Raw genomic sequence first — 72,089 nt, 5'->3', positions numbered from 1 at the left:
ATCTTATTAGTAATAAAACACATAAAAAAGTTATTTTTTATTCTCTCATTCTCTATTTATTATTTATAATATTTCTAAGTTTTAAATAACAAAATAGTTTTTATTCCTTTATTTTAAACTTATCCTTTTTTTGTTAACTTATAAAACTTATACTTATGTCACTACTTTCTCCGCAACCCTTAACTAGAGGAAGCATATTAGAGTTTACAAAGAAAACTAAAGAAAAAAAGAAGCTATTTACAATAAACAAATAACTAAAGAAAAATAAGCTACTTACAATAAACAATAACTAATCAACTAGAATACAATTGTTGTTATGAAAGAAAAAAGTCTTTTATACTAATTTATAAAATTTACATGCTTCTTTTATTTCTCCCCTAAGGATTTCTACAAAGCAATTATTGTTTATACCATTTTCTTCATTAAACTTTACAAAAGATAAAGTATTAAATAGTTGCATAGAACATCTTCTAATAATATAAAAAGAAACTTATGTTCATTTTAAAATATATGTATATAAATAGTTGCAAACATTTAGAGCAAAAAAGGCTCATCACAATCTCCCTGAACTTTGTAGAAAGCCAGAAAACCATTTTTCATAGCAACTAGCTAAAGCCTCCATCAAATGTTATATGTAACTTCATCTCATCAATAACTTCATCTAAAAAATACTTAAATAATGAAATTTTGAGGTATTAAAACTTGCAATTTTGTGGTACCCTCCAAGAATGATGCGACTCTGTTTTATTATGTTCAGGCAAAGCCATATACTTCTTCCAGTCTTCTAGCACCAGTTTAAGATCATTGGATTTTTTTTCTAAACCAACACAACAATTTGCATGCATTGTTGTGACCTTGTTGAAGTCCTCGCTAATCTGACAAAACCCTCCGAAATAGCTGGTGCTGAGGAACTTAATCTTCAGCTTCATGTCAGAAACCGAAGGGTGCTCTTTGATCCTGTTCAGCACATCTTGCTCATTTAATTTTGGGTATGAACTCCTCGAGTTTATCCAGAACTTGTAGAACCAATTAGTTCGATAATTAGATCTCGCATATTTAAACCCTGCATTAGAAGGGTTGCGTATGTCAGAGGGATTGCCGTTGAAAGCATCACAAGCTACTTGGAAATCTGCATCCTTGTCAAATTGTTTGAAGGGATCTCTAAGCCACATTATATCACAATCCTGCAAAGGAAAAAAAAGAAACAAACCATGAGCACAAAGATGGCCATGTGTGTAAAGATGAGTTTAGATTCTCTAATGGATTTCTTTTGTTATACTTTGTTGAACATTAAAAAAGCACTATATTGGTATTTTAAAAATGTTGTTAATATAATTTAAATTTTCAAAATTAATATTAACGTATGTTGAAGACACAGAAACACAGTACAGGAAAACTCAACAGATAATCCGGTGCAAAGATGTAAAGTTTTTTTTTTTTTTTCTGCAAAACAAGTATATATATATATATATATATATATATATATATATATATATATATATATATACATACCGTGAAGACAAAGCTATATCCCATATCAAGAATAGAACCAAGGAATTCAAGCCTTTTCCACATCATGTGTAAGTAGTTTGGGGTCATGAAACGTTGTTCACCAGTGAAATTGTCACCTTTAGATATGAGTTGGTGACAATACTTGTGCGCAGTAAGGCAACGTTCTTGTGTCTTTTGTTCATAAGTTATTACCACCAAGTGGTTTAAAAGCCATTCTGTCTCATTCCCCACACGAAAACTCTCAAGAAAAAGGTCAAATATGGAACCTGGTGCTGTCCATGCATCATTCAAAGTGGTGAGTATCACTGTCTTATCCTTCATACTTGCCCTTCTAAGAACACTCTCCAGCTTTTGATCATTATCATCCTCCTGATGCACAAACCCAAGACAAAACATCAAATACTTGGTAATCCAAATTCAAAATTCACTCAAGAAATTTATCAAACACGTGAGAGGACAAATGACAAAACATTGCAATGACTTCATACACCGCAGAAGATGATATGTTATATTTTTTCATATATGATATGGGTTATGGTTATAGTCATGGTTATGACATTGAGAGATTGTGGTTCTATATGGTTATATGACATTAGTCTTACACATATAAGACCTTACACACCACTTTAACCCCAAAACCTTAAGACAATATTGTTATGGACCTTTATTCTTATATAGTGTTTAACTTTGTCTTTTTTATCCAATGTGAGACTTATACTTGGACTATTCCCAACAAAAGAGAAGGGAGATAATATGAGATGTGTGAGTGTGACAAATAACAATGCATAATTATTATAAATTAAATCAAGATAATTTCAAAATTCTGCACTGCCTATATTGCTTGCAACAATGTCGCTTGTTTTCTGTATAGGTGGCGAATGAAATTTGAGGAAAATTGCCTTTTATTTTTATTTTTCTTTTTGATATTTTAGAGACTAAAATAAGATATAATAATTGATGTCATACTTTTTTATATGACAGTGATTAAATAAATTTAAACCTTTTTAGTTATATATTACAAATTTATTTGTATTTCAATAATTTAAATAAAAAAATGATATCATAACAATTAATTATGTTTACTCTTTATTTCACAAAAAAAAATACACCAGTATAATTACAAAGATAACTTTTCTTAATTTCATACTAAATATATAAATTTTTTAATATCAAATTAAAAATATGATTACAAATGATTACGTCGTAAGACAGTAGCATCACAAAAAAATATTTTCACTTCTTCAATTTTCTTCATATGATACACAAATACGATATACTTTTATTTTGAAAATACTAAAATATAATATATATATATATATATATATATATATATATATATATATATATATATATATATATATATATATATATATATATATATATATATATATATATATATATTCCACTACCAATCATTCTGGTTACAAACAAAACTTGATTCAAAGACGGAGAGAAAGAGACAGTAACCTTTGATGATTCATCCATGGAGTAGTGTGAGAAGGTGAAGCATTCCAAGGGAGAACCAAAGTGATAAAAAGACATCCACAACACTCCAACTCCACCGAGGAGCATGGCCACATACATCACCCTTCTCACCAAAATGTTGGTACCACCAGAATCCCATGCCGTCGTGCCGTCGCCGGCAGCTTTTTCCACGCCGGCACCGACGGTTGTCTCCATGGTTGTTTGCTGAACAGGGTTGGCAAAGATGCTATCTTTCACTTCATGTCAACACCCTTACTTGCTTTTCTTTTCTCCCCTCCATGCTATGAGACAGTGATCGCGTTGCCAAAGTAATATATATATACATGTATAAATAGATAAATATATGTATATTATTCATCGCCATTTTTGTTTCTACATGATTTAATGTATAAACAAAGTGCAAATTTAAATAAATAACCAATTATTTTAATTTAAAATAACAGTTATTTGAAAAATAAAATTTAAAGAAAAAGTTGTATACGTACCGTAAAGGAAGAAACTCTTCTTAGATAATAAACTTTCTCTCGTCCAAAACTCAGAGATTCACAGATTCCTAAAAGATATAAAAAGTTCATGATTATCATTATCATTAAAATATTTATTTAATATTTTTATTTAAATTATAGTTTTTAAAAAAACAGTTTTAGAAATAAATTTTAGAATAATATTTATTATTCTATCATGTATGTATAGAATAAAATAATAAACTTTTTCACATAACATATCTCAACATATATCATGTATGTATCATATTTTTTAAAATTAAAAATTTGGTAGTATATCAAAGTCAATATTTTTCCTGGACCTGTAAAATTAAAGAAAGTTTATCAATGAAGGAAATTTCTCACAAACGAGAAACCCGTCATTCTAGGATTGGTTTAAGGTTCCCACAATTGTTGGGTTTCTAGGATTTATAGTAGTGTTATATCTCTCACTATGGTATATTTGGTTTGGCTATATTTATTTTTGAGATGGAAAAACACAAAATATATTTGAAATTTCGTATTTAGCACCATTAATCAATCTAATATTATTAGCAATAGAACCAAATTGATTCCATTTAAAAAAGTATTACACTTTAATTGAGTTAAAGAAAGACATAAAAAAAACGAATAATAAATCTATACATAGAGATAAATTATTAAATTAATTTTATTTTTTATACAATAAAATAAAAGCCTGTGATATAGTAAAAGGGCTTAAAATAAGAGTATTTTGTAAGAAATATGTTTGTATTTAGCGTGCAAAACAGCTTAATGATAATTAAATAAAATGGAAAGTCAAATGATGCAAGTTCTTACATGTGAAGATAATAGCGTTGGGATGAGTCTAGTGGAGAAAAAGGAGAAGGGTTGGCAGAATTTAAGTCAACTCCTTAGTTATGATATAAACGTATATACCCAACAATTCTCAAAAGTTACGATAAATCATGATGAAATTATTTATCTAATGTAGAAGATAAATGAAAATTTAAATATACTTTCATTAAGTTAATTTGTACATCTTAAATATATAATAAAACCTACATTATTTAAAAAGATAATAAAACATTAATTATCTTATCTTAAATTATAACACAACACTATTTTAATAAGTATGATAAAATTACTTAAAGTAAAAAAAATGTTATATATTACTTACATATTTACGAAATATCATTTATAAGATTATAAAACTAAAAAAGAAAAGAATATTTAGATCACTACGTGCTCTTTTGTATTGGGTGTGGAAAATGTTTCATCTTAGTAAAAATAATAAATGTAAGAGATTAGTTACTATTTTGTCTTGCACTTATGCTAATAACTTCAATTTTGAAGGTAATTAAATTGAATTAATGGTCATCCATATATCTCATACAGATATTATATAAAAAGAAACTTACGTTCATTTTAAAATATATGTATATAAATAGTTGCAGACATTTAGAGCAAGAAAGGCTCATCACAATTAGGGATGTCAACGGGGCGGGTAGGGTACGGGTAGTAGCTCCCCCGTACCCTACTCGCTAGATAAATATTCGCCCCGTACCCGTACCTATATCCGTCGGATATCCGTTATGCAGGTACCCGTCTATTTTTTTCATATCCGCGGGTATCCATGGGTACCCACGGGTATTTACAAAAATATTTAAAAAAATAAATATTTAATCATAATTAGTGTTTGGATCAACAAGTCTCCTTTCTCCGATTGATTCTTGAAAAACAAACAAATAAAAAATCACTACCAATTTATATAGTAGTTTATTTTTGAATAAAATATTAAAGAAATTACTAACTTCATCAATGTCCACCTCTTGCAACATTGTATAAAGTTTCATGTTGTCCATAACTAGTCTTAGAGACACATCAATGTCTTCACAGTATATGGAAGTAATTTACTCATTTGTGGGGTAAGAATCTGACCACCATGATTGAATGAAGACTCATAATATTTTTTACTAATATATATATATATATATATATATATATATATATATATATATATATATATATATATATATATATATATATATATATATATATATATATAAGGGTATTCTTCTGAATTAATTAGCGGGTACGGGTATCCACGGGTACGGATACTATGATACCCGTACCCGCCCCGTTAACATGCGGGTATCAAAAATACCCATACCCACGGGTAGCAGGTATCCATTTTTAATATCCATTTCTTACCCGTTGCGGGTTTTATCCGCGGATACCCGCGAGTACGGATTTTTTTGACATCACTAATCACAATCTACCTGAACTTTGTAGAAAGCCAGAAAACCACTTTTGATAGCAACGTAACTAAAGCCTCCATCAAATGTTATATGTAACTTTTGTATTTGTAAAAGCAATTAAGGATCTTTAAGAGTTATGATTGTCACTCGATAAAACATAATAGAGCACTAACCTTGATCCATGGGAGATCCTATGAATATGCGTTCTTCAAATTTGTAATCTTGTGTGCTCTTCAATCACCGTTTCCCAATCTATCTCTTTGCCTTTTTTTCTCTTCTCACACGTTGTTCTTGATGGGTTACTGTGAAAAGAACCTTATGGCCAGAGACAGAACCCATATTCCTTTTATAAACCAACGTCCATCAAGTTGGTTTTTATTTTATCTTTATCTTTATTTTATTTTATTATTACTTCCCATAATAATAACCAATAAGTCTTTATATTTTATTAAATCACAATTGGGCCCATCATAATATTTCAAATGAGTCACTAATAGAATTAATTCGTCAATTAATTCTAACATTCTCCCACTTGACTCATATGATATCATAACATTATGTGATTTAATACATAAACATAATGCGCAATAAAAGACCTTGCATAAATTGGTTCCATCATTATTCATAATTAAAGATACAAACATAATAAGAGTCATGACAGTCACACATCATTTGATCGACATGATCCCTTCCATGTACTACTACATCATCCCTTTCTCCTTAATATGACCTTAAAAATAAGAAGTCCATAATGGGTTCAAACATAATGTCATTTTACAAAGCAATAACATAACATAATTTGTTTTCTTCATCATAATTTGCATGCATAAACATAAAGAAAAAAACACAGATTTCAGAAATTTATACATTAGGGAGCTCAGAGTGTCACATAAACATTCAAAACATTAACATTCAACATTCACAAGTAGACATAATACCCATATTCTTTACATGACCAACATACAATTTGGGCGGTAACCCTTTTGTTAAAGGGTCAGCAATCATAAGATCTATGCTAATATGTTCTATTGACACTTTACGTTTCTGAACTTCTTCTTTAACGGCAAAGTATTTCAACTCCATATGTTTAGCACCTTTAGAATACCTATCGTTTTTAGAAAAGAAGACTGCTGCGAAATTATCACAATAAATTTTCAGCGGCTTGGAAATACTGTCGACTACTCCAAGTCCTGAAATAAAGTTCCGCAACCAATTAGCTTGAATTGTGGCCTCAAAGCATGCCACAAATTCAGCTTCCATGATGGATGCAGCAATGACAGACTGCTTCGCACTTTTCCATGAAATCGCTCCTCCGGCTAAAGGATACACATAACCAAATGTAGACTTTCTTGTATCCATACAGCCGGCAAAGTCTGAATCTGTATAACCTATCACCTCAAGGTGATCAGATTTTCTATAAGTAAGCATGTGATTCTTTGTTCCTTGTAAGTATCTTAAAACTTTCTTTGCAGCTTTCCAATGCTCCAGACCTGGATTACTTTGGTATCTACCAAGCATACCAACTGCAAAGCTAATATCTGGCCTCGTACAGGTTTGAGCATACATCAAACTCCCAACAACAGATGCATAAGGGATATTTTCCATCTATTTCCGTTCCAAATCATTCTTTGGACATTGCATGAGACTAAACTTGTCTCCTTTCTGTATTGGAACAGGAGATGCTGAACATTTATTCATTCTGAATCTCTCTAAAACTTTATTAATATATGCATTTTGAGACAAACCTAACAGTCCTTGTGATCTGTCACGGAATATTTCTATTCCTATCACATAGTATGCCTCACCCATATCTTTCATTTCAAAGTTATTAGAGAGAAACCTCTTAGTCTCACTTAATAGACCAAGATCATTAGTCGCAAGCAAGATATCATCAACGGTGTTTTCCTTAAATCCAAAGGACACAATAGTATCATTGAACTTAGGATACAATTGTCGAGAAGCTTGTTTAAGTCCATATATCGATCTCTTAAGTTTACACACCATGTGCTCCTTTCCTTCTTCAGCGAACCCCACCGGTTGGTCCATATAGACATCCTCTTCTAAATCCCCATTCAGAAAAGCAGTTTTAACATCCATTTGATGCAACTCAAGATCATAATGAGCTACTAATGTCATGATAATTCTAAAAGAATCTTTCTTAGAGACATGCGAAAATGTTTTCTTATAGTCAATGCCATCCTTCTGAGTAAAACCTTTGGCAACAAGACGGGCCTTGTAACGTTCAATATTGCCTTGAGAGTCACGCTTAATCTTAAAGACCCATTTACACTCAAATCTCTTGCATCCTTCTGGCAATTCCACAAGGTCCCATACGTCATTATGTGCCATTGATTTAAGCTCATCTTTCATGGCATCTAACCACTGATCAGAATTATCCCCATTAATGGCTTCTGAAAAAGAAATTGGATCATTATCAATACTTAAGTCATTTTCTGATTCTTGTAGATAAACCACATAGTCATTCGAAATAGCAGACTTTCTATCTCTGTGAGATCTTCTTAATACTATTTCTTGTGGTTGTTCTACTATCGGTTCATTATTAACCTCGAGATCATTAATTTGTTGTTCTTCTTGATTGTTGTGAGTTTCTACAACATGTGGAACAACAACTCTTGATAAAGAAGTACCAGTTATAGGAATTTGTACTCTAACTTCCTTAATCTCCACATTTCGTGAAGCTTCACTCCCACTGGTTTCACCATTTTCAATGAACCGAACATTTCCAGTTTCAACGATTCTTGTACTATGGGTAGGACAGTAAAACATATACCCTTTTGATTTTTCTGGATAACCAATGAAAAATCCACTTATTGTTCTTTCATCCAGTTTCTTTTCTTGTGGATTGTATATTCTTACTTCTGCCTGACAACCCCAAACATGCAGGTGTCTCAAACTGGGTTTCCTATTCGTCCATAACTCAAAAGGAGTCTTTTGAACAACTTTACTAGGAACCCTGTTCAACAAATACATGACAGTCTTTAAAGCATACATCCACAATGATACAGGTAAACATGAATTACTTAACATACTCCTAACCATATCCATTAAGGTTCGATTACGCCTTTCTGATACACCATTTTGTTGTGGTGTGCATGGCATTGTGTATTGAGCACAAATACCACGTTTCTCAAGGAACTTAGCGAACGGACCAGGGTGTTGTCCACTTTCATCATATCTTCCATAATACTCACCACCTCTATCAGACCTTACGATTTTCACCTTTCTGTCTAATTGCCTTTCCACTTCATTTATATAAACTTCCAAGGCATTTACTGACTGAGATTTCTCATGCAGTAGATAGACATGTCCATAAGACGAAAAGTCATCAATAAAGGTGATGAAGTACTTCTTTTTATTGAAAGAATTTACATCAAACGGACCACATATATCGGTGTGTATGATTTCAAGAAGCTGAGTGCTTCTTGTGGCTCCTTTCTTTGTGTGTTTAGTTTGTTTGCCTTTAATACAATCCACACACACATTCAGATCAGTAAAATCTAAATCCGGAAGGATTTCATTCTTTACTAATCTTTGCATTCTTTCTTTGGAAATATGTCCCAAACGTTTATGCCACAAGTAAGCAGATCGTTCATCCACTAAATTACGTTTAGTGCCAACATTGTGATGCAAAGTCATAAGAGTTTCAGCATATAAATTATCCAAATTCAATTTATATAAACCATCATAAAGTGTACCAGATCCAATCATAAAAGTACGCTTAAACAAACTGAAACAACCATTCCCAAACTTAAAAGAATATCCAGCAATATCAAGCTTAGACAAAGAAATTAAATTTCTAGTGATACTAGGTACATAAAAAGTATCCATAAGGTCTAAGTGATATCCAGTGTCGAAGATTAGACGATAAGTCCCGACCGCTTCCACTAGAACTTTCTCTTTATTGCCCATGAAGACAAACTTCTCATTTGGGTTTATGGTTCGAGTTGTAAGAAATCCCTGCATCACATTAGAAACATGAGTCATACATCCAGAATCAATCCACCACGTATTATGGGGAACTTCAGTTAAGTTTGATTCAAAACATACGTAAGCATTATGCTCACCTTTCTTTTCGAACCAAGCCTTACGCTTTATGCAATCCTTCTGGAAATGTCCAGACTTCCCGCAGAAATGACATTTGTCATTTTTCTTCTGGATTTTGGTTGAGGACTCGTCAATCTTCGGTGGTCCTTTACCCTTTCCATGTTTCTTAGCAACTTTCTTTCCAACAGCTCCTTGATTCTTCACATATTGAATAGAGTGGCTTCCTAAGTTCTTCAGTCGGGTCTCCTCCTGAACTAGCATACTGTGCAATTCATGCACATTCCACTTGTCTTTCATGGTGTTGTAGTTCATCTGGAACAAACCATACTCAAACAATAATGAGTTCAAAATGAACTGCACGAGAAAACCTTCATCCACTGCCATTCCTAAAGACTTAAGTCTTGCTACGATATTTGTCATCTCGATCACATGCTCATGTATAGTACGCGAACCGTCAAACTTTATAGTGGTCAACGTACTCATCAGTGTCCCAGCGAGAGACTTATCAGCAGTTTGGGAGCGCTCTTCCACAAATTTCATAAATTCTTTTGCGTCATCAGTTTTGGGAAGAGCTAACTTTATATTGCTTGCTATGCTCATTCTCATAAATATTAAGCTAAGTCTGTTTGATCTTGCCTAAGCTTTGTAATGGGCTTTCTCTTCATTGCTACTAGCATCCATGATAGCAGCCGGCTTTTCAACTAGAAGAGCTAGATCAAGATCCAACACACCTAAGTGAAATTGGACTTGCTCACTCCAGTCAGGGAAATTCAACCCATTAAAGACTGGAACAGACAAAGCATGCGAGTGTAAAGATACTGGAACAGAGACTGCAATTAACACATGCCTAACATTAATGCTTTGAGTCATAAAACTAAACGTAAAAACAGATTCAGATATAAACAATCATTCTATGCATACTAATGTTCTCTTTTGGGAGATCCAATAATATACAAACATAAACATAATGATGCTAATCACATTATAACATTATTGATAATTAAAATATGCATCAACTAGAATCACCTACTACCTTTGGGTATATAAATAAAACTAGTGACGCATACAAAATTATCTACAATCATGTTCATTAATTATGAGAACAATTAATCAACCTTTGGGCGATCCTTAAATGCCTTATAATTAATGAATTTTAATTAACCCATAAATTTAATTATTCATAATTTAGCATCCATACTATGGGTAATTAAAATAAAAACATTAATAATTTGAAATCATATAAACTTTAAAATTTTGGTCACTTTTGTGACTAACAAAATTTATCATACTTAATTTCAAATGAATAAATACACATTTAATTGCTATAAACTTTATATAGCATCCTTATTAATTTTAATTTAACAATAATAAACATAAATATTATTACAAATTAAAATAAAATTATTAATTATTTATATAAATAAAATAATTAATATTAATTTTATTGATAACCTACACCAATAAAATATTGCTCTCGAATCCAATTAACTTAATAGAATTCCAAAACTCAGTACGTAAAAGTGAAAATAACTTTTAAATTAAAAGTTATTCACAACCGCACACCTCTTGCAACAGTAAACAAGCGGTTTGCAATCCACATAAAAAACCGACTTCTACATGTGAGGGAAAAAAAATGCACGCAGTACGATGCAACACATTCTATTAATTCCAAATAAAAGGTTCATGCCTTTGACATAGCAAAGCTTTACGTGAATTTCTTTCAGGTATGTACAAAAACTTTTCTAATTCAATTAGGCACCCATTCTACTTGCAGTTTAATCACAGACGCAATTCCAGCAACAAGAATCAATTCTCGTTTCCAACATGGCACTCATATTCTATTTTAAAGCAGCGGAAAACTTAAATAACCCTTAAAACTTTAATTAGGGTTCATAAAAAATCGGAAACAAACATCATAAAAGGAGAATCATAAATCCTACAACATAGGCTCTGATACCACATGTAAAAGCAATTAAGGATCTTTAAGAGTTATGATTCTCACTCGATCAAACATAATAGAACACTAACCTTGATCCATGGAAGATCCTATGAATATGCGTTCTTCAAATTTGTAATCTTTTGTGCTCTTCAATCACCGTTTCTCAATCTATCTCTTTGCCTTTTTTTTTTCTCTTCTCACACGTTGTTCTTGATGGGTTACTGTGAAAAGAACCTTATAGCCAGAGACAGAACCCCTATTCCTTTTATAAACCAACGTCCAGTCTTTATATTTTATTAAATCACAATTGGGCCCATCATAATATTTCAAATGAGTAACTAATAGAATTAATTCGTCAATTAATTCTAACAACTTCATCTCATCAATAACTTCATCTAAAAAATAATTAAATAATGAAATTTTTGAGGTATTAAAACTTGCAATTTTTTGGTACCCTCCAAGAATGATGTGACTCTGTTTTATTTTGTTCAGGCATAGCCATATACTTCTTCCAGTCTTCTAGCACCAGTTTAAGATCATTGGATTTTTTTTCTAAACCAACACAACAATTTGCATGCATTGTTGTGACCTTGTTGAAGTCCTCGCTAATCTGACAAAACCCTCCGAAATAGCTGGTGCTGAGGAACTTAATCTTCAGCTTCATGTCAGAAACCGAAGGGTGCTCTTTGATCCTGTTCAACACATCTTGCTCATTTAAATTTGGGTATGAACTCCTCGAGTTTATCCAGAACTTGTAGAACCAATTAGTTCGATAATTAGATCTCGCATATTTAAACCCTGCATTCGGAGAGTTGTGTATGTCAGAGGGAATGCCGTTGAAAGCATCACAAGCTATTTGGAAATCTGCATCCTTGTCAAATTGTTTGAAGGGATCTCTAAGCCACATTATATCACAATCCTGTCAAGGAAAAAAACAGCAAACAAACCATGAACACAAAGATGGCCATGTGTGCATAGATGAGTTCATATTCTCTACTAGATTTTTTATATTTTACTACACTATATTGATATTTTAAAGATCTTATAAATATATTTTCAATTTTCAATTTTCAAATTCAATATCAATATATTTTGAAGGCATGGAAGAATAGCATAGGAAAATCCAACAAAGAATCTGGTGCAAAGATGTAAAGTTTTTTTTGCAAAACAATATGTACATACCGTGAAGACAAAGCTATATCCCATATCAAGGATAGAACCAAGGAATTCGAGCCTTTTCCACATCATGTGTAGGTAGCTTGGGGTCATGTAACGTTGTTCACCAGTGAAATTGTCACCTTTAGATATGAGTTGGTGGCAATATTTGTGCACAGTAAGGCAACGTTCTTGTGTCTTTTGTTCATAAGTTATTACCACCAAGTGGTTTAAAAGCCATTCTGTCTCATTCCCTATACGAAAACTCTCAAGAAAAAGGTCAAATATGGAACCTGGTGCTGTCCATGCATCATTCAAAGTGGTGAGTATCACTGTCTTATCCTTCATACTTGCCCTTCTAAGAACACTCTCTAGCTTTTGATCATTATCATCCTCCTGATGCAAAGACAAAACACGTGAGAGGACAAATGTCAGAACATTGCAATGCCTTCATACAATGCAGAAGAGAAGTGAGATAATCTGAGATGTGTGAGTGTGACAAATAACAATGCACAATTTCTATAAATTAAATCAAGATAATTTCAAAATTCTGCACTGCCTATATTGCGTGCAACAATTTCGCTTGTTTTCTGCACATGTAGTGAATGAAATTTGAGGAAAATTGCCTTTCTTTTATTTTATTTTTCTTTTTGATATTTTAGAGACTAAAATAAGATATAATAATTGATGTCATACTGATTTATATGACAGTGATTAATTAAATTTAAACCTTTTTAGTTATATATTAAAAGTTTATTTTTATTTCAATAATTCAAATAAAAAAATGATATCGTAATAATTAATTATGTTTATTAGTTATTTCACAAAAAAAAAATACATCAGTAATAATTATTTATTTCAGTACAAAGATAACATTTCTTAATTTCGTATTAAATATATAATTTTTTTTAATATCAAATTAAAATATGATTACAAATGATTGATTATTAAATAATATATAGATACATATACGTAGTAAGAAAATAGCATCACAAAAATTTATTTTCACTTCTTCAATTTTCACTATCTATGATACACAAATATAATATATATGTATCTAATACATTGATATTTTTATTTTGAAAATACTAAAATATAATGTGATATATATCATTGAGGGAAATGTTTATGTTTATGACTAAAGTGAGTCATGATTCCCCCAAAAATCTTCAATTTTATTTTTTATATGTATTTAATTATATTATATATATATATATATATATATATATATATATATTATGTTTTGAAATATTTTTATCATTTTGTTTATATATATATATATATATATATTATTTATTTATGTATTTTTATTGTTTAAAATATAAAATAAAAATCAATTTGATGGATGCTCGTTAATGAAAAGGAATAAGATTTTGTCTCTATACATGAGTTCTTTTTCAAGTTATCAATAAAGTATGAGAGTAAAAGAAAGATAAAAAGATAATCGGGAAAGAGATTGATGAACAAATAGATTGAGAAATGTATTATCACAATATATCTCATAAATCAAGATTAAGATTAATATTCTATTATTATTATTTATGTATCTTAAATTTATGATTCTATTATTCCTATTACGATGTTTTTCCCAACTTAAGTTTTCTCTAAATTAGTATGAACTTATGATGCACGGTAATTTGTGTTATTTTAAAAAATATAAGATACGATACGTATTAGATACGTCAATTTTATAATAAAATTATACATGTTACTTTTAAGATGTCTTATATCCCATTCGACAATTTTATAATAAAATTATACATGTTACTTTTAAAGTTTTAATATGTTTGGAATTGTTTTTATGTGTTTCGATACTTAATTTTATAATTTTTTGTAATATATAATATTTTTATTTGTTATTATCAATATTTTAAAATTCAATTTATATCTTATTTGGAATTATTATTTATTGTTATTATTATTTAAAAATTCAGTTTAAAAATCATTTAAAATATACATTTTTCAATTATATTCTCATATATTAATACACTCGATAAATAGCAAAACGAGATTATTTGATGGTCTGATATAAGAATTTGTGAGTGTAGTACTGAAAAAAAGAAAAAATTAAATTAAATCAGTCATATCAATATGTGCAATGGTTTAGATGGATGAGTTTTGAACGTATTTTGATACGTACGTGACATTGATACATAGTCTTATTCAACGTGTCCATACATTAGACCCTGATTTTAGAAATTCTTTTATTGAAATTGATATGATCCTTAATTGTAATTTTTTTCATAATTATAAATTATGAAATTTAGAGATTTTATATTTTTAATTTAAATTTATAAAATTTTATGAATATATTTGAGTTGTATTACAAATTTTATTATTCACAATAAATTAGTTGAATAGTCTTAAATTAAAATAAAAAAATATATTAAAAATTAAAAAGTACTTCCGATCAATGTTAAAAAAGTAATTTAAATAAAGAAAATGAAAAATTTATTTATTTAATTAAAAAAATAATTTATATTTATTTATATCATTCTGGTTACAAACAAAACTAGACTCAAAGATGGAGAGAAAGAGACAGTAACCTTTGATGATTCATCCATGGAGTAGTGTGAGAAGGTGGGGCATTCCAAGGGAGAACCAAAGTGATGAAAAGACATCCACAGTACTCCAACTCCACCGAGGAGCATGGCCACATACATCACCCTTCTCACCAAAATGTTGGTACCACCGGAATCCCATGCCTTCGTGCCGTCGCCGACAGCTTTTTCCACGCCGGCACCGACGGTTGTCTCCATGGTTGTTTGCTGAACAGGGGTTGGCAAAGATGCTATCTTTCACTTCATGTCAACACCTTTACTTGCTTCTTTCTTTTCTCCCCTCCATGCTATGAGACAGTCATCGCGTTGCCAAACTAATATATACATACATGTATAAATAGATAAATATATGTATATTATTCATCGCCATTTTTGTTTCTACATGATTTAATGTATAAACAAAGTGCAAAGTTTAATGTCATTTTTATTGTAACTAATTAGTGTAGTTTAACAAATGATTAAATTTAAATGAATAACCAATTATTTTAATTTAAAATAACAGTTGTTTAAAAAATAAATTTAAAGAAAAAGTTGTGTACGTACCGTAAAAGAAGAAAATCTTCTTAGATAATAAACTTTCTCTCGTCCAAAACTCAGAGATTCACAGATTCCTTAAAGATATAAAAAGTTCATGATTATCATTATCATTAAAAATTTTATTTAAATTATATTTTTTAAAAAATCAGTTTTAGAAATAAATTTTAGAATAATATTTATTATTCTATCATGTTTGTATAGAATAAAAAAATAAACTTTTACATAATATATGTATCATATTTTTTAAAATTAAAAATTTGGTAGTACATCAGTCATTATTTTTCCTGGACCTGTAAAATTAAAGAAAGTTTATCAATGAAGGAAATTTCTGACAAACGAGAAACCCGTCATTCTAGGATTGGTTTGAGGTTCCCACAATTGTTGGGTTTCTAGGATTTATAGTAGTGTTATGTCTCTGACTATGGTATATTTATTTATTTCTGAGATGGAAAAACACAAAATATATTTGAAAATTTTCGTATTTAGTACCGTTAATCAATCTAATATTATTAGCAATAGAACCAAATTGATTCCATTTAAAAAATATTAAACTTTAATCGAGTTAAAGAAAGACATAAAAAAACGAATAATAAATCTATACATAAAGATAAATTATTAAATTAATTTTATTTTTTATACAATAAAATAAAAGGCGGTGTGATATAATAAAAGGGCTTAAAACAGCTTAGTGATAATTAAATAAAATGGAAAGTCAAATGATGCAAGCTCTTACATGTGATGATAATAGCGTTGGGATGACTCTAGTGGAGTTTAAGTCAACTCCTTAGTTATGATATAAACGTATGGACCCAATTCTCAAAAGTTACGATAAATCACGATGAAATTATTTATTTAATGTAGAAGATAAATGAAAATTTAGATATACTTTCATTAAGTTAATTTGTACATCTTAAATATATAATAAATCCTACATTATTTAAAAAGATAATAAAACATTAATTATCTTATCTTAAATTATAACACAACACTATTTTAATAAGTATGATAAAAATACTTAAAGTAAAAAAAAAAACGTTTTATATTACTTACACATTTACGAAATATCATTTATAAGATTATAAAAAACTAAAAAAAGAAAAGAATATTCAAGTGACTACGTGCTCTTTAGTACACCGCTTCATTGGGTGTGGAAAATGCTTCATCTCACTTGTTAATAAATGTAAGAGATTAGTTACTATTTTGTCTTGCATTTATGCTAATAACTTAAATTTTGAAGGTAATTAAATTGAATTAATGGTCATCCATATATCTCACACAGATATTTATATAGTATGATTGATATTTATACAATTGACTTTTTAGTAAATATTTATATTAACTAGTTGATTTGTATATCTTTTATAAATATATCTTATATTTATAATAAGACTTATCTTATTAGTAATAAAACACATAAAAAAGTTATTTTTTATTCTCTCATTCTCTATTTATTATTTATAATATTTCTAAGTTTTAAATAATAAAATAGTTTTTATTCCTTTATTTTAAACTTATCCTTTTTTGTTAACTTATAAAACTTATACTTATGTCACTACTTTCTCCGCAACCCTTAACTAGAGGAAGCATATTAGAGTTTACAAAGAAAACTAAAGAAAAAAAGAAGCTATTTACAATAAACAAATAACTAAAGAAAAATAAGCTACTTACAATAAACAATAACTAATCAACTAGAATACAATTGTTGTTATGAAAGAAAAAAGTTTTTTATACTAATTTATAAAATCTACGTGCTTCTTTTATCACTACTAAAAAAATTCATATTTCCTATCAATTTTGTTTTAAAAAAATTTTCGCAGGAAATACTTACAAATTTTGCTGTGAAAAAGAATTTGCAAGAAATTGCTACCAATTTTCTTGCAAAATATTTTGTATAAAACACTTTTCGCAACAAAATTTGTAGGAAATATTTGCAAATTTTATATTTTGTAGGAACTGATTACCCACGAAGGAATTACCTGTCAATTAAAATTCTTAGAAAAAATGGCTGAAAAAAGTATTTTCTTACAAATATTTTTAATAAATTTGCAAGAAAAATCTCATGTAATATGAGAATTTCTAGTAGTGTATTTCTCTCCTAAGGATTTCTATAAAGCAATTATTGTTTATACCATTTTCTTCATTAAACTTTACAAAAGATAAAATATTAATTTAATAAGTATTAGTAAAATTAAAACAAAAAACTGCATAGAACATTTTCTAATAACATAAAAAGAAACTTATGTTCATTTTAAAATATATGTATATAAATAGTTGCAGACATTTAGAGCAAAAAAGGCTCATCACAATATCCCTGAACTTTGTAGAAAGCCAGAAAACCATTTTTGATAGCAACGTATCTAAAGCCTCCATCAAATGTTATATGTAACTTCATCTCATCAATAACTTCATCTAAAAAATACTTAAATAATGAAATTTTAAGGTATTAAAACTTGCAATTTTTTGGTACCCTCCAAGAATGATGTGACTCTGTTTTATTTTGTTCAGGCAAAGCCATATACTTCTTCCAGTCTTCTAGCACCAGTTTAAGATCATTGGATTTGTTTTCTAAACCAACACAACAATTTGCATGCATTGTTGTGACCTTGTTGAAGTCCTTGCTAATCTGGCAAAACCCTCCGAAATAGCTGGTGCTAAGGAACTTAATCTTAACCTTCATGTCAGAAATCGAGGGGTGCCCTTTGATCCTGTTCAGCACAACTTGTTCATTCAATTTTGGGTATGAACTCCTCGAGTTTATCCAGAACTTGTAGAACCAATTAGTTCGATAATTAGATCTCGCATATTTAAACCCTGCATTTGGAGAGTTGTGTATGTCAGAGGGATTACCGTTGAAATCATCACAAGCTATTTGGAAATCTGCATCCTTGTCAAATTGTTTGAAGGGATCTCTAAGCCACATTATATCACAATCCTGTAAAGGAAAAAAACAGCAAACAAACCATGAACACAAAGATGGCCATGTGTGCATAGATGAATTCATATTCTCTGTTAGATTTTTTGTGTTTACTTTATTGAACATCAAAGATGCACTATATTGATATTTTAAAGATCTTGTTAATATATTTTAAATTTTTAAAATCAATATCAATGTATTTTGAAGGCATAGAAGAACATTATTGGAAAATCCAACAAAGAATCTGGTGCAAAGATGTAAAGTTTTTTTTCTTCTGCAAAACAATATGTACATACCGTGAAGACAAAGCTATATCCCATATCAAGAATAGAACCAAGGAATTCAAGCCTTTTCCACATCATGTGTAGGTAGTTTGGGGTCATGTAACGTTGTTCACCAGTGAAATTGTCGCCTTTAGATATGAATTGGTGGCAATACTTGTGCACAGTAAGGCAACGTTCTTGTGTCTTTTGTTCATAAGTTATTACCACCAAGTGGTTTAAAAGCCATTCTGTCTCATTCCCCACACGAAAACTCTCAAGAAAAAGGTCAAATATAGAGCCTGGCGTCGCCCATGCATCATTCAAAGTGGTGAGTATCACTGTCTTATCCTTCATACTTGCCCTTCTAAGAACACTCTCCAGATTTTGATCATTATCACCTTCCTGATGCATAAACCCAAGACAAAACATCAAACACTTGGTAATTCAAGTTCAAAATTCACTCAAGAAATTTATCAAACACGTGAGAGGACAAATGACAGAACACTGCAATGCCTTCATACAATGCAGAAGAAAAGTGAGATAACCTGAGATGCGTGTGAGTGTGACAAAAAACAATGCACAATTATTATAAATTAAATCAAGATGATTTGAAAATTCTGCTCTACCTATTTTGCATGCAACAATGTCGCTTGTTTTCTGTATAGGTGGTGAATGAAACTTTAGGAAAATTGCCTCTCTTTATTTTTATTTTTCTTTTTGATATTTTAGATACTAAAATAAGATAAATAATTGATGTCATACTTTTATATGACAGTGATTAATTAAATTTAAACCTTTTTAGTTACATATTAAAATTGTATTTTTATTTCAATAATTTAAATAAAAAAATATATCGTAATAATTAATTATATTTATTCTTTATTTTAAAAAATAAAATAAATACATCAATAATAATTATTTAGTTAGTACACAGATAACTTTTCTTATTTTCATATTAAATATATACACTTTTTAATATCAAATTAAAAATATGATTACTGATTATAAAATTATAGTTACATATATTTAGTAAGAAAATATCATCACAAAAAACTATTTTCACTCTCTTCGATTTTGACCACCTATAATACACGGATACAAGATGTGTATCTAAAAATATATTAATATGTTTATTTTAACAAGAACAATGATAGTTTTGACTACTAAATTTTGACAGCTTTCTCTTATAATATAAAGTGTCATCTTCTAAGTGATTTTGAAATATTAAGAATAAAAAAATGAAAAACTACTTAAAATATGACACTTAAAGTTATAAGAGAAAGTTATCAAAATTTAGTAGTTAAAAAATCATTTTTATACCGACACGACTTGACTCAAAGATGGAGAGAAAGAGACACTAACCTGTGATGATTCATCCGTGGAGTAGTGTGAGAAGGTGGAGCATTCCAAGGGAGAACCAAAGTGATAAAAAGACATCCACAACACTCCAACTCCACCGAGGAGCATGGCCACATACATCACCCTTCTCACCAAAATGTTGGTACCACCGGAATCCCATGCCTTCGTGCCGTCGCCGGCAGCTTTTTCCACGCCGGCACCGGCGGTTGCCTCCATGGTTGTTTGCTGAATTGGGGGTGGCAAAGATGATATCTTTGACTTCATGTGAACACCTTTACTTGCATCTTTCTTTTCTTCCCTCTATGCTATGAGAGAGTGATCACGTTTCCAAAGTAATATATATACATGTATAGATAGATCAATATATATGTATATTATTGATCTACATTTTTATTTCTACATGAATTTAATGTATAAACAGAGTGCAAAGTTTAATATTCTTGTGTTGTGTGGGTTTATTTAAATATGAAAAATTATTAATTTAAGTGTGAAAAACTATGATAGCTTTGCGTACAAAATAAAAGTAAGACCATCTCATTAATAAAAAAATTATAAAAAAAAAATAGTAACACTGGGCAGCTATACCGTTGGTAGCTCTTATTTTGATGATGCATTTCTTTTTGTAAGTTAGGACAATACTTTTTTCTTTGATTAGGAAATAATGATAAAAAATTAGTGGAGTTAAAAATTTTGTTTCAGTTTTACAAAGAGGTGTTGTGTTTTTATCTAATACAAGATATTGAGGACAAGATCTTAAGTTAACAGATAATTTTCTCTAAGAATTGTTTGGGATTATTTCTGGTTGTATGTTTCAGAATGTAATTTAGAAGATTTAGTTTAAAATAATTTTTTTTTTAAATTATAAATAAATTTAAAATAGTTCATTCTGTATTCCAATTATATTTCTAGACATTTAAATTTTCTTTACATTTGAAGTTGACTGTCTATTATATAACATGTTTTTAGAAGCTATAAACCGTTTACAAAGTATAAAATTAGTTTTAAATACTTAGAAATGTTTTTTTCTGTTATGAAAAATTTAGTTTTCTAAAAATACCATTTGAGAGCAGAATTGTCTCTCAAATATTATGTTTTTAGAACACTATCATTCAAACATTCAACTAGTTATTTATTAATAGAGCTTTAACATCATAAATCATAACTTTAAGTTTATACAATAGAAATTAATGTCAAAAAAGTTCTCTTTTTTTGTAAGATTCTAAAATAAAGTTGATTAAAACTTTCTTTTAAAAATAGTTCATATCCAAAAGTAAGCTATACTCTTTTGAAAACATAAAGTAATTCATATAAAATTATAGATAAATTAAATATTTTTTTAATCTCCTGTATACTTTTTTAAAAAAATTATGTTTTTAATTCCTTATTTGGAGACACATGTTTGTAAGACTTTTATAGATATTCTCTACAGAACAATTTTATAAAGTGGGCAATATTCTAGAAATGAATTTGAGTTTTTTTATTTTATTTATTATTATAAGATTAAGTTGTGATTACTGGTTATAGAACGGTGAGTTTTACTTTTATATACAAGTACTTAATAATAACAAATCGTGATTTATTTCTTAAATTCTTCATAAATATCAATGCAAGACGTAATACTAACTCTTTCTCCCGAAACCTTTTATTACTTTGCGGGTCAAACGAGTAAATTGTGTGCATCCCCTTATGTAGATTGATCCTTAACTACGTTTTCATCACAAGCCATGTGATAAATAATTAATAACTTCAACTTCACACTTTATAATTAATTATTAAATTTTCCAATAGTGTGATTTGCAAGGTCTTGTCTAGCTGTATAAAAATTATAATTTATTGATTTATATTAAATTAAATTTTCAATGAAAAACTATTATTATTTTGAATAAATGACAAAAGTACAGTGAATCTTTAACTAAAAAATGACATATATAATTTTAATAATGATTATCATAATAGACTGTGCTTTTATATTACTTATTATTACATTTTAACATATTAGAAATAAAATTTTAAATTTTAAATATATTTACAAAATTACAAATATTAAAATATAAACTTGAGTTAGATCGGATATCTATAAAATTTTAATCCGTTGTTATCTAAATCCGATTGAAAATAGGTGATCTATTAGCAGTCCAAGAGCGGATGAAACATAATGTCCAAAAAATTTTGTTACGATAGACGTTTTTTAAACAATAATTCTGATATACTATGTAAATATAGTTAGATGTGAACTTCAAACCTAACTCAATTTTACAAAATTGATGGCTTATAAGGTATGATTTGCATCCCATTTATATACTATAAAATTGTTTTATCTCTATTTGACGTGAAATTTCCAACACACTAAATGGTATAAAATATCTTTTAGTACATATTTTTTAACACGCGTTATATGGTTAGCATTTCTTTCAAATTTATGAGATTCATTAAAGAAGATGTGATAAATAATAAGTTATTAATTTTATTTAAAATACTTATTTAAATCATATTTTAAAAAAAATCATCTTTAGAAATAAATTTTAGAATAATATTTATTATTCTATCACTTTTTACTCTATGAATAGAATAAAATAAGAAACTTTTTCAAATAACATATCTCATAACATATATCATGTATGTATCATATTTTTTTAAAATTAAAAATTAAGTAGTATATCAAAGTCATTATTTTTCCTGGAACTGTAAAATTAAAGAAAGTTTATCGATGAAGGAAATTTCTGACAAACGAGAAACCCGTCTTTCTAGGATTGGTTTGAGGTTCCCCAAATTGTTGGGTTTCTAGGATTTATAGTAGTGTTATATCTCTCACTATGGTATATTTGGTTTGGCTATATTTATTTCTGAGATGGAAAAACACCAAATGTATTTCAAATTTCGTATTTAGCACCGTTAATCAATCTAATATTATTAGCAAATAGAACCAAATTTATTCTATTTAAAAAATATTAAACTTTAATTGAGTTAAAGAAAGAAGAAACAAAAACGAATAATAAATCTATACATAAAGATAAATTATTAAATTAATTTTATTTTTTATACAATAAAATAAAAGGCGGTGTGATATAGTAAAAGGGCTTAAAATAAGAGTATTTTGTAAGAAATATGTTCGTATTTAGCGTGCAAAACAGCTTAATCATAATTAACTAAAATGGAAAGTCAGATGTTGCAAGCTCTTACATGTGATGACAATGGCGTTGGGATGACTGTAGTGGAGAAAAAAGAGAAGAAGGGTTGCCAGAGTTTAAGTCAACTTAAAGTAAGAAAAAAAAAAAACGTTACATATTACTTAAATATTTACGATCGTTTATAAGATTATAGAAAACTAAAAAAAGAAACGAATATTTAAGTCACTACGTGCTCTTTAGTACACTGCTTCATTGGGTGGGAAAATGCTTCATCTCACTTATTGATAAATGTAAGAGATTGGTTACTATTTCGTCTTGCATTTAAGCTAATAACTTAAATTTTCAAGGTAATTAAATTGAATTAATGATCCTTCATTGGTTTGAGATAAATAGTCATAGGATTGATATTTCTAGGATTAACGATTAATAATTTTTTATCTATCAGTGACAAGACACACAGAGAAGTTGTTTTTTATCCTATCATTCTCTATTCTTCATTTTCTTCTTTTCTCTATTATTAACTTATTATTAGCTTTATTTGTTGGTGTGGTGTATATGATCTAATTTCTCCACAAAAAAGGACTATGATAGGTCGTCATAGACGATTGAGAATTTATGTTGGATATGATTATTCCTCAATAATAAAATATCTTGAACAACTAACATGAGTCTTATTTATAGTTCGATATTTCGATTGTCACTTCTGATGAATAAGTTTTCCCAACATTAGGGGGAGAAAGAAAACAATTGGAAAAGGATTTTTTTTGGAATGAATTATTATTATCTTGTCTTAATCCTCGTTAAAAAAACGTCAACTGGAAGTTCAAGAGATAATTCATTTACATAATTAGTCAATCAATAATCAAATATTTTTACTGACAGAAAGGATAACTATATTAGATACATCAACTGATAATGCTCCAAATAGATTTGATATTAATTCATAACACGCCTAAAGCATGATAAGTTTGTTGGTTTCGAAGATACGCTTGAAGTGTGGTAGTCCTATTGGTTCAAAAGATAAAAACTCTCAAATGAAGTCAACATTAACGAAACTTTTACATATAGTATAGTGATGAATGTTATAAATGACAATGAGGATCAATAACCAATGATCATTGAAGATTGTTGACAAAGAAATGATTAGCCAAAATAAAAATATGCAAAGAAGCATAATTAGATTTGATTGTTAAACGAAAGGCTCTTGGACCTATAGTTCGCACACCTGATGGTGTGAAACCCGTTAGGTACATATGGATTTTTACGCAAAAACAAAATAAGAATGATGAAATTGTTAGATACAAAACACAGTTGATTGCTTAAGGTTTTTCACAAAACATAATATTTATTTGTGAAAAGACATATTCACTAGTATTGGATGCAACAACATTCCAATATTTAATTATCATAGTTGCACAACAAGGTCTGCATTTACATCTAATGGATGATGTTACAGTTTGTTCGTACGATTCTCTTGAGATATTTATATGAAAATCCTTGAAGGATTTAACTTGCCCAACAAGACAAATTCTAAAGAGGGTTATTCAATAAAATTGAACAAGTCCTTTTATTGATTAAAGTAATTAGGATGTGTGTGGTAAAACCGAATTGATTGCTTAAAGAAAGAATTTGAGATGAAGGATCTTTAGAAGACAAAGTTTTGTTTGAGATTATAAATTGAGTATTTAAATATAAGTGTTTTTATACATTAAGAGGCTTATATAATTAAGGTGCTTAAAAGGTTCTAAATGAACAACTCACATCCATTATGCACTCTAATAATTATGAGGTAGTTAGATATTCATAAAAACTCTTCTTACCTCAAGAAAATTATGAAGATCTTTTTGGTCCAGAAGTACTATATTTTAGTGTCATAGGAATACTAATTAATGTATCTTTCTAATTGTATTCGACCTGATATTGCATTTGCTGTAAATTTGTTAAGCAGTGTATAGTTCTTCAACTAAAAGAAGAAAATGGATTGGAGTAAAATATATACTTCGTTACCTTAAGGGTACTATGAATGTGAGTTTATTTTATCCAAATGATTTAGAATCAGGCATAATAGGTTATGTATATGGATGTTATTTTACATATCCTCACAATGTCACAATGATTAATCACAAATAGGATATTTGTTCACATGTGGTAGCACAATGATTTCATAACGCTATATGAAACAAACCATAGCAGCAACATCGTCTAATCATAGAGAATTTTTATTATTACATGAGATAAGTTGTGAAAGTGTTTAGTTAAGGTCTATAATTCAACATGTGCAAGAAACTTGTGGTTATCCTCGACGAAGATGGAATCAACAACCATATATGAAGATAATAGTATATTGTTCAATTGAAAGGATGATATAGATATCCAAAAGATTCATTCATGGGAAAATCTGAAAGGTTTATTTATAAAATTTTTGTCAAGAAGAACTTTTGAACAAATGATTCACAAGTTTGGACTTCGTCATCTTAATTATGTAAGTTTACATAAGGGGGAGAAATAAAATATGTGATAAACAATATTAAAGAATATAGAATGATCTACTCTTTTTCTTTAACTAGGTTTTTATCCAAAATTATTTTTCCTAATAAGGTTTTAACGAGACATATTCTCTTATCAATGGACATACAAGGAGGAGTGTTATGAATTAATGGTTGTTCATTGATTTGATAGAGATATCCCTATGATTGATACTCATATGATTAATTACTCTTTATGTAAATACTTGTATTAACTAGTTGATTCTTATATTTTATGGATTACATCTTCTATCTATAAATATGACATTCCTATCAATAATAAGACACAGAAACAAGTTATTCCTCGTACTATCTTTCATTTTCTTCTTCTCTATTATTAGCTTTCTTTTAATATTTTTCATAACATTTTTAGAAAAAGAAATGATTCCTTTCGTAAGTTAAAACTAGATTATTTATAAATACATATACAATAGTTTTCTCGAATAAGTTATTTCAATATATAAACAAATAGTTCATATTCTTTAAATAATAATTTAAAATCATTTATGCAATATATTAACTCAAATAAAATATATATTAAACTATAATTCAAATAAAGTTATATTATAAAATATCAGTACAAATAGAATTAATTTTGGTGAAAATTAAATTCAAGTAACTTGTACACAAAATATAAATTAAAACTAAATTAATTCATTTTAAACCATATTTAATTTTATAAGTCTCAATACAAATATAAACATATCAAATTAATATATAAAGAATTTTCAACCCTTAATAATTTCTTACTGATAACTTTATTTTTACTCCTTTATTTTAAAAAGATATTTAAGCAAAAATTAATCAACGAATATCGAATATTCGTGAGTTGAATATTATATGTACATCATTTACAAAACTAGAACACTTGTATATCTCACCTAGGATATGTTTTTCAACCTTAATCGTAACTAAATATTATACAAACAAAGTTTAAATAGCATTATGCAGATTAAAAAAATGTTAATGAGAAATATTATTGAACATACTCAATGTAGTAGATTGTACGACCGTAGACTTCTATGATTTTTTTAATTATTTTAAGTTTTATATGACGTGAGAGAATGGTTTGAATAGTGTGGACACTAGTTTGTCAGGCTTCTGAATTGTCTTAAAAGAATAATTAATTATTTTAAGTTGGTATGTGATTTTTTTTAAATGTTAAATAAAATATTGAAATTGATTAATTAAATTGAAAGAAAATAAATTATAATATTAAAATATTGCAATTTTTATATTATGTTATTTAAAAATAAAATGAAATGAATTTGTAATTTAAATAAAAAAAATCTACAAATGACATTATTGTAATTAAGTTATTTTATATATATAAAAGTAAAAGTCACATAACTCTGAATTTGTGAGACTCTAACTTTATCCGTAAATATGATTAAAAAATATATAAAGTCATGTTGAGTGCGTATACCATTAACTATTTACTATCAAAGTCCAATGATGTACCCACACCTTTAAATCATACTAACCGTGTTGAATTTCTCATTGTGCAGAGTCATATTGCTTTTGGAATGAAACAATTAACCGATATTAATATTATGAGCAAGAAAGAAAATAGAGAAAACAAGAAAAGATGAGCAATGAAAATAAATTTCTATTAATGTGTGTCTATCTGTATAAACAGTGAGATATTTTATACAGAGCTTATAAAAGAAACAAAAACCAACTAACTATTACACACTTTAGAGAATTAGAAAAAAAAAAAAAACTAACTGATATTTACTTTGGGGATAATGAAAATGATAGGTTGCAAGAAAAAGAATGGAAGTGCAGAAGAAAGAGCCATAGCTTAAACTACAAGTGTTAGAAGTTTTGTCTTTTTTTTTTTATATTTTGCTCAACCAAATAATTTTTTTCCAATGAAAATCGTCCAGAAATAAATCAGTTGAATTTAATTATTAATCTTATTAAAAGAGTTGTGATATATAAAATTTTAATATATTTTAATATTTATATAAATATGTTTATGAATATGATATTCTATGATTTTAATGAATTTGTTTGATCAAAATTGACTATTTTATAAGATGAGTTGAAATTTATGAATGAATAGATACTGATTTATATTTTTCAAAAGAAAATACCTTTATACATATTGAGTGTAAGACTCATTAATTTCATTATCCTTTTCTGTCAAAGTCTTTAAGGACTGTCCCAAATGGTTGAGCCTTAGGGCCGGTCTAATAAGGAAAAAGGAGACCCTAAATCTGCTCAAACCCTAATTCTTGTGCTCATTTTGTGTAAAACAGATTCACGCATTCCTTGAGCTGTTGTTGCCGCCTCTACTAGGGCTTTGCTCTCACCGTTACGTTGAGCTAGGAGGACCAGTTGTTTCAAGTAAGTTAACCGCCAAACGCTATCCTCTTATTCTAGCTTTTTGTCGAGGGTTTAGCCGAGGTTCTGTAACATCTCAAAATTTGTACCCCAGTGTTTTCAGTGTATCAATACCTAAAAGTTTATGATACATCTTTTTTTGTGACTAGTATAATAAATTTTGAACATATAAAAAAAATAATAAAAAAAAAATAAATAAATAAATATATATATATATATATATATATATTACTACAAAATAATATACTTTAATAATAAAATAAGTTATATAACATGATAACTACGTTTCAGTTAAAACAAAACATATGTTTTGCCTTTATTATTATTATAATAATAATATTTATGACTTCATCCAAATGAATCTTTATTATATGCGTAGAACACTTTATATAAGATAAACAAAAGAATTGTTTCTCCACACCACCACGTCAGTTCACGCACATGCACTGGCAAATTGGCAAGTCACAATTAATGCCATGATAAGTTGACATTAACTTCAGATTGGTTAAACAAAAAAAATCTGTATGGGCCAATCTTTAACAAACGAAACCAAACCAAAGAAGGATTGAAACAGAAACGGGATAGTATAATTTAAACTAAGTGTAATCATTACAAAATACAGTATAAATATGCATGAAGTGAATCCAAATGGGGAGGGACAGTGAAGAAAAAAAAAAGGAGGAGAAGCAGAGTTCTTGCAAGCGTGAGAAAAGAAAAAGAAGAAAAATAAAATACAAAGATCATCTTCAAAAGTATATCTTCCATAGCTAAGGTAAGGGAAGGAGACATCTATCATTTGACCTTTTTACTCTAATTATTTTGCTATCTGTTCATAATTATTTTTATCTATTTATTTACCTTAAGTGAGGTGTCCCTAACCTCATTCTAATTTATATTTAGTTCTCAATCCTATTTATTTATTTATATTCATCTCCAGTTATGCACTGGTCCCATTTATTTAATTTATATTTACTCTCATTTACTTATTTATATTTATCTCTAATTACGTGTTGACCCTTTTTATTCATTTATATCTATCTTAATTATTCATTGATCCTATCTACTTATTTATTTACATAATTATGTGGTTTAATATTGAAATAAAAATTATGATAAATAAAGATTTGATTAATGTAGTTGGAGGTATGACCTTGGGGATTTAAACGAGTTAGTATCACTCAAGATGAGATGTTCTTGAGTTACTTTGTTGGCCATGAGCTCATTTATCCTGACTAGTCACTACAAAATTAATCAATATCTTTATAAAAGTATAATAAAGATCCCGTTTTATGGAATTGGAAGAATTTTCATTTCATTATGATATGTTATTTTTTTGTGATATTTGTCTCACTTCCCTATTTCTTTTGATTGTGTGCGAAAAATAAAATTTTATAACATTATCATAGATGGTTGCTCCGAACACGCCTGATCCCTTCTTCGCCGACATTGTAGCTGTTTTTCCGGGAAATGCATGGCAAACCAATGTAGTGAATAATTCTGTAACATTTTAGGGAACGGGAAACTCTACCATTACTTTTCTCTCTGCTCCGAATGCACCGATTGTCATCGAAGGACAAATCGGAGTTACCTTTTATTTACCCCCAACAGTCCAAGTGAATCTTATCCATAACCTTTTCCCTCCACCTGTTTGATAAACCGTATATGAGGGGGAAACTGTAAATAAATAATCCTTCTTCCTCTTCTAGTGTAGGAAATATAAAATGTACTAAACAATGTGGATATAGGAAGTATATAGCATTGTAAATATATATATAAATGTGAATATTTTAAATATAATGATATATTAGTGTATAAATTATTGCCTCTAAATTCTTATAAGTATACTGTAAAAAATAAATAAACAGAATTTTTTTTCGTCACATTAGATGGTATCAGAGCGACGTTTCATGCGAGATCTGTGAAATGTGCTCATTATATATATTTTTCTTTCTAACTCATACAGTTTCAGATGGCAAACATTAGAAGAAACAATGAATTAACTGAAGCAATGCAAGCTATCCGAGACATGGCTGCTGCTCTAATGAGGAATCAAAGACCTGAAGGAAACCCTGAATCACAAGGATGAGCTGAATTTAGGAGAAACAAACCCCCACAATTCTCTGGAGGATATGATCCAGAAAAGGCTGAATTATGGATTAAAGAAATGGAGAAAATATTTCGAGTTATGAACTGTGCTGACAACCAAAAGGTGAATTATGCTGTATTTATGTTAATAGGAGAAGCCGAATATTGGTGGGATGGTACCAGGAGATTACTTGAAGGAGGAAGAATAATTATTACCTGGGATGTATTTAGAACAAGGTTTTTAGAAAAATATTTTCCTAATGATGCGAGGAGAGCAAAAGAGATAGAGTTCATGCAGTTGAAGCAAGGAAGTATGACTGTAGGGGAATATGCTTCCAAGTTTGAAGAATTAGGAAAATACTCTACTTTCTTTTATCACCCAGAGGAAAGGATGAAATGTATAAAATTTGAAAATGGACTTAGAGATGAATTGAGAAAAGCAGTAGGGATACTAGAAATTGCTGATTTTCCTATGCTTATTCACAAGTGTAGATTTTTGGAAGATTTTGAGAACAACCAAAATATCAAACCAAAGTATTTTGGACCCCAGACAAATAAAAATAAACGCAATGAGGGAAAACCTTACAATCGCCCACAATGGAGGACCCAATCCAACCAATCTTCATCAGGAAATTCTAGTAGACCTGTATATGATCATATCAGATGCTTTAAATGCGGACAAGGTCATCATGCTAAAGATTGTCACCTTAAAGAACCAGTCTGTTTCAAGTGTGGGAAACCTGGTCACATATTCTCTGAGTGTGGACAACAGAAGCCACATTTCAATCCAACTGCAACCAAGACAAGACCTACCACAACAGGAAGAGTGTACACCATGACTGGAGCTGAAGCTGCTAAAAACCATGATCTAATTCAAGGTATGTGTTTTATTAAAGGAAAAACTTTAAATGTACTGTATGACTCAGGTGCAACTCACTCATTCATTTCCAATCATTGTATTCAACATCTTAATATGTCAACCTCTTTTCTAAAAACTAGTTTGGTTGTTTCAACTCCTACAAATGACTCAGTAATAACCAATAGAGTTTGTTTAGATTGCCCACTGTTCATTGAGAATACAAAATTCCTTGTAAATTTAATATGTCTACCTTTATCTCAATTGGATGTAATCTTAGGTATGGACTGGTTATCTTCCAATCAAGTCCTTTTGGATTGTGCTAAGAAATCAGTGATATTTCCAAACTCTGAGAATCTTCTAAAATCACATACCAATTCAAAAAGTGAGCCTTTAAGGAATGAAATTCAAGGGTACTTGTTATTATCTTCTATGGAAATAAAAGAGGAAGTTGAGTTGAAAAATATAGCAGTTGTTCAAAATTTTCCTGAAGTCTTTCCCAATGATATTCCTGGTTTACCACCTAACAGAGAAATTGAATTTTCCATAGATCTGATGCCTGGAGTTGGACCAATCTCTATGGCACCATATAGGATGTCACCCTCTGAATTAGCAGAATTGAAAAAACAATTAGAAGAGTTACTTGAGAAACAGTTCATTCGTCCTAGTGTGTCACCTTGGGGAGCCCCTGTTTTGTTAGTTAAAAAGAAAGATGGAAGTTTTAGGTTGTGCATAGATTACCGTCAATTAAATAAATTCACCATAAAGAATAAATACCCTCTTCCTAGAATAGATGACTTGATGGACCAATTGAGAGGAGCCTCTGTATTTTCTAAGATAGATTTAAGGTCCGGATATCATCAGATTAGAGTAAAAGCAGAAGACATACAAAAAACTGCTTTCAGAACTAGGTATGGTCATTATGAATATCAAGTGATGCCTTTTGGTGTGACCAATGCTCCTGCAATATTCATGGATTACATGAATAGGATCTTTCATCCATTTTTAGATCAATTTGTGGTTGTTTTTATAGATGACATTCTTATCTACTCTAAGACTCTTGAGGAACATGAGGAACACCTTCGAATTGTCTTGCAAATCTTGAAAGAAAAGAAATTGTATGCTAAATTGTCTAAGTGTGACTTCTGGTTAGAGGAAGTAAAATTCTTAGGACATGTGATTTCCAATAACGGAGTGTCAGTGGATCCGACCAAAGTAGAAGCAGTTTTACAATGGGAACCACCAAAAACAGTGACTGAGATTCGCAGTTTTCTCGGTTTGGCAGGATATTATAGGAGATTCATTGAGGGATTTTCTAAAATAGCTTTGCCTTTAACCCAACTCACCAAAAAGGGCCAAGCTTTTGTGTGGACAGAGAAATGTGAAAATAGTTTTCAAGAACTCAAGAAAAGATTAACCACTTCTCCTGTTTTAGCATTACCTGATCCTACTGGACACTTTGTTATATTTTGTGATGCTTCCAAAATGGGATTAGGTTGTGTTCTTATGCAAGATAGAAGGGTAGTGGCATATAGTTCCAGGCAACTGAGAACACATGAGAAAAATTACCCAACCCATGATCTAGAACTAGCTGCCATTGTTTTTGCACTTAAGATATGGAGACATTATGTTTATGGTGGAAAGTTTGAAGTTTTTAGTGACCATAAGAGTCTCAAATACTTGTTTGACCAAAAAGAATTAAATATGAGACAAAGAAGATGGATGGAATTTCTGAAAGATTATGATTTTAAATTACAGTACCACCCAGGTAAAGCAAATGTAGTGGCAGATGCGTTAAGCAGAAAATCTTTACATGTCTCTTCACTAATGATTCATGAAATGAATTTGTTAGAAAAATTTAGAGACATGAATTTGTCGGTCACCCTAAGCCATGATAAAATGCAATTAAACTCCATTCAGATCATTAACAATTTACAAAAGCAAATCCATGAGGCACAAGAAAGTGATGAGTTAATTAATAAGAAAAAGAAATTGATAGGTCAAAGGGGTGGGGAGAATTTTGACATAGATAAAACCGGAACTTTGAGATTTAAGGACAGGATGTGTGTACCCAATAATGAGGAAATTAAGGAAATGATTCTAGGAGAAGCACATAAAAGCAAATTAAGCATACATCCGGGCACAACAAAAATGTATCAAGATCTCAAGAAAATGTTTTGGTGGCCCAAAATGAAAAAGGAAGTGGCGCAATATGTAGCAAAATGTCTAGTTTGTCAAAAAGCTAAAATAAAACACCAAAAGCCAGCAGGAATGCTACAATCCTTAGATATACCTGAATGGAAATGGGATAGTATAGCAATGGATTTTGTAGTTGGCCTCCCACGAACCGTTCAAAAATTTGATTCCATATGGGTTATCGTGGATAGGTTAACAAAGTCTGCTCATTTCTTACCCATTAACATTAGGTATTCGTTGGAAAAATTGACTGATTTATACATAAGAGAAATTGTCAGGTTACATGGAGTTCCAATAAGTATTATATCTGATAGGGACCCTAGATTCACTTCAAAATTTTGGGGAAGTTTACATCAAGCCTTAGGTACCAAGCTTCACCTTAGCTCAGCTTATCATCCCCAAACTGATGGACAATCTGAACGAACCATTCAATCTTTGGAAGATTTGCTGAGAGCTTGTGTGTTAGAAAATTCTGATAGTTGGGATCGATACCTGCCTTTGATTGAGTTCACCTATAACAACAGTTTCCATTCCAGCATAGGTATGGCACCTTATGAAGCATTATATGGGAGGAAATGTAGAACACCTTTGTGTTGGTTTGAGACTAGTGAGAATTTAGTATTAGGTCCCGACATGATTCAACAGACAACGGAGAAAATCATAATGATCAGGGACAAATTGAGAGCAACTCAAAGTAGACAGAAAAGTTATGCTGACAAGAAAAGACGACCTCTTGAATTTCAAGAAGGTGATCATGTATTCTTGAAAGTAACACCAACCACTGGAATTGGTAGAGTGATGAAATCAAAGAAACTCACTCCCCGATTTATTGGCCCTTACCAAATTCTTAGAAAAATAGGTCCTGTTGCTTATCAAATTTGCTTACCTACGTTCCTTTCCAACCTTCATAATGTCTTTCATGTGTCTCAATTAAGAAAATATATTTCTGATCCAACTCATGTGATAAGACCTGATACAGTACAATTAAAGAATAACCTTACATTTGACGCAATACCTGTACAGATTATGGACAAGAAGGTCAAAGAATTGAGAGGCAGACAGATCCCTCTAGTGAAGGTCATGTGGAATGAAACTAATGGAGATATTACATGGGAATTAGAAGAGAAAATAACAAACCTTTACCCTTATTTATTTCAAAAACAAATAAATAAATAATTTCGAGGACGAAATTTCTTTTAGGAGGGAAGAATTGTAACATCTCAAAATTTGTACCCCAGTGTTTTCAGTGTATCAATACCTAAAAGTTTATGATACATCTTTTTTTGTGACTAGTATAATAAATTTTGAACATATAAAAAAAATAATAAAAATAAATAAATAAATATATATATATATATATATATATATACATATATATTACTAAAAAATAATATACTTTAATAATAAAATAAGTTATATAACATGATAACTACGTTTCAATTAAAACAAAACATATGTTTTGCCTTTATTATTATTATAATAATAATATTTATGACTTCATCCAAATGAATCTTTATTATATGCGTAGAACACTTTATATAAGATAAACAAAAGAATTGTTTCTCCACACCACCACGTCAGTTCACGCACATGCACTGGCAAATTGGCAAGTCACAATTAATGCCATGATAAGTTGATATTAACTTCAGATTGGTTAAACAAAAAAATCTGTATGGGCCAATCTTTAACAAACGAAACCAAACCAAAGAAGGATTGAAACAGAAACGGGATAGTATAATTTAAACTAAGTGTAATCATTACAAAATACAGTATAAATATGCATGAAGTGAATCCAAATGGGGAGGGACAGTGAAGAAAAAAAAAAGGGAGGAGAAGCAGAGTTCTTGCAAGCGTGAGAAAAGAAAAAGAAGAAAAATAAAATACAAAGATCATCTTCAAAAGTATATCTTCCATAGCTAAGGTAAGGGAAGGAGACATCTATCATTTGACCTTTTTACTCTAATTATTTTGCTATCTGTTCATAATTATTTTTATCTATTTATTTACCTTAAGTTAGGTGTCCCTAACCTCATTCTAATTTATATTTAGTTCTCAATCCTATTTATTTATTTATATTCATCTCCAGTTATGCACTGGTCCCATTTATTTAATTTATATTTACTCTCATTTACTTATTTATATTTATCTCTAATTACGTGTTGACCCTTTTTATTCATTTATATCTATCTTAATTATTCATTGATCCTATCTACTTATTTATTTACATAATTATGTGGTTTAATATTGAAATAAAAATTATGATAAATAAAGATTTGATTAATGTAGTTGGAGGTATGACCTTGGGGATTTAAACGAGTTAGTATCACTCAAGATGAGATGTTCTTGAGTTACTTTGTTGGCCATGAGCTCATTTATCCTGACTAGTCACTACAAAATTAATCAATATCTTTATAAAAGTATAATAAAGATCCTGTTTTATGGAATTGGAAGAATTTTCATTTCATTATGATATGTTATTTTTTTGTGATATTTGTCTCACTTCCCTATTTCTTTTGATTGTGTGCGAAAAACAAAATTTTATAACATTATCATAGATGGCTGCTCCGAACACGCCTGATCCCTTCTTCGCCGACATTGTAGCTGTTTTTCCGGGAAATGCATGGCAAACCAATGTAGTGAATAATTCTGTAACATTTTAGAGAACGGGAAACTCTACCATTACTTTTCTCTCTGCTCCGAATGCACCGATTGTCATCGAAGGACAAATCGGAGTTACCTTTTATTTACCCCCAACAGTCCAAGTGAATCCTATCCATAACCTTTTCCCTCCACCTGTTTGATAAACCGTATATGAGGGGGAAACTGTAAATAAATAATCCTTCTTCCTCTTCTAGTGTAGGAAATATAAAATGTACTAAACAATGTGGATATAGGAAGTATATAGCATTGTAAATATATATATAAATGTGAATATTTTAAATATAATGATATATTAGTGTATAAATTATTGCCTCTAAATTCTTATAAGTATACTGTAATAAATAAATAAACAGAATTTTTTTTCGTCACAGGTTCCTTTATTAATCATGTTTCTGCTCTGTTTCTTTAACCTCTAGTTCATTAAGATAAACTCGTAGCTGCTGTGCTCGCTATTCGGGGTTGGGAGTCTTGTTCTAACTTATTCCAGGTAAGGGAAGCTAGACTTCACACTCTTGATTCACTGTTTGGTGTGCTTTGGTCTTATTTCATGTTTTGGGTGATCGTGTGTTGGTTCTGATGGTACAAAAATGCTTTGGGTGTTGTTGTGAGTGAGTCCCTATTTGGATACGCGTGATTCAGTGGTGAGTACTGATATACTCGCCCAGGCGAGCTCATCTCGCCCAGGCGAGAATCACAGGAACTCGCCCAGTTTTTCTGCTCGAGCACTCACCCAGGCGAGTGGCTGTGTTTTGAGCGACGAACTGTCTCGCTCAGGCGAGACAGCCTCGCCTAAGCGAGAGCTCGCGAAGTCTCCAGGAGTCACTGTTGCAGTCTCGCCTAAGCGAGCGTCTACTGTTTGAGCGAGAGTGCTCTCCTCGCCTGAGCGAGGACTCTAGCTTGGGCGAGACCTCTTTTGGGTTTTTGCTATGCTTTGTTTCATAAATGCTGATGGTTGCTGGATTGGTTGGTTCATTGACTTATTATGTACAAAAGGAGGTGGATATGCATGTACTATGTATGTTGAGGGTGAGAACAAATGAATTGGAAATGAGTTTGGCATGAGATGTATTTGATGGTTGATCTCTCATACTAAATGACATGTTAATGTTATGCATAAGAACTTCATGATTGATTGATAATGTATGAGTAAGGTTTGTGTAGGACATAATTCCATGACCCTTGTAGCGGGGCTCGTGGTGGTGCCTCATCTTATGGACGTAATTCCGTGGGTCCTTCTAGGGGAAGTCCCCGGTGATGCCTCAGCTATAGGACCTAATTCCATGAGCCTCGAGATGAGGATTCACGGTGGTGTCTCGAGACTAGGACGTAATTCCACGAAGGCCACGTGGTGGTGCCTCTTGTAAGGGTATAATTCCGCGAAGGCCTCGCGGTGACGCCTCACTGCTAGGACATAATTCCAATGTCTCGTGGTGGTGCCTCATTGAGCGTATCCGGATAGTCAAGTCTTGGTGTTTTATATGGATAGATACCTCACATGTGGATGTCTGCTATGTATGTTTGAATATTTAAATTGTATATTGAGTGTATGATATGATGAGTTCTTCGTTAGCTTACCCTTTCGCTTGCTTGTGTGTCATGTGTGGTTTCCTCCCTTGCGATGATCATCAACCTTGTTGATGTGAGCAGATGTGAGAACTTCCGGCAGTGGTAATAATGGAGATGCTGCGGTTTGATGAATCTTGGACGTCTATCAGGCTCACTTGGGAGACCCATGACTTTTGGGAGTTTAGTAGTAGTAGTCCTCTCCTACTTGACGAGCCCTTGTACCTTGTTTAGGCCGTGTGTGGCCCTTTTTCCCTTTCTTGTTATGTTGGGATACTGTGTATTTCATTTCCGGTTTTTCCGCACTCTTTGAATGATGTTATATGCGACGTTTTATTTAAATAGATTTTATCCATTTATTTAGGACATTACATCGAGTATTATGACTTGAATCCCATAAATGAATATATCGAGTAATAAAAGGTTGATGAAGATTTTTGTTCCATATTTGGGTGTGAGGATTCGTCAACAACTACTAAATGAATGTGTAAAAAATGATCATATCATACCTAAATTATCATATGAGATTGACATGATAGAAACATTGGTATAAACTGTAAATTTTAGAAGAAAAAAATGCAAAAAAAAAAAAATGTCTAAGAGATGACAGCAGGTTAAATTTAACTAAGAAAGTGAAATTTGACTAAAAACAATTGCAAGTTGTCTCTATATTTGAGACCTCTGAACAAAACAAAGTTTTTCTCTGTTTTCTCCTGCACTTCTGTTTTACACAGTTCATTTTTGTTGCAAGAGAACTGGTTTGGAAACCTTAATCTCTTACTGTGACCCCAAATTTGAGTCAATCATTCTCCAATTACCTTCAAAACCAATATAAAAGAAGTTAAATAGCTACTTGAATTACTTCAAAAAATTTTAAGGTATGCATTTTTACTTTGAATATGTAATAATATATTTTTTAAATATTTAGATTTAATTTTCTTTTATTATATGTGTAAGTTTTATTGTGCTTGTGTTAGTGGAATTTAAACAATTAGAATCATTAGTGGATGATAATATTTGTAAGAATTTCACATACCTCTTTATACATGCATCAATGGTTACAGGCAAAGTCTGTCACAACTTCCTCCCTCTATTCTTCTTCTGCTTCCTTCCTTTGGCACGTTGAAAGGACGTACTGAATGATGTCAAACAAAGTGAAAAATTATACAAAGTGCCAGAAAACGATGTCCACCAATTAATGATAGCAACATCTCACTATATATTTGTGGCAGAAAAAACATTAGATATATATATATATATATATATATATATATATATATATATATATTACATTGTTTTTATAAGACTTTCCATCAAATAAATTGACATGTCATTATATTTATCTGTACCTGTGATATATATGTCACTTCATCTTATCTAACAACTCCCAAAGTCAAATTTGATTATTGATTAATATTCTTTTGACTACAACTTCTAAGTGGAATTGCATATATTTAATTTCTATGCACTATTAGGATGAATATGTTAAGTAATTACCATTAAATAAATATATTGAAAAGTATTAAAAAACTTTTACTCTGTAAAATCAATGTATTTATTGGATAAATGAACCAAAAATTAACCAGAGTTATTTCCATTACCTGCAGCTTATGCTCCAGGAAGGATGAAACTGTTTTTTCTGATTTTCAGGCAATGCCAGATACTTCTTCCAATCCTCAAGCAAAATTTTGAGATCACTGACTTTGTTTTCTAAACCAACACAACAATTGGCATGCATTGTTAAGACCCCGTTGAAGTTCTCTGCATGATGACAAAATCCGCCAAAATTATCAGTGCTAAGGAACCTAATGCTCAGTTTCATGTTGGAGATGAAGGAATTTTTCTTTATCTTGTTCAGCACATCCTGGTCATGCAACTTGGGGTAGGCACTCCTGGAATTGAACCAGAACTTGTAGAACCTAATAGTTCTGCTATTCGATTTCACATAATTAAACCCTCCATTTGGATAGTTGTTTAAGTCATAGGAATCTCCATTGAAATAATCACAAGCTATTTGGAAATCTGTATCTTTGTAAAATCGCTTGAAGGGATCTCTTAGCCACATTATATCAGTATCCTGCAAAGGAAAACTTTTACTTGATTCACAATACAAAAATTCCTTACTAAATCTGTGAATTCAACTTTGAGACTAAATCCTCGTAGTTTGTGGTTGTGTAGTGTGCATTGTGAAGATTTTTAAAAGCTACTTTGCAAATAAAATGTATATATATACCGTGAACACAAAGTTGTACCCCATATCAAGAACAGAACCAAGGAATTCAATTCTTTTCCACATCATGTTTAGGTAGTCTGGGGTCATGAAAAACGCTTCACCGGTGAAGTTGTCACCTTTAGTTTCAAGATGATAACAATGGTTGTGCAAAGCAACGCAACGAGCATGTGCCTTTTGGTCCCAAGTTATTACCACCAAGTGTTTCAGAAACTTCTCTGTCTGGTTTCCAAGGCGAAAACTCTCAAGAAAGAGGTCAAATATGGAACCTGGCTCTGCCCATGCATCATTCAAAGTTGTGATTATCACTGTCTTATCCTTCATAGATGCGCTTCTCAGAACGCTCTCTAGCTTTGGATCATATCCCGCCTGATGCATAAAACCAAGACTTCATCAAGCACTTGGTAACAAAAGTTCACATTTCTCTGAAGAATTTCATCAAACACGTGAGAGGGATAATAGGACAAGCGAAAGCTAAGCTAAACAACTCATTTCGAATATGCTTGTCAGAAAGACAAAATAATGTGTTCCATTTCTAGAACACAAGGCATCAATGTTCATCATATCCAACAATCTGATATTTATGAGTAACTCATAATAGTAAAGAAAACATCAAAAACAATGGACAAAATGTACAAGCAAGAATTTAGAAGTGAATATACCATATACCATATTTTCAATAGGGACATAAACAAAACTTTCAAACGTCAAAATAACAAAATGGTCCCCTTCTTCTGCACTTATGACCACAGAACTAGTGGGACATACGGCTAATTTTGTGAAAATTGTGGAAAAATTCTACATTTTCTGGGAACTCCAACCTCACATCAAAATGCAACTATAGAGTAGTGACTACCTTAATAGATTATGTCATCCACAAAAGAATAATATCTCAAAAGAAATTTGCAACCCTTTATTCCTTTCCCACTTCTTTATCAATAATGAAACAAAAGCTTATTGCAGCATGCTTCAATGCCTTTTTTCCTAAAAATCAATCAGGTTTTTACCCACTACTACATTTTTCCTTTATACTTCTTCAGAAAATTGTCATTTCACCACTACACTCAATAATCTCATTTAATTTAATAGCTGGATCAAGTTTAATTGAACTTTACAAAATTAATTTAAAAGATAAATTTTACACTTATTTATATCTTATAAATTAATTTTATATGTAATCAGTGTATGACTTTCAAATATAAATAATAATTCAGATGTGATAATTCACCTGATGGTTATATATAACAAATTACGATGATTATAACTGTTAATCTCTCTATTCTAAATCTAAACGAATAAGAATATAGCGAAACATCAATATGACAAACTTTGCATAGTTAACAATAAATCTTCATAGGGACAACCATGTGACAGCTGGTTATGTCTGTGGCTATTATGTTGCACATGCTACACCAATGTTGTGACAACGTGTAATATTGAGACGTTAGAAAAATATTAATTAGAAGGTGGGGTTCGTCAGAAAACATTAACTGCCAAAAAAAATAAAGCTAAATAATTAATAAACACTAATTAACTAAACTGTATTATTCTCGTATAAATGATAATAATTAAAAAAAAAAATTGAAGTCTGTTGTCGGGAGTTTAAGTAACCAAACAGGAGCTCAATGGTCGAAGTTTGTCAATGGTTTTCCATTAACCATTGGTTCTCTTCTTTGAGATTTGACCAAAAGAGAATATTAATGCAAGTTTGGTAACATTTTCTTTCAGATAGTTCTTAACATATTCCATTTCCCAACAAAATTGATTTTCGATAAACTGGGTTTTCTATGATAAATTATATAAATATTTAGAAATTGATATTCCATTTCTTGGTTTTAGAAATTTAACTAAAAAAGAATAAAGCTTGGATAAATTCTTAAACACGAAAGAATATATCGGTAATAATTAAAATTCCATCGTCAAACATCTTTATGACCAAATGGAACAGGATTCAAGATATATCAAAGAAATAACCTGTTAATATACGTAATCTTTATGAATGAATGAAATAAGAAAATTACTGAAATTTTAACATTTAAATGTTAACAGCAATTATTAAGGCTGATTTTAATCATATAAAATGTCAATTTATTTATTTATTTATTTTTATTTCTTTCACTTTATGTATATTTTTTTACAAATATTTTTAATAAAAACATCACTTTTAAATACTTAAAATTAGTTATAATTAATATGTATCCTCTCTTATTCCATCTCATATTATACAGCTGTTTGGCCGGTTTGGTTTGTCTTGTACAAAAATAGTGTAATCTTTATGTAAGGTAAAAACATTATGCTATCAATAAATTAAAAAGAATATAATCAATAAATTAAATAAAACTTCTAAGATGTTTACTATAAAAAATAGAACTTTTATCATACATTAAAACTTAATGATAACATTTACAGTCTAATTATATTTAAATTAAATTCATTAAAAACCCGCATTAATTATCTTTTTCAACAGTATCTTCTTTATTGTTTTCTCAAGCAAGTTACTCAAATGGATTATTTTTTATCCTAATAATTCATTTAATTTATGATTATCAAAATTTATATTACCTTAAAAAACTTGATTCCACAATTACTGCTATCTTTAGTTCTTAACAAAAAAATAGAAAATATCGAAATGTGGGGTAATATACCCAACCAAATTTGATCATGTGCATTAATTATTGGACAATATTCTATCCCTATAAAGTAGATTATATAGAACCAAAATTCCCATTGATATATCCGTTTTCAGGAGATATTTCGTAAGAGAGAGAAGAAACAAATCACAAAAAAATATTAATTAATTAATTAATGTCATCAATGTCCTTGAAATTAGGCTAAAGCATCGTCAAACACACAAGCCAAGCCAAGTACAAATATATTCAAATAATTCTAATTGGTCATTCCCAAAACCAAAATGAAAAAAAAAAATTACCAATTCAGGAAAAGCATGGCTGTGAAAAATTAAAGGCATAGGGAGTAGGAATATTTTTACCCAATGCCATGCTTCAATGGCCATTAGGATCATAAAGAGGAGAGAGAAAAAAACTCATCTTTTCAACTCACAAATTGCAACAGTGACAAAATTTACCATCGATAAAAATTTATGCACTGAGTCCACTGAAAAAGATGCATGTCCAATCAGCAACGGTAATATTTTAGAAATGGTCCCACACGCACGCACTACCCATTCTTTGTGGCCCGTTTTTCCTTATCAGTTATAAAATCCATGATCTTTCTGGTACATATTTCTAAGAATCTCAGAATTTTCAAATAGTTTTCCAAATAGTTGTGTTGATTTTAACTTTGGAACCATGATGAAAACCAAACTAAACAAAAAGGGTTATCTTTTCACTTCATCGATTATCCTTTTGGATGGCACCATGACATTTTAAGGGAAAGAAACAAAAGGAATGAAATAGTGAGTACACACAACAACATAAGCAAGCACTCATAATAAAGCATGTGTTTTGTTCAAGGTTGGCTTCAAGAATAAACCAAATTGACCCACAAGCAAAAAGTTTGATCAACCCAATAAAAAACCAAGCTTGAACAACATCTAGATCATGAAATGGAAAAGCATCAAAACCCCAAATTAAAAAATTCAACTTTTTCATTGGTTAGTAGACCCATAAACATTAAAATCAAAAAAAAAAAAAAAAAAAACTCCCAAAATTCACTTTTTTTCATTCTCCTCCCTTCACCACCACCAATAACCCCAATTGCATAACACAAGTTGACACACAAAAATATAGAGAGAGAAGGGGATGGAGATATAGAGAGAGAAAGAGACTAACTTTTGGTGAGTCATCAATGAAGTAATGTGAGAAGGTAGGGAATCCGAAGGGAGAAGCAGAGGTATAGAGAAACATCCACAACACAGCAAACCCAACAAGGAACATGGTGAATTGGATGACCCTTCTGGCCAAAAGGTGGCTCCCGCCGGAATTCCACGCCTTGATGCCATCGCCGGCGGCCTTTTCCACGGCGGCGCCGGGGGAGTTGACCTTCATTGCTGCAAGAGCTCAATTGGGGTGCCAAAGTTAGTCTCTTTGACTTCTTTTTCTGCACAGAGAGACTGTTATATATACACAGCACACACTGTGGTGTGCCTTTGAACAACCTAGCTGTGTTCTTCACCCGCAAAACACCAACATGTTTGTATTTATGTATTTACAAAAGTTAAGGAATTTGGATTTTCCTAAGATGTTTTTGCGACAGTTTAGGAAGTCACATGATGATTGTAAGGGGTGGAGATGGTGGTGTGTTAGAGGAGAAGGTAATATATTAAGTGTCTATGGATGAAGGGTGCGACAAGAGAGAGACATTGGAGGGGGAGGAGTGAGACTCTTCAAGTTGTATCTCAAGGATACGTATTCATATGTTCTTTATTTATCGAATTAAATTAAATAATGAATGATGGAAACTTGTTTAAAACTATAAAACATTTAAAATTTTTTGGATTAAATATGTATTTAATTCAAAATTAGATTAAATATGTATTTGCTCCTTCGATTTTTAGTGAAATTTGAACCAATTTAACTTTTTATTTATTTAAATGTGTAAATTTAGTCTTTTTTAACTAAATTTTATTAAATTTAGTTGACGTTTCAAATATGTTGCTCCACTAATATTGAAGTAAACATATGTTAAATGATGTAAATAAACTAACTTATTATGATAAAATATATTTGAAACGTCAAATAAACTTAATAAAAAATAATTAAAAAAACTAACTTCACGTATTTGTAACGATAAGAAATTAGATTGGTTTAAGATAAGATATACTAATTTTAATTTTTACTAAAAATAAACTAATATACTATAATAAAATGTATTTGAAATGTCAACTAAATTTAATAAAAATTAATTAAAAAAAATAAATTTAAATATTTATAACGAGAAGAGATTAGATTGATTCAGTGTAAGATATAATAATTCTAATTTTACTAAGAATTGAAATACAAAAATCCAAAATTTATCATCAATGTTATTATAATAGGTTTAATTAGGTTCAATTAATTCCTTTATTACATCTTATCGAAAAACGCGCTAATAAAAACTTAGAAATTAACTGCTAATATTTACTTATGAAAACCTTATTTTTAATATTTTAGTTTTCAGTGTACAAATAAAAAGAATTAAAATTATATATATTATGTCTGTGATGTGTGTGTGTTTTCCTAAAAGATATTTTGGGCTTTCAAAATTTTGTTATATATATAACTTTTAAACATCGAGAAGAAAGAAAAAACTTCTAAGTGCGTCACACTCTTGATGCAATACGCATATGAGTTAAATGGTAAATAAACTTATCATATTATTTCACATTTTTAAATTTATAATGACTAATGAGTCATTATTGATAATAGGAAACTTTTAATTATATCATTATGATATCAAGGTTATATGGTATAATAAAATATCTTTCTAAATACATGTATTAGGTAAGTTATGTCAAAAACTAAAACTTAAACCATTCAAAATATCTAAGATAAAAATCAGTCACGACTTCTTATGTAAAGGTGATTCCTTACACCTATTAAAAAGGCTTGATGTGAGAATATTTTTTCAATCTTTTACTACTTATTGTATTAATTTATAGTCAAACTATAATATCTCATTTTTCCAATATAATATTATACTTAATATAATAGCTATGATACATGTATGTAACATCCCTCTAAAATAGTATTAACCTCAATTCACTTAATTATAATCAAAATTCTTTTACGAACAGAGATTTCAAAATTTTTATCAAACTCAAAGTTTAAAAATGAATTCATCAAATAAATCAATTATAAAAAAATAAAAAATAAAAAGTAGCTACCAGTGACGCAAAATTTACCAGTTATTCGTTGTTACCGATCTAAAACTTTTCCTACTCACAAGAATAGAGTTTACTTCCTAAAAGACTTAGGATTGGAGTCCTGAGGTTTTGTTAAGCCACACACCTTTCCATCATTTCCAATCCCTCAAATACTACAAACACCATCTCATTCAATCACTACATATTTAACAATAAAATTCTCTCACGTTCAAACTATTTAGTTATTTATTTTGAATATTCATAATCTTCAATTAAAAAAAATATCAAACATTATTTTCACTAACTTCCCAATTATATAATATATAAACATAATAACATAAAATACATGCTATTTAAAATAATATAATATTCCATTACATACAAAACTTACAACAATATATTTATTTTATAAGTTATATGTAATTATATATCAACCTTCCAACAAATTATATTTAATATTTATAAAACAAAAAAACCGCTATGAATTTTCCATTTCTTATAATATATAAAAAAAATAAAGTTTAATTAGTCGGATGGTATATATTTCATTCAGGTGTATCAGTTGGATATTCCTTCTAAAAATGTGTCAATCGAGTCTCAACTTTTGAGAGAATGTCTCAATTAGGTCCTTTTCACACTACTAAAAAAACTCATATTTCCTACCAATTTTGTTTTGAATTTTTTTTTTAGGAAATATTTATTGTTATGGGAAAAAAATTGTAGGAAATTGCTGCCAATTTTTTTTCAAAATATTTTGTATAAAACACTTTTTGCAACAAATTTTATACGAAATACTTACGAATTTTATAATTTTATAAAAAATAATTATTTACGAAGGAATTACCTGCTAATTTAGATCCTTAGAAAAAATAGTAGGAAAAAGTCTTTTCTTGCAAAGTTTTTTAACAAATTTGCAAGAAAATTTTCATGTAATATAAGTATTTTTAGTAGTGTCAGAAAAAGTTATTAACATCATTAATGATATTAATATTTAAAATGACTTACCAAATTAAATATTGATATTTATATTAAAATTTAGTGATAAAAGTCAGGAATAAAGTTAACGGCATTAATCATTTCTTTTTTCTAAAAGTGACATTGAAACAGTTTTTCAAAAATTGGAATTCGATTGACACCTTCATACAAGTGGCTACCAAAGTGATACATATAAATAAAAGTAGGTATCGACTGACTAATTAAAAAAAAAAAACAAAGACTATGATTATTATTATATAATTATAAAACCAAAGACGTTTAAGAAAAAAAAAATAACCTGCACATGCCAAAATATAATAAACCCATAATGCCGAAATTCTGCCAACGCTTGTTAGTAAACAAAAACATTAATCACACCAAGCCAGCACAAAATGCAATCCGTGCTTTTGTTACAAAACAAAATATGAGAAAAAAAAAACAAGTTGTAATTGTTAAACTAAGATAAAATTTAACTTTGATATATACATAAAATATTACATATAAATGTCTCTACTTAAAAAAAAAAACATTATTAGTTAGCACTACCAAATATTTGAACTAAATTTCTGGCAACGTCAAACATTTGATGGAGAAAACTTTAATTGAGATTTTTGTGTCCATTGAGTTTAAGCCCCAATACTAGTGCAGAAGTATATTACAACAGTATCAAGTTGTAAAAGAGTTATTTAGTTGTGTGATTTATTGACAAATGCATCTAGATAGTTGTAATAAAGTCGAATGAGAGTTATTGTATCCATAGAAATTTAGTAAATACACTGATGGTTGATTTTTGGGTTTTTGGATTTTGATTAAAAAAAAAGTACATATAAATATATAGATTGAACGGAATTGAGACCTTGATTGGATTTCATCTCTTCTTATATTGCACTGCTATTAATCATGTATATTTAGATGTAATTCACTCAATGTCCTTAGAAGTACTTTAAGGTAGATCTAGACTCATTCTTACATCTTAGAACCTAAGAATTTTAGACCCCGTGTGATTTCTTCATTCTTGGTTAAATGAATTATTGCTTTAAGTGTAGGTCTTTATATCCAGCCCAAGCTTTAGAGCATGTACAAACCTCTAACAAGAATGAGATGATTTGATTGGACAATTTAAGACTAATCTTTCAATTCAATCCAAACGAATGAATTACAATGAGTAGCTAATTCATCTAAGCAATAAGCATAAATCAAATCACAACCATTTGAATGAAAGTATAGATAAATACTCAAGAAGTTGAAGTACAAAGAATTAGAATTGATTACATTCAACCATGAGAGAGTTCAGTTACTTATTGAATATTACAATTCAATTCCAGCAACATCTAGACATATACAATAAAAGCATCTCTCTCTATTTTCGCATTATTGTATTCATAATCTATTACTATTCATATACTTCTCCACTCAATGCCTAAAATCAAGAGATGAGGTTTTTATTTATAGAAATTTTTAGTGGAGCTTTGGACGCTCAGCCATAAAAGTTACCTTTTATGCAAGATTTTCTTCTTTCTTTGCTGCCTTAAGTGCCCAACGTCATTTTCTTGGTGCTTAAGTTGTGCACTGTCTTTAATTTTTTCTCTTAACTGTCTTTAGTGTTCAACGTCATTTTCTTGTAACTCAACTGCAAAAGTCACATTTCATATCCTTCCACATCACCTCTATAGTGCTCAATAGTAGATTTTGGGACTTAATTATGTCATCCTTTAATTTCTTGAAAAATTGTCGCAAATTATCAAAGATTGATTAATTTCTAATTTTTCTATTTCATAGTACCTCATGTTGTAATTGTAAGTTAAAAGGGATTTGATTTACTTAAAAATATAGAATTGGATGTTTAAGTGTCAAAATCATTTGTCAAATTAAGTAACGTAGACATTTACCACAAATTTTACAAACATAACCAAATATATATTGTAACAAACAATAATATTAAGAAGAAAATATATAGAATCAACTATGAAAATTTAAGAATTTATTTAAGTGATTTCGATCAATATATCTTAATCTACTAGTCAACGTCCTCTCAAATGTATTAAACTTAATACAAATTTAATATTAATAACTATTAAAAAATTAAGAAAAATATTATATAAATTTTTTTTGCATGATTAACTATGTTTTTGATCTTTGAACTTTGACAATAAACTGCAATTCGTCTTTATTCAAAACATTGATATATTTTAATCACTAAACTTTCAAAAGAATGAATTTAATCATTTTAACTCAATTACGTTAAATATTTTTAACAAGTCAAATGTTTTTCTCGGTAGATAGTGTAGGAGGAACATATCATATCAAACGGTATAAATAATTCAAATATTGGTATAAGACGTGTTTTGAAGAAAAAAAAATTATGTAATTAAAAGAACACCAAATATAGTAACATAATATTTGGTGAAGAGTAAATTAAGTTGGAAATTAAAACATATTAGAAAAATTGAGAGACCATGTTATGAATTTGAAAACTTAATTAATTGGAAAATATATGATCAGCATCCTGAATTGAAACTTAGAAGTAATAAGTGATTCAAACGCATTGAACGTTTTATTTGGTATATTGAAAACATTAGTTAAGTTTTTATCTATAACAATAATATATAGGAGATAATTTTTTGGGTTTATACATTTTTTAAACATTTTTATCTTTAAATATAGTATAACTGTCAAATGTATTTAACAAAAAAATATATAATAATATATAACAACAAAATATACATACTAACCACATTGATCGGTATTTTATATATATATATATATATATATATATATATATATATATATATATATATATATCATTACTATCTATAAAATCATTTATTTTGATACTAAATATCATCATACCAAAGTGATGTGATCATTTAAACAATTAGCACAATATGATAATATATACATATATCAAACGTACATCGTATTTTTATTCTTCACATCTAAGATTATAGGAACCTTTAACTGTATTTTTATGATTATGAGTCATTTTCATTTGATATTTTTCAAACGAATTTACAATTTTGTGGAGATTAAAATTACCATAGACAAAAAATATATTTTCATAAATATCTAACATAGTTACACAAATTCAAGTTTTATATATACATAAACGTGATTGTAGGAAAAATAATCATACTGAATGATGATGAGTCATATTTTTATCAATTACTTCTCCCGTTTTCTGTAGGTGTTATTTAATATTTTCTAAGTGTCATTTAACATTTCTTTAAGAAACTGACAATTTTTTAAAATTTCAATAAATTTTATAATATTTTATATTTTATATCATTACTAAAAAAATTCATATTTCTTATCACTTTGTTCTAAAAAGAAATTTACAGGAAATTACTGCCAATTTTGTTGTAAAATATTTTGTACAAAACACTTTTCGCAAGAAATTTTATAGAAAATATTTGTGAATTTTATAATTTTGTTCCCATGAAGGAATTACCTGCCAATTAAAATTCTTAGAAAAAATAACAAGAAAAAGTCTTTTCTTATAATTTTTTTTGACAAATTTGCAAGAAAAATCTAATGTAATATGAAAAATTGTAGTAGTGTAAATTAATTAATTAAAGATTTGATGTTGGGTAAAAATTATAAATAACAAAAAGAATAATACTAACTTGATACAGTGCATTCAAGGCAGCTTGTTAAGGTTGAATATTCTGCCATGGGTGATTATTTTTTGTGCACATAATTATTTATTATTAAATATTAAATGAGATACTTTCATAGATACATTTATTTCAAAAGTATTATTATTTTGTGGACAACTCATTGGGTAGGACCACGAGTTTTTATTTTAGATTCTTCTTCTATTGTGTTTTGTTGTCCAAAGTTCCATAGTTGAATCTTCTACTACTCTCTTCATCTCTTTCTCTTTTACACGGATCAAATATAATGCCTCATCATTCAAATCTATGAAGTAAGCATACATGGAAGATTTAAGAAAACATGTACCTTTCATGAAAAAAACAAACAAGGCCATCATATATTAATAAAACTCTTCTTTTAATAGAAATTTTATTACGTTCTTACAAGAAAAAGTGTCAAGAGAGATTTAATATGAGTTATGAGCAAATTATGTTAGATATTGAAATATTATTTTTAACTTAAAATTTTAAGAGAGTAAAATTATTCTTTTATATATTATCTGTTATTGAGAATTCTAAGTAAATAAAAAATAGAAATTATATAAAAGAAATTCAATAAGTTTAATTTTTTTAAGATTTTAGATTGAAAATGGTATGATGTTTATTTATGAATCCAGATTATGTTTCATTGTTTGTTATGTTTTTTTAATAATTCTCTCTCAATGATCGATCACTCGTTTATTTAATATAATTTAACATGAAATTTAAACCTACACATAAAATTTTAATGGATTAATTTTTGAAAGTTTAGTGGAGATGGTTGTTTAATTAATATTTTTTGTCATTCAAATTTTTTTAAGCTAATATATAAAGAGTAAATTATCCATATAATTACTTAAAAACGAAAAACCTAAATTACACGGCCTGTTAACTATTAATTCTGGATATAAAATGACTCTTATGTACAAGATTTTGAAGCAAGAAAGTGAACTAAAAATAGAATGTTTAAGTGACATTTGATCATAATAAGAATAATGTGGCATAATGGTACATTTAGTTGGAAACAAAAAAAGTTAGAATCCTATTGCTAGGTGTATTACATGATACACTGAAAAAAAACAAAATGCCTGTATATAAAAAATAATCCATAGATAATAAATAATAATAAAAATAGAAAAGGACAGTTTATAAATTTTGGCCTCACACGGCAAATATGGACCAATCTATATTACTTTGTTAGTTCTTTGAATGAGACAAGTAATAATATACACACTTTCTTTTTCATCCAACTAAATTTAGAGTCATTATCAACTCATAAAACTATATTTGTATAATATTTTCACATCACATTTTTTATTATTTTTTAATATTATTTACCTTCTTTTTTTCTATAAATATAAAAGATAATTTTTCTTAAGACTACTTTATCGTTATAAAAATTATCAAATAGTGTCAAAGAACTTTTTTATTTATTTATATATGTCTACAATTGTAAATAAAGGATATTATCTTACTGTAAGTGATATTTTATCTTTATAACTAATATTACAAATTATTAATTTTTCTTTCATTAATTTTAATGTCATATATAATTATAAAATCAATAATGACCGTGAGAATATATTCTTCCAGGATTTAATTTAATAAATAGTTATGGACAAAAGTTTTCACAAGTGTAAATCGGCGAAATATATTACTTAATAGATAAAGTTTCTTCTAGTGCAAACAATTAAGAATCAAACTTTGGTCAACATGTTTAAAAACACAAAAATTCAACACAAATTGGATTAAAATATATGACCAAGCTTAATCACAGTCCCTTTATTTATATCCAAAATGCATATTCTACTTGGATCTGCATTGGTTTTGACGAGTAAGTTTAAAAAATATTAATCAATAAATTATAATTTTCTTACAGCTAGACAAAGACCTTGCAAATCACACTATTGGAAAATTTAATAATTATATTGTGTTGAAGTTTAAGTTATTAATTATTTATCACATCACATTGGCTTTGGATATGAAATTATCTGCAAAAAAAATAAATTTATTAGTGTTGAGTGGTTGTGATGAAAACGTAGTTAAGAATTAATCTACAAAAGGGGATGCACACAATTTACTCGTTTGACCCACAAGGTAATAAAAGGTCTAGGGAGAAAGAGTTAGCATTACGTCTTGCATTCATATTTTTAAGTAATTAAAATTTTTGGTCAACTTTGAAAAACCATAATAAAAATTAAATTACTATGTTTTAATATTAAATACTTGTATATACAATTAAAACTCACCGTTCTATAACCAGTAATCACAACTTAACCTTATAATAATAAATAGGGTTAGATATGTTTTTGGACCTTCAATTTTAGTGAAAATTGAAATTAGTTCATTTTCAAAACTTTGGCTCAATTTAGTCTCTCAATTTCAAAAAAAGTATGAATTTAGTCCCTTTAACTAGATTTTGTTAAGTTTATTTAACGTGTCAGATGTGTCTCATGATAGTTTCTTAGCTAATATTAAAGTAAAAATATGTCAAACGATGTAAGCATCTCAAACGTTAAATAAACTTAACAAATTTGTTTGAGAGAACTAAACTCACGCAATTCTAAAATTAAGAAAACTAAATTGGGTCAAAGTTTTGAAGATGACTAATTTCAATTTCTACCGAAAATTGAAAAACAAAAACATATTTAATCCTAATTAATAAATAAATAAATACTCAAATTCATATATTGAATATCGCCCACTTTATATATAAAATTGTTCTATAGAGAATCTATAAAACTCATACTAACACGTGTCTCCAAATAAGGAATTTAAAAAAAATTAAAAATTATATAGAAGAATAAAAACAATTATTAATTTCTCTATAATTTAATATGAATTACTTTATGTCTTCAAAAAGAGTAACTTACTTTTGGATATCAACTTTTTTAAAAGAAAATTTTAGCCAACTTTTTAGAATATTAAAAAAAAAACATTTTTGACATTTCTATTGTTTAAACTAATGATTTGATTGAAGAGCTTTATGATTTAAGTTTAAAACTCTATTAATAAATAGCTAGTTGGATTTGAAAGAGGGTGTTCTAAATATGTAATAAATGTCACTATACTTGAATGTGTTTTGTGAGATAATTTTGCTCTCAAAAGGTATTTTTGGAAAATTAAATTTTTCATAAAAGAAAAAACATTTCCAAGTATATAAAACTAATTGTATACTTTCTACCCGGTTTTTAATGCATTTTTACACTAATTAATCACGTAACATAATCTAAACAATTATTTGATTTCAATTTAACTAACTAAATCCAAAATTACATTCAAGAACTTAATATCCAACTAATTCAAATCAATCTCAATATTGCCAAATCATATTTTTATTTATCTATAATTATCAATATTACAATCAAATATTATTACATTCAATTAACTCTCCCCTTCACTTTTTATTTAAAAAAATAAAAAATAAACTTTCAGTTTCTAAAAGCTTCCCAACTTATTATCAAAGGAAATCTCCAAAACTTCAACCTATAAAATTAACACACTTACTTGTTAAGATCAACACAAAACTATTTTTTTCGGTTGATTTAGGTAAATTGAGCACAAAACTCTCGTACACTAAAAAAGAAGAAAATAAATATAATCAATTTTAAAGAAACTAAAAACTTAGCTTAATCAAAATTTAGTTGGTCCATCTTGATTTCTTCTTTATTGGCTCCTAAAACATGAGATATGATTTTAAAAATAATAGACAATCAACAACATCGAAGCTTAAAAAGAAATATAAAGAATATTTAGATTTCTTAAATATAAGCTTTATAAGAATAAAGAATAAATCATTTTAAATTTATTTATCATTTAGAAAAACATTTTACTTTAAACTAAATCTTTTAAACTCAATTACTTTGAATCTTTCAATAAGAACAAGCACGTGTTTTAAGATCAAGTTTTAACACAATAGTAAAATTAATTTTGACATAATTATGAAATTTTTGAAATCAGTTTAAATTAAAGTAGACATGAAAAATATAAAATTAATTGTAAAATCTAAAGTTGGTTAACCTTTTTGAAACATTTGAAAATTACAACCAGAAGTAATCTCAAACTTATGGGAAAACAATAACACAAACAATATACCAGAGAATGCAGCGGATATAATTTCTCCTGACTTGCAAGAATCTATAAGGAGCAATAATCAAAGAGCAGTAATTACAAATCACTAAAAGCACAAATAAAGACACCAAAATTTTTAATGTGGAAACCCTCAAATCAAGGGTAAAAACGATGAGTCGTCCAAACCAAAGAAATAGTGTCACTATGATCAACAAGAGTACAGAAGAGTCTCAATCAATAGCACAAATTAGTGCCAACATCTAACCAAATAACAAAACAACAAAACTTTCAAAAAATAGAGAAGAACAAGAGAGGAAAACCTCTACAAATCACTGTTACAAGTGAGATATGAGTTTCTCAAGTTTTGGGCCTTTTCTCCATATAGAAAGGGAGCCCAATACCCAAAACAAATAATTCTTAGAAGAAATTAAAAAGGTATTATAGAAAATTATCTGTTTACTTAAGATCTTGTTCTCAAGCACAATATCTTGTATTAAATAAAAACACGACACCTCTTTATAAAACTGAAACAAAAATTTTAAATCCATTAATTTTGTTATCACTATTTTTCAAATTCACAGGAAAACACTATCGAAAAAACTTATATTTTCTGTCAATTTTATTTTGAATTTTTTTAAGAAATACTTATAAATTTTGTTATGAAAAAAAATATAGGAAATTGTTATCAATTTTTTTGTAAAATATTTTGTATAAAACATTTTTCATAACAAATGTGGTAGAAAATACTTACGAATTTTATATTTTTGTAAAAAATAATTATTCACGAAAAAATTACATACTAATTAAAATTTTTAGAAAAAATACAAAAGAAAAAAAATATTTTTCTATGAATTCTTTTAACAAATTTACAAGAAAATTTTAATGTAATAGGAAAATTTTTAGTATTGAAAATTATTGACCTAACATGCAAAAACAAAATGCATTATTAAAATCATTGAGTCAATAACAGTATAGCTGCCCAGTCCTTCTATTTTTTTTTATTATTATTGAGATGGTTTTACTATTATTGTGTAAGCAAAGATATCATACTTTTTCATACTTAAATTGCATAATTTTTCATATTTAAATAGCCCCACAAAACAGAAAAATATTATATTCAGTTAATCATAGCCAAGTGTATATTTTTAAGAATAATCATGAATTTTTTAAATCTTTAAGGGAATCTGATAATCTCTATGCTTTGAACAAGAGAGAAGACGAGGTATACTATAACATGATGGATAATTCATGTAAAATAGAATTTGTAAAGTTTTAAAGTGCCACTAATTTCAACATCCTTGAAATTACACTTTATTTGGCACATAAATTATTTAACAAGATTGAAATAGAAAGGTTAAAAGTAAAAACATAGAAATGAGTTAAAATTAAAATCACATCATCAACATTTGAGTGTGATTCCTTGATTTCATCATTGCTCCCTTTTGAACAAAAGATGATCCAAATTGTTTAAGAAGTAATGAATGGCGTATGCAAAAGCAACTATGCAGATCAACCAACGTAATCCAAAGACACCACCACCATCTTGTTCAGAAATACCTCTTCCTTCTCTCACACCTTCACCACTGCAATGCAAATGGAAAGTTCTCAAGGCTGTTACACAAATTTCTTTTTCGTTCAAATCAAACAATATAATCACTCACTTGCCACCATTTACCAAAACCTCATGCAAATATTCATAATACTGTTATTCTGTTGTTCTTGCACGGACAGACTAATCTGATAAACTTGTTGGTTTTTATGATAAATATCTTAAAAGTCATACCAGAAACGACTTTTTGTGAATGACAATGTGAAAAAACATTTGCATTGGCGCTGCAGAGATCTAATAAACTCGATATTCATTCATGTTGCTGGTGTTTTTGTTTGATTTGTGTTCTAAACGGGATTAAATAGGTTAGAAATCTAAGTGTGAGTCTAAATCTTACATTGACTAGAAATGAGAAAGTAGATCACTATATAAGAATGAAGACTCATAAATCCATTGTCTTAAGATTTTGAGTTGAGAGTGGTATTAATGCCTCATGTGATTGAGCTCAGAAATCAACGGTTTAAATAAAGGTCGCCCCGAAGAAAAATATAAGAAAAACCCATGAATTTGACACTTGAGGTCTGGTTACATCAAGCATTAAATGACTTACTGTGTAGTTGGGTGATCTTTAACTTTTGGTGGAACTGCTGCTGTTAATAGGCTTAGAGGAGCTCCAACTATGCCATGTCCATCAACTCTTTGAGGCCTGGATTTTGCTGCTGGTCTTCTGGCTGGAGATGGAGCAGAAGACTTTGGCATTTGATTAGGATATTGGGGTGTCTCACTAGGAATAGGTACTTTCTTTGCCTGCAATACAATAAAAAGTTTTCCATAATGTGTCAGTAACTGTTGAATTTGAAGTACAACAACTACAACCAATCAAAAAGCTCAGGATGTATTAAAATAATAATGAAGTTTGTTGTTAAAAGTTATGTTCATATTATCTTGAACTTTTGACTGCTTTGTCTTGTACCTATAGAAATTAGAAAGTATGAAGTATTGATCTTGAATTTGTGACAGAGAAAGAAATATCCTACAGCAAACTTACCAAGTTCCTGAATTGAAGATTATAGAACATGTGGATGTATCTTTCCTTTGCCAACTTCTGCTCCTTGTTCAACCTTCTCCAAAAGCCATAAATTGATCCCATGTTCAAGACCTTGTTTGCATATATCTTCCATGTATAGCTGCAAGGAAAACACAAGACTTATGTCAACAAATCCAACAGCGAATGTTGTAAAAAGCAAAACATTTGTTGGTTAAGAATCACCATTCATTGATGCGCTGAAGACCAGCTTTTGACATTCTGTTCCAGTGCTCAGAATCAGTGTTGCACCTTTCAAAGAAGTCAGCAATCTTATCACTTGACTCCTCTCCATTGTAAGGATTAATGTGAAAACCTGAGACCCCATCAACAATAATTTCTGCAGGTCCACCTTGATTTGTTGCAAAAGTTGGTAATCCACAGTTCATTGCCTCAATAACTGTTAGACCAAAAGCCTCATACAATGCTGGTTGCACAAAGGCTCCCTTTGTATCTGCAATGCACCGGTACAACTCACCATTGCGGTAGCGGTCAGTTTGAGCTGCAATCCATCTGAATTGCCCCTTCAGATTGTACTCCTTCATCAAGAGATGAATCTTCTTGATTTCCTCAGTTTCTTCTCTGTCTTTGGATTTCGCTGGATCGAAGAATCCTCCAACAACCACAAGGTTCACCAAGCTTCTGAGCCTCTTGTTTCTTGCATACCACTCAACTAGGCCACTGAGGTTCTTCACTTTGTCAAGCCTAGCCATGGAGAATATGATCGGTTTCTTCATGTCTTCCAAAAACCCTCTGAGTCAAATCATATTTTAGTTTGAATCAGACCATTGCAATAATATGACACATCTGAATCACTACAAAGTGGAAAGAATGAAACTCACATGTGTTCTTCACTGTCATCCTTACTGTAAAGTAGTTCTTGAATAGCTGGATGAAATGAAGTCAACCGCTGGTCCTTCTCTGTGGAAGGGAAGTAGACAGATTGATCAGCTCCAGGTGCAGCAATGTTGAACTTTGGATCAAACACATTGATGCCGGAGACTGCACGACAAAGTCCAGGCATGGTGAATGCAGTGTGTGTTTCATATTGACCTGGCTTCTGCTTGCTGATGAAACAAAGAAGTGAAATGTTATCCTCATGCTAATTTTGACCACAGGGTGAAAACTTACCATAAAAGAAGGTTTCACTCAAAAGAAAAGGTGTACCTTCCGGCTATCTCTTGGTATGTGCTGGTTATAATGAAATCAGCTGAATTCATTGCGATTATGTCAGCTGAGAACTGACATGAGAAGTGGTACTTATCATCAAACACCTTCCATTTGGCATCTGAGTCCTCATATTTGGTCATCTCCAAAGCATGAGCAATGGTTGCCTTCATTTGTTATGGATATAAGTTTTAGTTCAAAGTGATGATAACAAAAGACTGTACAAAAGCTAAAAGAGAATGAATGAATGAATGAACCTGAGTCACTCCAAGTTTAGAAGCCATTAAGGATGACACCAAGTTTCCATCAGTGTAATTTCCAATGATGAGGTCAGGCTTGTCTTCCATGAGATCAAGAATCTTAGCAGTAGCATCCTGTTGATGATAAAGACATGAATAAAAAGAGAAACACAAGCATAAGCACAAGAATGTAACATGTTTCATGTTTCATGTTACGTTCCTTTATTGTTCTCAGTTCTCTGATATATGGAAAATGGAGGATATGATTGTTTACATGCCTGACAAAATCTTTCTAAATAAGGGTATATATCAAAACGGGAGATCCATTGACGAAGCATTCCCTTTTCTGTATAGAAAGGGACCCTGAGAATGTTGGAGTGCTTAGTGTGTGTGACAGGTTCCAGTTCTTGGTTGCATGTGGTTCCTTTGGCATCTGGTATAAGACGAGTTACCTGTGCATAGAACATAAGTTCAGAGCCTTTAAATGTGATGGCTTTTGCGTTTTAAGCTTAGTTCTTTTATTGTGTTCTTTGTTAGCACTCAGTGGCATACCACTAGAATCTGAGGCTTCACATCAAGCCCTTGCAGCTCAATCTTATGGAGTAGCTCCTCCTCTAAGGCCCTCACTTGATCAAGAATATACACCACCTGATAGAAGAAAAAGAACAGCCTCAGAAGTGTAGTATTACACAAGAAGAAAAAAATGGCCATAATTGATGCATTTCATTCAAGTATTCAGCAACAATGTTTAGAGTACTGTTTCCTAGTTTGAACATTGAAGAGGAGATTTTCACACCTGGCCTCCAGTGTCTGGCAATCCAAGGACATCTGCTTGGCCAAAGTATCCATGAATAGAGAGGATAACTATGTTGAACATGTTTGGAAGCCTGCTGAAAAGTGATTCCAATTTCACTGGATCTGGTGATTCTAGTACCTCAGAAAGTAATTTCATTGTCTCTTTAACCCTTCCTGCAGTGTTGCCCCAACCTTTATCAAATCCCCATTCCTTGAATCTGCAGACAGCAATAGAATTTTCAAATGAAGTTAATTGGCATCTTAAGAACATCAGATTGAACTTTCTTAACCTTTTATCCAATCTTGTTATGCATTCTTATTCACTGATACCAAAATGGAGGAATGAAGAAAAAGAGTTAGATGTGGACCTGTCTTCAAATTTGTGGTATGGTGTATCTTTGTGTAGTGCAGATACATAGGCTTCAGCCACCTTCAGCGCTTGTTGAAGCTTTGGCATGGTATTCAAAGTATCATTGATCATAAGATTCTGCACATTGATAAAAGAAGTATGCAATCACTGTTGATAAACCCTGTTTTTTCCACTAATACAAAATCATTTCTTATTTCCTTTTCATGCGTATACATCTCAACGCCTTTATTTACCTCTCCTTGATAGTTAAGGCTCAATAAGTATTCCAGCAAAGGGTTTACGCTTTGGGAGCCTTCACTCAACCTTGATGTCAAGATCTTGGTGGTAAAGTTCAGTCCATTCCCTATAGAAGAAGAAAGAACCATGCGAGGGGTGGTGAAATCAATAGCTCCAAAATCTAACTCCAAAGCGTTTTCATCATTTGCCCTGCACATTCAAGAATGTTCAGCATTTGCACTAATCATTGGCAAAAATGGCAATGTGAATGAGCTTCGGAGACCAGAACTTACCATTTCTCATCAAATATCATTTCCTTGTACTTCAAGTACTCTACTGCATCAATACCTTCCACTTGCAAATCATCAGCATTCACTTTAACATATTCCCAGAAGCCAGGATTAGGCCTCACTGCAAAAGCAACATATGGTGGAACAACAGCAGCTTCCTGAACACAGTTCCAATTTGTTCCATAAGCTATATATTATCCTCTTGAACTTCATGCTTTTGAGTCTCTCGAAAGAGACAAACTTTAGCTATGAAATGAAATAACTGTACCTGAGTGCAACTAAAGATGTAACCCAACATGCCATCTAAAAGTTTTTTCCTCTCAGCTTTGTCTTCAACTGATTTCTCCACATCCTCCATCACATGATACTGTTTCATTAACCTCTTCCCACTTGCAACAAACCTGTTTCACATTTCCCTCTCATGTAAAAACCTTAGCCAAAATGCAGAACACAAAAAATATGAAACCCTTTTGAGTATAGCCTATAAAACTAATGCAAAGGCACTTTTGATACATTTTCCAATCAGAACACACCTCAGAAATTTATGCTGACTTTTAATGCATCCTTATCATACCAGTTACTGAGGTAAAATTTGAATACTGATAAGAAAAAAAGACTAAGTATACCAAAGTTGTTTTGTGTGAGTTTTGTCTATTGAAATACAGTACCTGCCAAAGCATCTCTTCATATGAAACCTGCTTTGCTTCAAGGCATCTGGCATGGTATCTGTGATTGAATCTGATCTCTTCAAGGACGAGGATGAGGTATTAAAAGAAGCCATTTGAGGAGAATGAGAAAGTAGTGCTTGATTAAGAAAGGGTAATTTTGTGCATGGTGTTTTGGAGGGTGTGGAGAGAGTATTTATATTGGATTTGACTTGGGGAGAGATTGAATAATGAGAAAAGAAAGAGTAGAAGCAAGGAAAGAATATGAGAAATATTGAGCATGAGGGACAAAGCAAAATATAGATTGCTCCGTTGAGTCATATTTAAAAGTGGAGGCAAAGAATGTTTAAGAACATGAACTTGTTCTGTGAGGTAACACTCTTGTTCTTTTCTTTATTCCATGTCAAGTGCACACGTTGTTCTTCATCACTTTTCTGACTAATATTGCTTCCTAATCGTGCAAACTAGATTTAAACCCATGAACTTTATAGTGATAGAGAATAAATCACGAGCATTTTTTATTTTGTTACAAGTTATACTTATTTGAAGATTAAGTAGGTGAAGAAAGTGGTATAATTAAAAGATAGTATATTTAAACAAACTTTATGTACTGCGTTAAAGCATGCATGCCAAACTTGTTTAGGATAGTGAGTTTCATTTTCTTACAAGGCATGCACAATTTCATCAAGATGCTTATAACATTCCTAACACCTACTTCTACTACTTTCCAATTTTTCTTATTCTCTTCTAACATTTAGAGTATCGCTTAGGAGAAGGGTTTTATGATAAGTTTACATTTTCCTATAGCTATTTTTATTAATTTAATGTTCTATCATTAAAAAAAAAGTTTGGGAAATAGGTGTTTAAGAAAAACGAGTTGTCCATCTATCTTTTTAAGAAGAAAAGTTTTTTCATATTCACCAAATTAAAATTTATAGAAATCCATGAAAGCTGAAGAGTGACATAATGTATTTACTAAAAAAATAAATTATTTACTGTATTAAATTAAATATCCAATATAGGTATAGTAGTAAGATATTTTAATTTTTATTAATGTGTCATGCTAATAAATAAATGGAGAAACGAAAATAATATCAATATTATAACGATTTTAATTTACTTTACTAAATTGTTTTAATTAATTACTTCACTTGATATTCACTTTTTTTTCTTTTATTAAGTTTTATCATAATAGTCAGATTAGCCGATATGTATTATAATGGCCGAATTAGTCATTATATCATAAATACTCAGATAATCTCTCATCTTAGGAAGGTCGCCAACTCTAAAGATTATTAACTTGTAAATATGACTCTAAAATAATGTCAGATATTGTAACTTAAAATAAATCAGTTAAATTATTACGAAAAAGTGATGGACCTGAATCATGGACCCAACCAAACCCACATAAGTCCCATAAAAGACTAGAAAACCAAAGACAATCAAGAAAAATAAGATTAAACTTCTATACATAAGAGTGAACCCCAATGATTTAAGGTGCACATTTCATTAGTGCAATATCATATTTGAAGAGATTTTGATGATTTAATCATTTGAGTTCTTCCTGCACATAAACTTCAATACTCCATCAAGTGTCAAGCCACGAAGATATGACCAATAGGATAGAAGAATATCAATCCAAGAAGTTCAAAAATAGTGATAAAATAAAGTTTGAGACCTATAATAATTTCCTATTGTCCAGGAACAATTTACAATAATCAAGTTTGTTTTGCTAAAATCTGAATTCCGCATGACTTTTTCATTATAATTTTTGCTAAACATTTAATTATTGCATTTAATATCATAAAGGAACTCCAGCAAACAAAACAAGAAATATATTTTAACTTAATTTTATAATATCTACTTATTTCTTTTCATCTGTCATGTTCAAAATATTTAACATTGATTATAATTTCAGTATTTTAAAAAAATATATAAAATTATCAACAATTACAGCACCACATAAATCCTATATAATAAATATAATACTAAATATTAAAAACGCAAACAAAAGAAATGAAACTTGGCAACAGCAATAACAAAGACTTTGAACACAAAATAGTTGGTATCAAATTAGGTTGACTACTACAAAGGAGTTTGACAAAATCACGCAATCCAAACACAATTTATTCACCACACCACACTATACTGGGTCTCTACGAAATGACAGCACACACATAGGATAACTTTTCAAAGCACTACACAAAACAAGGTTTTTGTTAACAAAATATCTTAACAATAAAACATAACCCTCTTCACATTCTCCTTCAGAGCAGGTAGTGGTCTCACAGCAGCATTAGCTCCAGGTGCTCGGGTGCTTCGACCAATACCGCCACCCATTCCACGGCCAGCAACTGCACCACTCGTCATGGACCCACTATCCGACGTCTCCGGTTCCATGTAAAATCTTGCTCGGAAAGCAGCCAAGTGGGCATAATATGCAGGAGGCACTGCAATGACCAAAACAAAACACAATCAGTTAACCACATTAAGAGTCAATTGAACAAGATATAAATAAGAGGGGGAAACTCACCAATTGAAACAGATCGTGTGCACCTCGCATATCTAACAAAACAAAAATATCAAATTCAATATCTGTCTAAAAATTGGAACAGTGGAAGCTGAAAAGCAACACAAATTAACTTACGTGTAGCAAAGGTTGTTAGTAAGAGTTTGCAAAGCATCTGCAGTGAAATTGTTTTCATCCCACAACACGTGATAGTGAGCAGGTCGGCTTGTACCCTGTGTAACACATGGTTTACATCAATGAGGATGGAGTTTAACATAAAAATATAAGTTTTGAGCACACACTGTAGCAGATCACACCTGTATTCCAGCATGGCTACAAAGATAAAAATCAAACTCTGTTGGATGGCAGATTTTGGAATCGACAACTGTGCCTGCAATGTTTTTTGAGGCAATATAAGTATTCAGCAATATAGCTAAACAAGTTCCTTTAAAAAGTATGCCATCAAATAGTGAACTAAGAAACACACCGGGCAATATGTTGCCACTCCTGTCAACAGAACTCTTGTCATGATGGTTGCTAGCAAAGAGCCTTGTGTGATGACGCTTTTGAACCACAACAAATGTCACTGGAGGTTGATAGTTGGGTTCAAGGGATGCACATGCCTGGGATTGGAACAAAGATAAATAAATTAGCATTAAAAACATTATATTCTCACATTGATGTTGAACAAAACAAAATCATTCTAACCTTTCGAATAGCATCAAGTTCAAACAGTAGAACTTGGTAAAATTGACCTTCACTAACACCATCCCTGACAAATAATATTTGAGAATCATCATTATGCTTAATGAAATACTGATGTGTTGGTCACAAGCAAACGATTTGAGAACACAAGACTACCTGTAAAATATAATGCGTTGTGGCTTCTGTCCCGTAGCCCTCCTAAAAGATATAAGAAGTTCCCTGCCAAAACACAAGCGAAAATGAAAATCTAGAAAATCATGATTAATATTTATAAACTAACAAAAAAGCTAGCAACCCCCAATGTGCATTAATCAGCTCACATATGAGAGAAGGGAAGGAGAGTACTTGATCATTCCACCAGTCACTGTTCCTCTGACTGGATCTTGCCATTGTTTGAAAAGATCCTGAATGAGTTCCTGTCTATGAGCTTGGGCACAAACTAAACCAGCATACTTTGTAATTTCAGGATAATCTTGGGAAGCCACAACCTACAGTTTTAACACACCATCATTATTTAAATAGCCAAAGAAAAATAGCTTATAACTTGGGTTGCTTGATCCAAAATCCTTACAGCTGCAATTGATGGGCTTGAATCCTCTCCAGGATGTGGATGAGTCACATCAGCTCCAAAAATAATAGTAGGTCTGTCACCAACCAAGGGGATGCGGCGTGAAAGTGCATCAACAAGTACAGTGTTTCTCCCTCCCACTTTGACATTAATTTTCAGTGCCACATTTGCGAGGTACTGTTTGCTCATTTTAAAGACATGCTTAGTCAAACAACATTGTGAAACTAGTCCAAGATCTGTCTCACATATACGTTTGAGGTCACCTACACAAAATAATACATAATTAAGATATTTTCACAAGCCTGATTGGTAATAACAGAACAATAAGTTACAAAGATCATGGCCAATGCACCAACCATAAAGAGATCCATTATTGTCAGGTAAAATAACAATGAGCAAATCAAGCTCCCTTCCCTGAAGCTTATTCTTTGCATCTTGATAACGGGTTTTTAGAACTTTCTCCACCTGATCAGGGCGAGCACTGACTGGTGGGACGACTGGCTCCGGGTTAAATGCCTATCACATGAAACAAATGAGTCAAATAATCCACAACACTGCATGTGAAACAATTTGATTAAAGGGAATACAATATATACAAACCATGCCAGATATATAGCACATCTGAGCAAGTTCATAGCAGAAGCCACGGGCAACGCTATCTTGAACACTCCTTGAAAAATTGATGCAGAACCAATGATTAACAGTACCCCCATTCACCATTTTCTGAAAGAAATAGATATTTATTATCCATCAAAGTCAACAAATAATCACATTGCAAAAAATAAGCCAGACATTTTCTATTCCTCAAAGTCTTTCCAAAGACAAACACCTCGTCACCGTGAATGTATTTCCACATGTTACATTCGAATAGAATTTTACACAAACTTAGAAACTCCAACGAAAACTTTAAAACTAACTAACCCAATACAGCTCGCACCTTCAAACCGTTCAAGAAGAAAAATAACATTTTATATTATCACTGTATATTGTACACAACCACATAACAAAAGGTGCCAAACAAGTACCTTGTTCATCATATTCCATTGCCCAACTTGAGGAAGACAATCCTTCTCTCTTCCTGTATCATGATATTTGAGCTGAAGGAAACATTAAATCATTGGTTATTGATTAGAAAAACAATACCTAAGTTTCTAAAAGTTAATTAGTAGATCTTGATATTAAAAAGAAGTACCCAGGGTGCAGGTAGGATGCGTGCTTCAACTTGAGCAAGCTTCTCACTAATTTTGATTCCAAACTCTTGGGCATAAGGATCTTCATGGTACGCATTATGATATACAGTCTGTATAATGCAGACAGAGATTACACCAGAAAAACAATAACTTACAAGGAAGGAATCATAAACTTTACAGGCTAAACAAAAATTGCCACATGGTAAGAATACAAACATAACACCCCACTCTAATTTTAGAAAAAATAAACAAAATAAACCCAAAACATCAATTACCTGCATGATATCACGCTCCCTCTCAACAGGACGCTGACATGTAACCTTCAGAAGAGCAGTGATCTGTCTCTCATTTAACCTCTTAGAATATCTCTGACCTTCCACAATCTTGCATACCTATAATTCCAGAGAAGCAATTAGCTAAAGCAGGCTAGTCCACCAAAAATAGCTAAAAACTAACAAAACAAGTGAGCTTACCTCCATTGGCAAATAGTTTGGCCTCTGTGTATTCCCAACTTGCAGACAAGGCCACTGAGTATGCTGAATGACAAACCCATATGTCTCATAGAAGTACTCCACAACAGATTTCATAGTCCCCCTTTCATCTACAGGGAATCTAAAACAGAACCAAAATCTAATCAATATAAGAAATTATATTCCATAAAATAAAAATTGTCCAACATACTCACGTCAACTCTCTTGTTGCCTGAGAAGTCAGGCCAGAAATTCGGTATTTTCTTCTCATATTCCCTCTGTGTGTTACTTCAACTTTGATCCCTCGGAGAGCTTTCTTGATCTGTCATACATAAGCAAAGGGGGCGTATTTGTTTTCATTGGAGGGAATTCTCTCTTTATTTAAGTATGAACACAACAAATAGTAGGTAATATAATCAAACCAAAAGATAATCTGAATTATAGATGACAATATAAACAAGGACACCACAAGATCTAACCTTCACTCGATCAGCATCAGACAGGGGTCGAGCAGAAACATCTCTATTCAGCAATTGGGTAACAAAGTCGATAACTGGCAGTGGCTCTATAAAAGCAGTGGAGGACATATCTGCATTTGAAAAAACAGGTTTAATTAAAATGAATAAAGAATTAAAGAAAGAAGGATCCAAACTTTGGTGTTACTTACCAATATTCAGTGACAACCCCATCTGAGTTGGACGAATACTCTGGTAGAAACCACGCCAGCTCTCCAATCCTTCACCTAATGGTTGCCTTCTTCCCAGATCTGGTGAATAAAATGATCTTCCTACAGGACAATACCTACAACATCAAAAATTCAGTTAGCAAATAAGTTGCAACACGCTGAAGAAAATTGTAATAAACAGCAATAAAAAGAATTGTATCAGGAACCTTGTAGTAGGGAGTTCACGCAGTACAATGTCTAGGACCTGCAAAGCCTCTTGTGGCGCATCAGTCTGCCTTCCCTGTAAAAACAGCCCTAAATGGTGAAGGTCTGCCCGTGCAGCCAACTTAATCACCACCTTGAACTCTCGGTCCCTCCTGTATAAAATATACATAAAAGAAAATACATAAAGCATGATAAAATCAAAAACTATGAAACAACCAGAAGCAATAAACACAAGTAAACCTCTGTCCTCCTGCTGCTCCTTCATCGTCATCGACAAGAGTAATTCTAAACTCCTTTGAAATAAATGGCAAGGGCCCAGCAGTATAGAGGCTTTTGCGTCCATCATATGCAGGAAGCCTCTTGCCTAAGTGAGATTCCCGATAAAGCCTGACCAATTGCTCCATAACAGCACGGTTCACACCTCTGGACGTTACTTCTGGAGTAATGGTTACCTATGCAACAAGACATAAAACAATTAATGTGTTAAGACAACAGAATAAGAATTTTCCACCTATTGTTGCTAAAAAGGGAACTTACGTCATATTGATGAAGATCTTTGTTAGGTAACTCGGCAAAGAAATGATTAGCCTTAACAATGCATTTTATGCCATAGCTACCCTTCCCAGGTCGAAGGGGAAACCTCATCGATGATTTACTTTGGGGAGGAGGGGTAGGAGTAGCTTCAGAAATCACCATCTGCCCCACCGATTGCTCCAAATCCACCGGTTCAGGCGGCAAGGAAGAACTAGCCTCAGATGTTGTAGGCTGAGGACTCACCCCAGTTTGATATGATTGAACTGAGGTTGCTTGGTGCAGCTCGGGTACTGGTGGCCTAGAAGGACCACCATATGAAGGACCTATGCCTCGGCCACCGCCGACACCACCACCACCACCACCGCCTCGGACACCACCATATCCCCCACGGCCTCCTTGCTGAGAAGACCCACCTCGTCCCCTACCTTGATAATCAGCAGGGGCGCCATATTGCTGTTGGGGTATGCCGTATTGTTGCTGAGGCATCCCACGGCCACGGCCTCCACCATAACCTCCTCGCCCTCCTTGGGGACCCCAGGCTCTACCTCCTCCTTGGGGTCCAGTCCCACCAGGGGCAGCAGCCTGTTGTTGGGGCGGTGCACTTCTTTCAGCAGGGCGTTGAGCCTCAGAGCTTTCACCCCCACTAGGTCCTTCAGTTCTTTTCTTTCTACCCATAACGGAAACTACACACATGGACACAAGTTCGGGATTAACAGCATTTGACAATGCCGATAGACCAAGAAGCAAAATAACCAAATGGCAGCAAAAAATCACAAAATGCAACCAGTTTGAGGACAAGTACTTGAGCAGATGAAACAACAAAGTCAAACAAACAAACAAAATATCCAATCAAGACATTGTTAAACACTCATTACACACTTACTAAACAACATACAGAACTCCCAAATTACCATGACAACTCAAGGATAAAGGGAAAGCGATAGACACGTCAATTAAAACTTCGTTCCGCAATTTCAACTTCAACCACGATTGTGAGACATGAGCAACAAACACGGTTAAAGGGAAAGTCTTCAACCTCGATAGCAAAACGACTTACCAATTTAAATGACAAAACACTCCACTGGCTCAACTCAAGACGAAAACACATTCAACTAAAATAGCAGGAACAAAACACACAGACTACATAAATCATCATCGGAGGTCAGAAACCCTAAGAAAATAGTGAACGAGTAAAAAAAAACTTCAAACAGTACAAAAAGAATAAAAAGCAAACATATAAAGCACACAGTGATTATATTCACCCCAACACAGTCAAACACAGACCCACAGACACAACTTATTGTCGTTCTCTTCTCTGGTAAAGCTAAAAAATCAACCAACTAAAAACTAACGAATAATCCATAAATAGCACAAACTTCTAAAACTTCGATAAGAACCACACAGACATTGCAACAAAATGCAAAGCCGACACAAAAATGTTGCCAAATCCGCCAAACCTAAATCCCAAACCAAAACAAAATCCGTATAAAAGATACAAAAAGATACGATCTGAAACTCGCGGAAAACCTAACAAACAAAACCAAGAAAAGAAAGGAAAAAGAAAAAACCGCAAAAATCAAAAGAAAACACAGATCAGAGTCAATCTTGCTTACATCAAGAAGCACCACAGAAGGCAGAGACAGTAGATCTAGGCAAAGAAAGACCGAATAGAAGAAAAAAACCCTTGAAAAAGAGAAGAAAGGAGGTGCAGAGCGGTTCTTTACCTTCGCAAAAGAGATAAAAATATGCAGCAGAAATGGTTTGAGCAATGGAAGGGTGAGAAGGTGGAGAGTAGAGAGAAAGAGTGGGTTTCTCTGACTAAGCAGAATAGAGAGAGAAAAATGAGTGACTAAGGTGCCTTGGTTTGAAGGGAAAGAGGAAAACACATGAGAAGTTGGAATTGGACATGTTATAAAGATGGGGTAGGTCTTTGAAAATGACCACTCCGTCCCTACACTCTCCTATTTTTTTCTCTTTTTTCTCCTTCTTCTCTAAGTTCTTCTTCTCTAAGTTCTTCTTCATACTTCTCCTCCAAGCACTTTCTTTCTTTATTTTTTATTTTTTTAATTATCTTTAGCTAAATTTACTTTTTTTTTACAAATTCAAATTTGGTAAAATATGCGTTTTTTTTCTCAAACCAATTATCCTAACTTTTTCTACAACCAATTGTCTTAAATATTGTAATTTTTATTCAATTGGAAAATCATAAATAAAATAAATTTAGACTTAAATATGTTTTTAATTTCTTAACTTTTAGTAAATTTTAGAATTAATCAATTTTAAAATTTTTGATCAACTTAATCTTTATTTTTTAAAATACGTGAATTTAGTCATTTTAATCAAATTTTGTTAAGTTTATTTGACATTTCAAGCACGTTTCATAATAGTATTTAACTTAATATTAAAAAAATTGTGTCAATCCATATAAATAATTCAAATACAATTCTAAAATATGTACGAAACATCAAATGAATCTAATAAAACTTTATTAAAATGATTTACATATTTTAAAAAATGAATAACTAAGTTGGTTCTTAATTTTAAAATAAACTAATTTTAAGATTTATTGGAAAAAAATATATTTAACCCTCAAATTTTAATTTCAAAGTTCTCGATGCTTACCTTTTATTTTCGCAATATTTTAGCCTGTACTAAATCTATATCTTCTCTTCTGATTCACTTTCTCATATTCTCTTATTTGAGATCGGTTTGACCCATTTTTATCAAGAATAAATCTGAAATATTTCATGTGATTCGATTTTAGCATAAAAATAAGTTTTCATTTTGTGATTTTAAATTTCTCTTTTCAAATCCAATTATAACTAAAATATGTACTGCTTAAAATTCTGTAAACTTATAGCATAAACAAACAAATCTAGAGATAAAATGTGGCATTTTGGAAAATAAAAAGACAAACCTCAATTTTTATAACTATAAATATAAAATTTTGTAATTTCTAACTTTTTCTTGGATATCCAGCTAGATGTTCACAAAATGTAATGGTATAATTGATGATTGATTACGTTTCATTTTGAAATTAAAATCTAATAAGATAATGAATTACATTTTTTATTTTTTAAAATTAAAATATGTTAAGTAATGATGTATAGGAACGAAGTGGTCGGGAAATACTGGTGTGTGTTAGTGTGTTTAAATTTCAAATAAAATTATTTAAAATGTTTTTTTAAATATAAATTCATATCAAATTAACGAACAATCAAATAGATTTGTTACCATTTATTGAAAGAGGTTTTTTTAATATTTATATCAACCAAATATATTTTTAGGTTTTCTTTTCTTTTCTTAAAACAAAAATATGTTAACTAATGATTGTGTATTAAATAGTGGAATTAGTAAAATAAATCTTTAGAGAAAATCTTGCAATAGTTTGAGAGATGGATGGAAGGGTGAGTTTCAATTTTAATTAATATAGATTTCTTTTTCTTTTTAAGGATAAAAATATATTAATGATGTCCACTTAAAAAAAATAATTATGGAGAGGACATGTGGAATGTTAACGGATAAAAGTGTTGTTTTTCAATTTGATAATTATAGATTTGTTCCCTTTTTAAAATAAATTATGTCAATTAATAATGTCATGTAAATAAAATAAGTGTAGAAATAAAATCGTTTTCTTCTCTGTCTCTTTTATATTTTTTCCTTTTATACCTAAAAGAAATTACCATTCGTCTGTATGTAATAATGAAATTTAACAATTTAAGTTCAATAATTATAAATTTGTTAATAAAATATTTATTGATAAAGTTTATTAATATATTCTAAAATTGGTTAGTAATCATCAATAAAGATAAATTTATTAATAAATTCGTTAATAAATAATTGTCGGTAAATATCCGAAATTATAACTGTATGTAAAATTTATCAACAATAATTATAATTGGATTTTTTTTTCTCTTTTCCTTTTATTTTTTTACTTATTTTTTCTATTCTCATTCTTCTCTTTTTGTTCTTGTGCTTATATCGTTACGTTGGTCAATAATTTAAATTCTAATTTTTTTGATAAAATTTATCTGTAAATTTAGATTTATTGATGAATGTATTTTAGTTGGTAATAATTAAAATTATTACTGATAAAATATATTTATCTTGAAGTTTAAGCTCGTTTATTTCTTTTTTTAATTTCTTTATTTTCTCTTTCTTTTGTTTTCTCACAAAAGATATCTATTTTGTATGGTGTTATTTTTCCTTTTTCTAACTTTTTTTTTTCGCTTTTCAATTATAACACATGTTCTATTTTTTATG

General features: G+C 30.3%; 8 protein-coding genes across 10 annotated transcripts; 1 reads left to right on the top strand and 7 right to left on the bottom strand.

Moving 5' to 3' along the window:
• Positions 1-500: 500 nt before the first annotated feature.
• Positions 501-1,233, bottom strand: LOC146886658 (uncharacterized protein At4g15970-like). Its single transcript, XM_085671786.1, has one exon. It carries the CDS (start codon positions 1,170-1,172, stop codon positions 696-698), a length of 477 nt encoding a protein of 158 aa, XP_085527912.1. The 5' UTR covers positions 1,173-1,233; the 3' UTR covers positions 501-695.
• LOC146886657 (uncharacterized protein At4g15970-like) lies at positions 1,177-3,304 on the bottom strand. The gene is made up of 3 exons (XM_085672609.1): positions 2,980-3,304; positions 1,551-1,881; positions 1,177-1,184 (listed from the first exon to the last, which is right to left on the bottom strand). Exons 1-3 carry the CDS (start codon positions 3,190-3,192, stop codon positions 1,177-1,179), a joined length of 552 nt encoding a protein of 183 aa, XP_085528735.1. The 5' UTR covers positions 3,193-3,304.
• An 8,699-nt stretch (positions 3,305-12,003) lies between these two features.
• LOC114182543 (uncharacterized protein At4g15970-like) lies at positions 12,004-15,742 on the bottom strand. Its single transcript, XM_028069434.2, has 3 exons — positions 15,425-15,742; positions 12,906-13,274; positions 12,004-12,642 (listed from the first exon to the last, which is right to left on the bottom strand). Exons 1-3 carry the CDS (start codon positions 15,635-15,637, stop codon positions 12,154-12,156), a joined length of 1,071 nt encoding a protein of 356 aa, XP_027925235.1. The 5' UTR covers positions 15,638-15,742; the 3' UTR covers positions 12,004-12,153.
• A 2,551-nt stretch (positions 15,743-18,293) lies between these two features.
• Positions 18,294-20,894, bottom strand: LOC114182480 (uncharacterized protein At4g15970-like). Of its 2 annotated transcripts, XM_028069358.2 has the most exons (4): positions 20,516-20,894; positions 19,187-19,555; positions 18,824-18,908; positions 18,353-18,681 (listed from the first exon to the last, which is right to left on the bottom strand). In XM_028069358.2, the coding sequence occupies exons 1-4, from the start codon at positions 20,774-20,776 to the stop codon at positions 18,650-18,652; spliced, it is 747 nt and encodes a 248-aa protein (XP_027925159.1). In that variant the 5' UTR covers positions 20,777-20,894; the 3' UTR covers positions 18,353-18,649. The 2 variants fall into 2 exon arrangements, with proteins under 2 accessions (XP_027925158.1, XP_027925159.1); XM_028069357.2 differs by having other exon boundaries at positions 18,294-18,908; positions 20,516-20,888.
• Positions 20,895-30,876: 9,982 nt separating this feature from the next.
• On the top strand, positions 30,877-34,742 carry LOC146886656 (uncharacterized). The gene is made up of 2 exons (XM_085672266.1): positions 30,877-31,477; positions 34,675-34,742. Exons 1-2 carry the CDS (start codon positions 30,892-30,894, stop codon positions 34,740-34,742), a joined length of 654 nt encoding a protein of 217 aa, XP_085528392.1. The 5' UTR covers positions 30,877-30,891.
• Positions 34,743-38,355: 3,613 nt separating this feature from the next.
• Positions 38,356-44,389, bottom strand: LOC114182446 (uncharacterized protein At4g15970-like). The gene is made up of 5 exons (XM_028069315.2): positions 43,897-44,389; positions 40,109-40,474; positions 39,477-39,952; positions 38,912-39,010; positions 38,356-38,693 (listed from the first exon to the last, which is right to left on the bottom strand). Exons 1-4 carry the CDS (start codon positions 44,110-44,112, stop codon positions 38,950-38,952), a joined length of 1,119 nt encoding a protein of 372 aa, XP_027925116.1. The 5' UTR covers positions 44,113-44,389; the 3' UTR covers positions 38,356-38,693; positions 38,912-38,949.
• An 11,442-nt stretch (positions 44,390-55,831) lies between these two features.
• Positions 55,832-61,160, bottom strand: LOC114180338 (sucrose synthase 7-like). The gene is made up of 15 exons (XM_028066634.2): positions 60,965-61,160; positions 60,565-60,697; positions 60,300-60,454; positions 60,024-60,216; positions 59,789-59,907; positions 59,422-59,638; positions 59,178-59,273; positions 58,904-59,077; positions 58,644-58,760; positions 58,387-58,553; positions 58,062-58,286; positions 57,406-57,972; positions 57,184-57,322; positions 56,746-56,942; positions 55,832-56,169 (listed from the first exon to the last, which is right to left on the bottom strand). The coding sequence occupies exons 1-15, from the start codon at positions 61,075-61,077 to the stop codon at positions 56,016-56,018; spliced, it is 2,766 nt and encodes a 921-aa protein (XP_027922435.2). The 5' UTR covers positions 61,078-61,160; the 3' UTR covers positions 55,832-56,015.
• A 1,847-nt stretch (positions 61,161-63,007) lies between these two features.
• AGO1 (Stabilizer of iron transporter SufD / Polynucleotidyl transferase) lies at positions 63,008-69,727 on the bottom strand. 2 transcript variants are annotated; one of them, XM_028068102.2, is made up of 22 exons: positions 69,551-69,727; positions 67,830-68,509; positions 67,533-67,744; positions 67,295-67,444; positions 67,071-67,204; positions 66,883-66,992; positions 66,619-66,725; positions 66,407-66,545; positions 66,209-66,325; positions 65,936-66,043; positions 65,769-65,840; positions 65,344-65,466; positions 65,100-65,259; positions 64,747-65,006; positions 64,521-64,663; positions 64,332-64,394; positions 64,179-64,242; positions 63,958-64,093; positions 63,788-63,861; positions 63,609-63,703; positions 63,495-63,526; positions 63,008-63,411 (listed from the first exon to the last, which is right to left on the bottom strand). In XM_028068102.2, exons 2-22 carry the CDS (start codon positions 68,499-68,501, stop codon positions 63,194-63,196), a joined length of 3,189 nt encoding a protein of 1,062 aa, XP_027923903.1. In that variant the 5' UTR covers positions 68,502-68,509; positions 69,551-69,727; the 3' UTR covers positions 63,008-63,193. The 2 variants fall into 2 exon arrangements, 1 of the variants encoding a protein (XP_027923903.1); XR_003603864.2 differs by lacking the exons at positions 63,008-63,411; positions 63,495-63,526; positions 63,609-63,703; positions 63,788-63,861 and having other exon boundaries at positions 64,029-64,093; positions 64,496-64,663.
• Between the last annotated feature and the right edge of the window lie 2,362 nt (positions 69,728-72,089).

This window comes from Vigna unguiculata, chromosome 4 (genome assembly GCF_037176805.1).
Source record: "Vigna unguiculata cultivar grain cowpea cultivar isolate G323 ecotype 2 chromosome 4, ASM3717680v1, whole genome shotgun sequence".
Taxonomy (NCBI): Eukaryota; Viridiplantae; Streptophyta; class Magnoliopsida; order Fabales; family Fabaceae; genus Vigna; species Vigna unguiculata.
Note: the sequence above shows the minus strand (reverse complement) of the source record. Positions and strands in the feature narration are given on the sequence as shown.

Coding starts and splice junctions, on each gene's coding strand:
- LOC146886658 (XM_085671786.1), bottom strand. CDS start 1,172: ATGTGGCTTAGAGATCCCTTCAAACAATTTGACAAGGATGCAGATTTC.
- LOC146886657 (XM_085672609.1), bottom strand. CDS start 3,192: ATGGAGACAACCGTCGGTGCCGGCGTGGAAAAAGCTGCCGGCGACGGC. Junction 1,882..2,979: donor CCATGGATGAATCATCAAAG/GTTACTGTCTCT, acceptor TTTGTGCATCAG/GAGGATGATAATGATCAAAA.
- LOC114182543 (XM_028069434.2), bottom strand. CDS start 15,637: ATGGAGACAACCGTCGGTGCCGGCGTGGAAAAAGCTGTCGGCGACGGC. Junction 13,275..15,424: donor CCATGGATGAATCATCAAAG/GTTACTGTCTCT, acceptor TCTTTGCATCAG/GAGGATGATAATGATCAAAA. Junction 12,643..12,905: donor GATATAGCTTTGTCTTCACG/GTATGTACATAT, acceptor TTTCCTTGACAG/GATTGTGATATAATGTGGCT.
- LOC114182480 (XM_028069357.2), bottom strand. CDS start 20,776: ATGAAGTCAAAGATATCATCTTTGCCACCCCCAATTCAGCAAACAACC. Junction 19,556..20,515: donor CCACGGATGAATCATCACAG/GTTAGTGTCTCT, acceptor TTTATGCATCAG/GAAGGTGATAATGATCAAAA. Junction 18,909..19,186: donor GATATAGCTTTGTCTTCACG/GTATGTACATAT, acceptor TTTCCTTTACAG/GATTGTGATATAATGTGGCT.
- LOC146886656 (XM_085672266.1), top strand. CDS start 30,892: ATGCAGTTGAAGCAAGGAAGTATGACTGTAGGGGAATATGCTTCCAAG. Junction 31,478..34,674: donor AAACCATGATCTAATTCAAG/GTATGTGTTTTA, acceptor ATACCTGTACAG/ATTATGGACAAGAAGGTCAA.
- LOC114182446 (XM_028069315.2), bottom strand. CDS start 44,112: ATGAAGGTCAACTCCCCCGGCGCCGCCGTGGAAAAGGCCGCCGGCGAT. Junction 39,953..40,108: donor GGTACAACTTTGTGTTCACG/GTATATATATAC, acceptor TTTCCTTTGCAG/GATACTGATATAATGTGGCT. Junction 39,011..39,476: donor TCCTGGAGCATAAGCTGCAG/GTAATGGAAATA, acceptor GACATCATTCAG/TACGTCCTTTCAACGTGCCA.
- LOC114180338 (XM_028066634.2), bottom strand. CDS start 61,077: ATGGCTTCTTTTAATACCTCATCCTCGTCCTTGAAGAGATCAGATTCA. Junction 56,943..57,183: donor ATCTTCAATTCAGGAACTTG/GTAAGTTTGCTG, acceptor ATTGTATTGCAG/GCAAAGAAAGTACCTATTCC. Junction 56,170..56,745: donor AAAGATCACCCAACTACACA/GTAAGTCATTTA, acceptor TTTGCATTGCAG/TGGTGAAGGTGTGAGAGAAG.
- AGO1 (XM_028068102.2), bottom strand. CDS start 68,501: ATGGGTAGAAAGAAAAGAACTGAAGGACCTAGTGGGGGTGAAAGCTCT. Junction 66,044..66,208: donor GGGAGCGTGATATCATGCAG/GTAATTGATGTT, acceptor TGCATTATACAG/ACTGTATATCATAATGCGTA. Junction 63,412..63,494: donor CACACGATCTGTTTCAATTG/GTGAGTTTCCCC, acceptor TGGTCATTGCAG/TGCCTCCTGCATATTATGCC.